This window comes from Nicotiana sylvestris, chromosome 8, assembly GCF_000393655.2.
Source record: "Nicotiana sylvestris chromosome 8, ASM39365v2, whole genome shotgun sequence".
NCBI classification, from domain to species: domain Eukaryota; kingdom Viridiplantae; phylum Streptophyta; class Magnoliopsida; order Solanales; family Solanaceae; genus Nicotiana; species Nicotiana sylvestris.
The window spans coordinates 105600227-105672315 of NC_091064.1; the positions used below are offsets into that span (position 1 = coordinate 105600227).

The 72089-nt window shown below is 39.1% G+C and overlaps 1 protein-coding gene across 1 annotated transcript; it reads right to left on the reverse strand.

Moving 5' to 3' along the window:
- Positions 1-32520: 32520 nt before the first annotated feature.
- LOC138875483 (uncharacterized) lies at positions 32521-33078 on the reverse strand. Its single transcript, XM_070154314.1, has one exon. It carries the CDS (start codon positions 33076-33078, stop codon positions 32521-32523), a length of 558 nt encoding a protein of 185 aa, XP_070010415.1.
- Positions 33079-72089: the final 39011 nt, after the last annotated feature.

Genomic DNA, 72089 nt, shown 5'->3' on the forward strand with positions numbered 1-72089 from the left:
CGATGAGACCCTCAAGAAGATGAAAATGCAAAAGATGCTCCCCCGAAACTTGAATAAGGGGTGAAGGCAACGATTGATGTCTTAAAAGAAGTTAACCTTGGCATAGATGAAGAACCAAGGCACACATACCTAAGTGCTTTACTAGAAGTTGATGAAAAAAGAACTTATATTGAGTTATTCAAGGAGTACAAGGATGTCTTTGCTTGGAGTTACAAAGAGATGCCTGGCTTGGACACGGAAGTAGTAGTCCATCACCTTGCAGTTAAGAATGGTGCTCGCCCAGTTAAATAAGCTCAAAGGCGCTTTAGGCTGGACTTGGTTCCCCTTGATTGAAATTGAAGTTAACAAACTCATTGAAGCTAGCTTTATTCGTGAAGTTAAATACCCAACATGGGTTTCAAGTATTGTCTCTGTAAGGAAGAAAAATAGTCAGATTCGAATGTGCGTTGACTTTAAGGATCTCAACAACGTGTCCGAAAGATGAATTCCTGCTTCCCATTATAGAGCTGATGATAAATGCTACTACTAGGTATGAGGCAATGTCATTTATGGACTGTTTATCAAGCTATAACCAAATTCGCATGACGCCAAAAGATGAAGAGCTTACTACATTCTGTACCCCTAAGGGTATTTATTGCTACAAGGTAGTGCCTTTTGGCTTGAAGAACGTTGGTGCTACTTACTAAAGAGCTATGCAGAATATCTTTGATGACCTTCTCCATACAAATAAGCTTAATAACAACCGAATGGCACCTCTCTCGATAATAGCAGTTCGGAGTCAATATATCCAACATAATGCAGAACACACATCCATATTGGCCTACCAATGAACCCCAAATCAACTCTAGTCACCTACAATAAATAAATAACTCTCCGAAAGTTCACAATGACTGAATCATAGAACATGATATCATCTGACTAGCTTGTCCACATCTTCACAGTCCATAACTGTCACACCTCCTTTTTACCCGCGCCACCGCAAAGGGGCGCAGAGGGAGTTTTTCCAATTAAAGGACAATCAAAACGGGATTTATTTATTTATTTCAGAGTCACCACTTGGGAGATTTATGGTGTCCCAAGTCACCGGTTGAATCCCGAATCGAGAAAAGGATTGACTCTGTGTTACAGTCCGCGAACCAGAAATCTAAGTAAGGAATTTTATTAACCCGGGAGAAGGTGTTAGGCATTCCCGAGTTCCGTGGTTCTAGCACGGTCGCTCAACTGTCATATTCGGCTTATTTATCTTATTTTAATACATGTTGAACCTATGTGCAAATTTTAACTGTTTACCGCTTTTATTATTATTATTTTTAACGAGAATTGCGACGTCGTGAAAATACATCTCGAACCACGTCACATCAATGCACCCGTGGTTATTGACACATTTCAACTCTGTCGAGATTTGGATTTGGGTCACATAAATGTGCACCCGAGTTTAAGAAAGTAAATTATTAAAGGCGCGCCTAAAGCGACTAGCGTATCATTATTTTGGGGAAGGCCGTGGAATTTTGCTAAACAGCCCATCCCGAAGTCTAAGTATTTAAAATAACCATTTATTGAGGGCCCCGCCATTTGTAGGTTTTATTTGGCGAGGCTCGTCTCATTTTATTTTATTAAAAAGCCAACCTAAAAATGACTATGATTTTCTATTTGTCTCTAAAATAAAATAAAATCCTAATTAATTATTGTGAGATAATGAGATCCACCACCTATCCCTTGGGTATTATCAGTCCATCTTCCATTTAATCTCAGACCCAAATGGCCCAAGTTGTGTGACCCAAGACGCCTCAACTGACCAGGCTTTGGAGGACAGATCGGGAGATCGATTCCCTGAGCTGGGTAACTCGTGTTTTTCCTAAACTATAACCAAACATCTCTGGAAACTGGGCCATCGGCAGCCCAGTCACGTAAGGCCCAACAGCAGGCCCAGATCTATTACACTTATTTCAAATTACTTCACATATGCCCAAATAGTTCACAACAGAATAACCAATTCATACAAGCCAGCTAAAGGTCCAATTCAAAATAAGGTATTATTCAAATCACTACTACTAGATTAACACTCAAACACATTAATACTTCGAACCAACTGGACTACGGAATTGAATCAACGAGACACAGACCTCTTTTAAACTTGTCTTTCTTCTTTACGATCACTGGAAACAAATTCATGCTTAACAACACTCATTTAAACTAACACTAACAATTAACGATTGGAAACTAACATTATTCGCTACCACATTACAGCATGCTGGACTATTTAGAGTGTACAGTTAACCTGAAAGTCTATGCCACTGAATTTAGTGTTTAACTACCAAATCTATAATCGAATAAGGTGAGATTACTGATCCCATATAGTCCTCGTTAAGTACACATTCCACAGCTTCAAATTTCATCGAGTGTTAATCATCTCAAAACATATTTCAACTATCATTTATAATGGAATAACAACAGACGCCTCATCCAGCGAGCAACTGCCCAAATACTTTATTTCATGCTTAATCTCAGAGTTACATCATCAGTGAGTTCATGTGTGTACCTGGTATGTAGAACAGAAAAATGGGGTAAGCAATCAGCAACAGCAAACAGTAAAATACAGCAGCAGAAAGCCCAACACAGTAGCTTCAACACCTCAATCCAGAAATCCCAGCAACACGGATAAAACTAGTAAAAATGGAGAAGAAAAATAGTCCGGAAATCTATCTTTGTTTTCTCTTTCTAGCTTTGAACTCTCTCTAGTGTTCTTCCGCTCTCAATATTTCAGAAAATTTGGTTCTATCTTTTTTACTCTCTCCAGAATGAATTCTGTCACTGTATATCCAGTGTATCCAGAGTGTATATCAAGTGTATACCGCTCTCTCCGCCCCCTCTTTTTTTCTTCTCTCTATCTCTTTTTTTCTCTTTTTTGAACCCACTTCTTCCTAAATTTTCTATTCTATTTATAGCAAAATTTTCGAAATTTTTCAGATTTATTTTTTATTATTTTACTATTTTTTAATTAAAAGAAATCCTACTTACAAATTGCTTTTATTTTTTTAAAAAAAGACATCCCACCTTTATTTACTTTTATTTTTAAAATTCCAACTTTAATTACTTCTATCTTATGTAAAATTATACTTTTTATTTTTTTTAAAGAGAATCTCACTTTATTTAACTTTGTTTTTTAAAAAAAACAACCACTTTCTTTTCCTTTTTCTTTTAAAAATGCTACTTTCATTTACTTTAAATTTTTTAAATTTTTAGATACCTTTATATTTATTTTTTAATTCCAACCATCTTTTACTTTTTAATTTTTTTAAAATTTCCACAAAACTTTTTATTTTTTTTAATTTTCTACATTCTTTTACTTTTTTTTTAAAAGAGAATTCCACATATTTTTACTTTTATTTTATTTTTATTCAATACTTCCCTTTTTCTTATTTTTTAAATCATTCCCGAAATATTATTTTTTTAAGAAAATAATATTTTCGGATTGTAGCTGTGGTTTTGGACAGCCTACATATCCCTGATTATAAGGGAATCAGGTCGCGTGTAGTTCAGAATTTTTGGTAGCTGGGACTACCATGAAGCTGTGGTTTTACTGTTACTGATGTTGCTGCTGCTACTACTACTTACTGACCTCCTTATTATACCTTGATAAAAAATAAAGAAGTTATACTAAGCTATGGTCTATGAATTACAAAGATTTATTCTCAAACTTGGTCATGAGACTGTTGTTGCCTTGTTGCCTCGCTGTCTTGTTGCCTTGTGTTTCCTCTGATGTTTCTTTTACTTCTGACTTGACTTGTATTCTCTCTTGATTGCCGAACTCGAACTGCTTATTTCCTTCTTGTGAGCTTCGCATTATTTTTCCTTCGAAGCTTGAACTGCCTTCTTCTGACCACTGTTGCCTTCCTTCTGATTTCTGAACTTGAATTTATGCTGGGGATTTTTTGTTGTATTCCTCTGCTTTACTGACTTCAACAACTACTTAAAAAGATAACGCCTTTCCGTTCTCCAGGCGGGCTCCTGACCGCAAAACTTGAAACGTAAAGACTGAAATGTATTATGGGCGGGCTCCTAACTTCAAAACTTGAAATGTAAAGACTGAAATGTATTTCTCTGTTATATGGGCGGGCTCCCAACTTCAAAACTTGAAATGTAAAGACTGAAATGTATTCCTCTGTTATATGGCCGGGCTCCCAACTTCAAGACTAGAAAATAAAACGCCATTCCTCTCTTCAGGCGGGCTCCTGACTTCAACCAATAACTTAGAAATATAACGTCATTCCGATCTCCAGGCGGGCTCCTGACTTCAACAACAACTTAGAACTGCATTCGTATTGCCATTGTTCCCCCTTGCCTCCGGCTCCTGATTTCAACAACAACTTAAAAATAAAACGACATTCCTCTCTTCAAACGGGCTCCTGACCTCAACTATAAATTAAAATATATAACACCTTCATTCTCCAGGCGGGCTCCTGACTTCGACTACAACTTGAAAATATAACAACCTCCATTCTCCAGGCGGGCTCCTGACTTCGACTATAAATTAAAAAATATAACACCTCCATTCTCCAGGCGGGCTCCTGACTTCGACTATAAATTAAAAAATATAACACCTCCATTCTCCAGGCGGGCTCCTGACTTCAACTATAAATTAAAAAATATAACACCTCCATTCTCCAGGCGGGCTCCTGACCTCAACAACAACTTCGAAAATAAAAACGTCATTCCTTTCTTCAGGCGGGCTCCTGACCTCAACAACAACTTCGAAAATAAAAACGCCATTCTTTTCTTCAGGCGGGCTCCTAACCTCAACAACAACTTCGAAAAATAAAGCGCCATTCCTTTCTTCAGGCAGGCTCCTGACTTCAACAACATCTTCGAAAAAATAAAAACGCCATTCCTTTCTTCAGGCGGGCTCCTGACCTCAACAACAACTTCGAAAATAAAAACGTCATTCCTTTCTTCAGGCGGGCTCCTGACTTCAATCAACAACTTCGAAAAATAAAACGCCATTGCTTCCCCTTACCTCCTGAACCATTTTCCTTCAAACTTGAATTATCTTTCTTCAAAACTACTTCCCTCAAAAACTTGTACTGTCTTCCTTCTTCAAAACTACTTCCCTCAAAACTGGTGTCTCACTTCTCTGCGAACTGCTGAGGATAACACTTTTTCAAAAATATGTTATCTTACTCCTTCAAAGACTACTTCCCTTAAGACTGATGTTTCATTCCTCTGCAAACCGTTTCCTTTTGCAAAACTGGTCTTCCTCTTTTTTCTCTCTCTTTTTTTCTTTTTTTTTGTTATCTTCTTCCTTCGAAGACTACCTCCCTTAAAACTCGTGTTATCTTCCTCCTGACATTGCTTTCTTTAAAATTTGTTTTGCCTTCTCCCGAAAAACTGCTGGGGATACCGCTTTTCACCAAACTTGTGTTAGACTTCCCAAAATTTTTCGAAATGAACGAAAATTTTCTACCCCAGTTTGACAGTCTTTCTTGTGGCGCATCTTTCCATCATCAGTAACATTCCCTGTCCCTGCTTCAAATCAAAGAAAATTTGGTCAGTTTAAAACGTGGTGGTTGGTTGTGATACTCCTGCTGGGGATGCTATCAACCATTTTCCTATCTATGCGTTGTCTGACCATCTTGAAGCTTGGCTGATACCTTCCGACCTTCTTGACGATTCCTTATTCACAAACCTCTTAACCATTTTCCCAGTCTCCTTATCTGACCTCATGTATTTTCATGACAACTGATTTCACTTGAAGATCTTGCATGTTCATTGATTAACCACTCCCTCCATCGTCTGTGTTACTAAAATACCTTTTTCCGGTGCAGACCCAATATCTTCTTTTGCGGTATTGTCCGTGAACTGGCATTTCCCCAACCTTTGAGTCTCCTATGAATTTCCCAATTATGTCCATTGCTTTTCGCATTGTTCTTTCTTGATTTTCCGCTGGCCTTGGCCTTATAACCCTCGATTTCTTCTAGGGATATCCTTCTTGACACTGGTTCATCCTTTTGTCAATCTCATCATCGAATATACCCTCAGTTCAATCCCCCTGGCCCTTTTTTTTGTTGCACTGTCCCTGAATTGATATGGACCAATCTTGAGTATTTTGCGCGAACCTCAAAGCACGTTGACTATTACCAGCTCATTGCGCTTGTTCTTTCATGACTTATACCACTTTGATGTACTAGTCAGATCTCATCTTGCATAATTGGAAAGCTGATGGCAAGTTTTGAAATCATTTCTCGCTTATTCTGACCAAAGAGACTCAAGAAGAGAAAATGACAAAGGTAAAAGGAACAGAGTAAAAGGCAAAAGAAAGAGATGACTCCTAACAAGAAAACTACAAAGTAAAACCTATCAGATGTGGATACCAACTCTATTGGCCATGACATGCACATGTGGCCTATCCTCCGTCGTTAATCGCCTTTCACAATCTTCGTCTGGTGCTTTCCTGTATGATTCTCAATCTTTATTCGACTTGTAGTGCCCGAAGGGTTTTCACTATCAAGCCTCTCTCATTTTGATTTTTCTCTCAACTTATAGCCGCCTCAAGGTGCCCGTGAAGGTTTTCACCGATAAGACTCTCTCATTTTATTACTTTTCTGCCGGGGATCAGAGTGTTATTCTCGACTTCCATTTGCATGACTTGGCATCTTTCGAAGACTGGTCAAAAGGTCTTTCTTTGGACCGTAACGTGGGGTTTTAGATAGGGCTAGAAAGAAAGGGTATTAGCGGCTCAAAACGAATTAATTTGGGTTCAAAATTTACAACCTTCGGAACCAGATTTCTTTACATCAAACACAACTTGTGCCCCAGTTTCTTGCTTGGGTATTTTTGATTTTTTGTTACACTATGACCGAGCCGTGAAGCTCCTACGTATCCTCTTTGAGGAATCAGGTCAAACGTAGTTCCCAATTCCTTTTTTGTTTTCCTTTCCACTTATTTATTATTTTCTTTTCTTTTTCTTTTTCTTTCTCTTTTGCTCATTTCTCCTTTCTCCTTTCTCTTTTGTTGTTTTCTTTTCCTTTTTCTTTTTCTTTTTCTTTATCTTCCATGCTTGTGTTTTCTAATCTTTGCTACTGATTCCGAACGAGGGGTATGAAAGAAAACCAATAAGGCTCAAAGGGTTAACGAAGGATAAAGTGTTTAGATAGAAGAATAAAATGCCTTTGTCATTCCAATCTTCAAAACATGCCAAGCACAAACAACACAATTAAACATTCACCACATCTTCTGATTGTGCCGGACTTGATAACCATATCCACACATTCGCCTTTTCATTTGTCATTTTTAAAGCACCGCTGGGCAATACTCTCAGTTTCGTTACCATGAACGGCCCCCTTGTCAATATGGCTAACTTGTTTTTATGGTTTTTCTTTATGTTTTACTTGCCTCAGCTTCACGTGGCTCGGGCTTCAAATGATCTCAAGCTGTTCTTATTTCCCTTAAGTGTCCCGATCATCTCCCAATGGCTTTATAATTAACTCTTAAGATTATGCCCAAACTGTGCGCGCATGTCATGTCACTAGAATCAGCGTTGAACAAAGACAAAACAAAAGGATAAAAAGAACTAAACAAAGAAGATGACTGGTGGTAACAAAAGATCGGAATTTGCATTGGACAAGCGGTGAAACGGTTCGTATAACGAAACAAGCAAAACAACTGGGGTACAACCTTGGAACAAACCTAAAACAATCCTAGACAACACTAAACAAACCACTATGACAAAATGGAAGGATAAGAGGGTTTGACACAAGACAATGTCCGGATTACAACCCTGCAAATAGCCCGGACAACAGAAATGATAACAAAATGAACCACCAAAGCTCCGCTCCGGCTGACCAAGAAAGGGACGTCTTCCCAATTACCAAGCACGACATCTTAGCCACTGAGCTTCGCATCAAGACCATCATCTGCTTCAACATCTTCAACTTTAGTCAATATCCTAAGAGGGTTCACATGCTCTTTATTACTGTCGACGATCGCAATCACTCCTTCGTGAATCATTCTTTCTATTTCCCTTTTTAAAGAATGACAACTCTCAATGCTATGCCATGGGACATTGGAATGGTATGCGCATCGTGTAGTAGGATCAAAGCTTCTTGCATGTGGATCTGGAGTATATTCGGGAAGCGGCTCAATCAGGCCAGCATGCTTTAGTCTTTCAAACAGACTTGCATAAGATTCTCCGATAGGGGTGAGAGCCTTTCCTCGTTTCAGCAACCTCTCGTTCCTAAATATCTGATTTGGCCTAAAACCTGATCCAGGGGGTTTCTGGTATGCTCGTGGGGGTGGATAAGCATTTTGTGGAGCTGGGTACTTGGAGAGTGAAACATGTTTTTGGGATTCCCGTGGAGAGAAGTAGCGTTGGAAAAATATAGCTGGACGATGAGTGATGGAGCTTCTCGGGTGGCTGGGAAAACTGTCATAAGTGGGTAGATATGGAGAGTATGGAGGATCGTCCGTTATTGTGTTAGGTGTTTGGGTAAGGATAGAGTTCAGGAAGCTGGATGGTGGCGGGGATGGTGCTTTCCCAGTCATCCATGCCCGATACATGTCTGCCACATGCTGTCTCAACATTTTTACCTCTTCTACCAACCTATAGTGCTGTTCAACCAACTTCTTTCGGGCATCGGTACCAACCCACTCAGTTCTGTTGTTCTCTGCCATTGTCTTTTGCCTTTGTGTTGCGGGGAAGCGTTACTTTAGAATCACAACCAACCACCTTTCTGGATGAACATAACAAAATGGAGCCATCACGTTAGCGTTAGGGCATTTGACAGATAGGTAAACACATATTGAGGATGCAATGCACCTAGGCCGTTAACCCTTTCTATCATGCATTTGCTTCAGTTACGTGCATCATTCCGACTTCTTATAATTGTGCCCCTTCTTTTAAGCTTCCTCATTTATTTATTTTTCATTTTCCCTCTTTTTTTTAGTGGTTGTCGAATCCTATAGAGATTGCTTGCGTATCATGTCCCCGCATGAATCAGACCGTGCATAGTTCTGTCCACAAGTGTGAAAATTAAAGACACCATTTTTGGAGTTTTCAATTTAGCAAAAAGTTCTATTACAAGGCAACACATTTTTGAAAGGAAACTGACAGACTTGATACAGACTACAGACTTTATGCAAAAAGGGAAATACAAACTCCAATGGACAACCGACTCTGAAGACAAGGAACATACAGACTTCAAACTGTGAATGTCTCAGAGTTTTGAATTTTGGCACCCGCGGGGCGTCGTTCGGCCTCGCCGCGGGTTTTGGTGCAAGGCCTCTCTGCAGATCTTTTAAATCTTCCATGATCTGGTGGACGTGAATCATTATTGAAGCAAAGAGGGTGGTACGGGACATATCCTCACAAGCTAGGCACTTTATGGTGATGTAGTGCCCGATATCGTCAATTCTTCCCTTGATTCTGTCCCTTTCCATAAGCAATCGCTCTATTTGTTGATTCTGCATCCCCAACACTTGAGCGTTGTAAAAGAGTTGATCCTGAAACTCATTCATCTGTTTCTCCATCTGGTTCATCAGATCATAGCAGCGCTTCCTATCTGTTCTGGCATCTCGGGCTTGTCTAAAGATCCGCTCTTTGAGAGTGGATATTGTTTTTCTCAATATAGCGATGTTCCTTTCGTAGTCCCTCTTTATTTGCCGCATATGCTTTGCTCGCGCTTATGTACCCCTCGAAGAAATCTTCCTCGGCTTTACAAGTTGTGGGAGCTCGGTACATCTTGGATACCATCATGGGGCAAGCGTGCTTTTATTGCTGGTACTCAGGGTTTTGACGACTCTTGGCACCTTTAAATCAATATTTTTGTCTTTCCGGAGAAGCACCACAATGACCAAGGATGCTACCATGAAGGCGAACCGCCTACGTTCATCCCATTTTATCTGATTCCCTTTGCTGCAAACCCCGCTTTCTGGATCGTCGAACCCTCATATATGCCCATGAACTGCAGAGTAGAAAAACTTTATCAGAATTAGAGTATGGGATTCCCTTGCTTATCTTTAGTAGATCCATGACCTGGTGCGTATCTACGGCTCTTAGAGCAATCCGATATTTGTGCCTTAGCCCCTCAGTAATGTCCATATAACCTGCTACCTCTTTTAAGGTTGGGATGAGTTTAAAATCTGAGAAGTGGAATACATTGTGGGCCGTGTTCCAAAAAATGTAACCAAAGCCTTTATGATATCCCCCTAGGATTAATCTTCAGCCACCCAGTGAGGCCTCCCAGGTATAGCTTGACCGCGTCGCGCTCTGATCCGCCCAAATCATCCCACCACATTTGCAACTCCAATGAGATCTTGTTCACTATTGTTATGTGTAAATTCTGACTTGTGCTCATTCTGCACATTTATTAGGGTGTTTAAAATTTAATATTTATTTGACTCAAAATAAAATTAACACACATTTTTCCCAAAAAATAAAAATAAAACCCGATTTCGCACATACGGCCTTTCAGCATTTCGAGAATGCAGATTTTAAGGCTGTATGGATTAATTGATCGAAATTTTAAAAAGACCAAAGGTGGCTATTTATGCAAATCAGCCTTCCATCGTCCCTTTTGGGGACATTCGGATATTTTTGACAAAAACGGCATCACCCGATTTATTTATGTTGACAATTAAAATTTAACATTTTTGGCCATTTTTGCAAAAAGGGGAGGTTGGACCCGATGAGGGTTGCCTACGTGTCTCACACCCTGTGAGAATCAAACCGGCGTAGTTCGGGCCGATAAAACAAACTTCTTTTGAAAACAAGACTCTTTTTCATTGGCAAATAAAACTATTTTTAATAAACAAAAACCCTTTTTTTTCTTTTTCTCTTTTTTTTTTGTCATTTTCTCAAAAATTTGGCAGAGTTTCGACACTATTTGGACGCTAGTTTTCAAAATAGGCGATTTAACTCTTTTTAACCCTCGTACCTCTATCTCTCTTTCCTCAAAATATTGAAAAACCGGTCAGCATGCAAGTCCGAAGCAAACAAATGCACAAGTAGCAAGTAAGATACATCAGGATGGTCCTTTCTGTTTCAGGTTGCTAGTCCTAGACGGACCCAACCCCTGTGTTGAGACCCCTAAGTCAAATGCAACATGATGCAAATAATCGTTCCTACTAGGATCCGGCATGAAGTCACGTTATTCTAGGTTCAAAGCCTAGGTATTTGTTATAGACTGTGTACCCGAGCGCACAACTCGAGTCGAGGAGGGGGCAACGTACCGGGGACCCGCGGGATCGTCCGGATTTGTAACTTGTCCGGCCTCTTTCTTATTTCAGGGTATGACACTAACAGAATAGGGAGTCTCAACCAGTAAGCACATCCCCGGAGGTAAGAAGAGAAGGGTTTCGGCACAGTTTATATACAGTTCAGATCATATCAAAGCGGTAAAAGCATCATTTAGCACTGTAAGCCCGAACATGTAAAAATATCACATAAAGCCAAATCTAACAGTTTATCTAAGCTCGAATTCTGAACCCTGAACCAAAAGTTCTGGGTTCTCGATCCCCAGCGGAGTCGCCAGAGCTGTCACAACTCCTTTTTACCCGCGCCACCGCAAAGGGGCGCAGAGAGAGTTTTTCCAATTAAAGGACAATCGAAACGGGATTTATTTATTTATTTCAGAGTCGCCACTTGGGAGATTTATGGTGTACCAAGTCACCGGTTGAATCCCGAATCGAGGAAAGGATTGACTCTGTGTTACAGTCCGCGAACGAGAAATCTAAGTAAGGAATTCTGTTAACCCGGGAGAAGGTGTTAGGCATTCCCGAGTTCCGTGGTTCTAGCACGGTCGCTCAACTGTCATATTCGGCTTATTTATCTGATTTTAATACATGTTGAACCTATGTGCAAATTTTAACTATTTACCGCTTTTATTATTATTATTTTTAACAAGAATTGCGACGTCGTGAAAATACATCTCGAACCACGTCACATCAATGCACCCGTGGTTATTGACACATTTCAACTCTATCGAGATTTGGATTTGGGTCACATAAATGTGCACCCGTGTTTAAGAAAGTAAATTATTAAAGGCGCGCCTAAAGCGACTAGCGTATCATTATTTTGGAGAAGGCCGTAGAATTTTGCTAAACGGCCCATCCTAAAGTCTAAGTATTTAAAATAACCATTTATTGAGGGCCTCGCCATTTGTACGTTTTATTTGGCGAGGCTCGTCTCATTTTATTTTATTAAAAAGCCAACCTAAAAGTGACTACGATTTTCTATTTGTCTCTAAAATAAAATAAAATCCTTATTAATTATTGTGAGATAATGAGATCCACCACCTATCCCTTGGGTATTATCAGTCCATCTTCCATTTAATCTCAGACCCAAATGGCCCAAGTTGTGTGACCCAAGACGCCTCAACTGACCAGGCTTTGGAGGACAGATCGGGAGATCGATTCCCTGAGCTGGGCAACCCGTGTTTTTCCTAAACTATAACCAAACATCTCTGGAAACTGGGCCATCGGCAGCCCAGTCACGTAAGGCCCAACAGCAGGCCCAGATCTATTACACTTATTTCAAATTACTTCACATATGCCCAAATAGTTCACAACAGAATAACCAATTCATACAAGCCAGCTAAAGGCCCAATTCAAAATAAGGTATTATTCAAATCACTACTACTAGATTAACACTCAAACACATTAATACTTCGAACCAGCTGGACTACGGAATTGAATCAACGAGACACAGACCTCTTTTAAACTTGTCTTTCTTCTTTACGATCACTGGAAACAAATTCATGCTTAACAACACTCATTTAAACTAATACTAACAATTAACGATTGGAAACTAACATTATTCGCTACCACATTACAACATACTGGACTATTTAAAGTGTACAGTTAACCTGAAAGTCTATGCCACTGAATTCAGTGTTTAACTACCAAATCTATAATCGAATAAGGTGAGATTACTGATCCCATATAGTCCTCGTTAAGTACACATTCCACAGCTTCAAATTTCATCGAGTGTTAATCATCTCAAAACATATTTCAACTATCATTTATAATGGAATAACAACTGACGCCTCATCCAGCGAGCAACTGCCCAAATACTTTATTTCATGCTTAATCTCAGAGTTACATCATCAGTGAGTTCATGTGTGTACCTGGTATGTAGAACAGAAAAATGGGGTAAGCAATCAGCAACAACAAACAGCAAAATACAGCAGCAGAAAGCCCAACACAGTAGCTTCAACACCTCAATCCAGAAATCCCAGCAACACGGAGAAAACTAGTAAAAATGGAGAAGAAAAATAGTCCGAAAATCTCTCTTTGTTTTCTCTTTCTATCTTTGAACTCTCTCTGGTATTCTTCCGCTCTCAATATTTCAGAAAATTTGGTTCTATCTTTTTTACTCTCTCCGGAATGAATTCTGTCACTGTATATCCAGTGTATCCAGAGTGTATATCCAGTGTATACTACTCTCTCCGCCCCCTCTTTTTTTCTTCTCTCTATCTCTTTTTTTCTCTTTTTTGAAACTCCTTCTTCCTAAATTTTCTGTTCTATTTATAGCAAAATTTTCGAATTTTTTTAGATTTGTTTTTTTTTATTTTTTAATTAAAAGAAATCCCACTTACAAATTGCTTTTATTTTTTTAGAAAAAGAAATCCCATCTTTATTTACTTTTATTTTTAAAATTCCAACTTTAATTACTTTTCTCTTATTTAAAATCCCACTTTTTATTTTTTTTAAACAGAATCTCACTTTATTTAACTTTTCTTTAAAAAAACAAACCACTTTCTTTTCCTTTTTATTTTAAAAATGCTACTTTCATTTACTTTAATTTTTTTAAATTTTCAGATACCTTTATATTTATTGTTTAATTCCAACCTTCTTTTACTTTTTAATTTTTTAAAATTTTCACAAAACTTTTTATTTTTTTTAATTTTCTACATTCTTTTGCTTTTTTAAAAAGAGAATTCCACCTATTTTTACTTTTATTTTTTTATTCAATACTTCCCTTTTTATTATTTTTTAAATCATTCCCGAAATATTTTTTTTTAAAAAAAATAATATTTTCGGATTGTTTTTTTTATAAAATAAAAAAAACAAAAAATAATAAAAAAATATTAATAGTGATAATTCACCTCTTAAACTTTTTTTGTATTTTTATCCTATAATAAAAAGTGTAATAAAGCTAAAATAATAGTAGGTTAAAACCCCCTAAAATATTTACATAAAAGAAGTTATAAAAAATTAAATGTTGTCAAAAATTGGGTGTTCACAACAATCACGAAATAACCTATTTATGAGAACTCCCAGTCTCCAAATCCATAAAGCACATGAATCACCATATCCGATCCCAACTCCACCGCCCGAATATCTAACACATCCCTAATACTCGATCATCCCACGAGGGGTACTTCTAAAATTCTCCTGTGCTACCAAGCAAACTTTAGATATCGGCAGTTGATCAGATAAGATAGTGCCGCAATAACAATGAAGTATCCATAACTCAAACACATTGCCCTTTCTGAAATGTATACCCTGATCAAGCCACACCAATCAATGATCTCATTTATCTAGTCATCTGAAACTGACCATGCTGCCTAAGAATTTATGACCTTCCTTTCAAAACTGAACCATGACCTTACACATGCAAATCTCAACCCCACACAACATACCGTATATACAATACCCTCCTATAATAAATATGAGAACATCATAATCCACTCCGAGCTACAAGCAACTACATACTCAACCAACCAAGAACTTTTCCATTTGATCCCACCTAGGAGAAAATCTCTATACATCCTATGCTCCTCAGGCTAGTAAAAAATGCACACCTCCAACCGCGGTAGAAATCATCAAGAACTCTCTGAACCCCTTTTGCACAAAACCAACCATCAAGACGAACTCCTTCTAACTCAACCAAGCTAAGCAAGCCATCAAAACCTAAGAAAATTGCCATGAAACACCTGTAGAAACCCACCACATCATAAGCAACCAAGAACCGATCCTATCCATTACCATGCCGATCCAACCTACTACTAAGTTGTCCTAATTCTCTGAGTTCCTTCCGAATTACCTTCAAATTTATATGTTTCCTTGCTAGTACACCACTATTCTTAACTAAAACTTGCCCCATGAATTTTAGCATAAAACCACAGCACCCTAAGGCTCATAAACAATTATATTCTTCTGAAGCTTCCCCAAAAGTACCACAACCCAGATACCCGCTCTGAAGAGACCATTTGTTAATCTAAAGCCATTGCTTTCGCCTTCCTGATACTGGTATGTAGAATCCATAATGGTACAGAAATGCCACAAGTCCTGACATCCTCCCATATAAATCTCAGTTTCTAGCCCCCACACATCTTGAAGATTCCCAATTGCCACGTATAAATCTTGAATTCATTAGAACCGTTCTCGAGAGTTATCCACTCTGCTCAAATCTCAATTAGACTGATCGAATGGACCGAACGACATGTTCCCCATTAGCACTCCAACACCCAAGGAAGTAACCCATTCTCCTATGCCGCCAAGCAATTTTTTTCCTACTTCATACACGTTACATCCTTAAAAACAACAACGAAATCATCCAATGTTTCTTATATACCCATAAAGCATAACACAACCCTTATCCGAAATTCTCTTTACTCAAGTCATCTTCGATCTCAACCTCTGTAAGCCATAACTGATTCACTAGTATACCTTGAATTGGAACCAACACAACACATAACCGTGCAATCAACTGATCAATAACAGACTCCCCCACTTGGCTCAAAGCCATGGATCGAAACACACAAAACTCATAATGCCTATACTCTATTACTGCCATAATACCATAGTGAGATTCAACTAAATCCTGCATAAGCTCATGCAACACAAACATCTAGTGTTTCAAATCATCTGCAAATCTCACATTCACCCTCATAACAGGCAAGCCCACTCTCATAAGTGATCCACTCAAATTGTACTACATATAATTCACTGGTAAAAAAGACTCACTATAAAACAACATAGGGATCACACACCCTCAAGACACCCTACAAGAGATAACCCACATGCTTAGCCTCAAACCGGTATCTCTCTATACTCCTCATAATCATAACTATTACACAATCACTTAACCCCCTAAGTCTGAACTCATAACACAACATGAAGATCTACTCCACTCCACAACTAAACTACACGAGAGGTCCTTCAACACACCCATAGCTCGAGGCCATACACCAACTCAAGACAGAAGTCAAGTACCCAATAGTCCTTGATACATCTCCAGCAAACTCTTCTCGTCATATTCGAACAATCTGAACACATCTCGCAATCAAATCATACTCACCCCACAGTCAGCCAATCACAAATCCCACCAATAAGTATACAAAGTCCCAAATGCACATGCTCACACAATCGAAATCTCAGTACTCAAGCCACAGACAAAACTCGGCCTCAAGTCCTCCAGACTATCCCATCATCAACATGCCAAGATCACATCCTGCACCTCATCTAGAGAATCACAAGCCATCAATGCACAGTTGATACCGACCGCTCACGTGCGCATACGAACACGTGGAAGGAATTTCAAGACTTACACTTCAAGTCGAATCAATGTCGCACGATAAGAATTCAAGAATGTGAAGTTTCCTAAGGGTTCTGCAGCCTCTCAAAAATAAGTACAGATGTCTCTGTACCGATCCTCAAGACTCTACTAAACCCGCTCATGACTCTTGAGACCTATGTAACCTAGGCTCTGATACCAACTTGTCACGACTCAAAACTAACCCGGTCATGATGGCTCCTAACATGGTACTAGGAAAGCCGACATATTCCCAAAACCAATCAATATTTTCATTCTTAAGATAAAATTCACAGCTATTTAACAATAAACCTTCATAAAGTGTAAAAATCAAAACAATAGTGAGGAAAGAAAGCCCGATATCGGGGTGTCACTAGTCATGAGCATCTATCAAGGACTGTCCGATCATACTAAGACATATACAGTCTAGAAGACAACTAATAACAATCTATAGGAAGACAGGAGGGAGAAGAGCAAGGCTGCAATCGCTATGCAGCTACCTTGCTAACTTTAACAGATCTGCAACAGGTGAAATAAACAATCACTAACACGTCCAACAACTCCTGGATCTGCACACAAGGTGTAGGGAGTAATGTGAGTACGCCAACCCAGTAAGTAATAAAGGTAAATAGAGACTGAGTAGTAGGAAACAAATAAGATCCGCATCATGATAAACCCAGTAAGCACAACATGCTTTCAAATCAGATTATGAGTCAAATCATCTCATTTAAAATCCAATTTTTAGTAAAGATTATTTGAAGATTCTTTCCAACAATTTCAATAGAAGTTCAATGCAGTTTACAGTAAAAGTGATAAAGATCATAATCAACCCCTCGGGCAAAACATAGTTCGTATACAGCCCATCGGGCAAACATGAATCATAAACAGCCCCTCGGGCAAACCTCTTGGTCACTCATATACATCTCATAACATAAAATCTCAGTGGAAATAATAAAGCCAAATCAGTAATTAAATTCTGAACATCTCATAAAAACTCCAATTTCACTGAAAGTTGTTTAAAATATTTTTTCAACATTTTCAATAGAGACTCACTATATAGAGTGAAAACAGTAATTTCATAAAATAAGCCCCCTCGGGCAAAGCATCACTCGTATATATATAGCCCATAGGGTAAGCCTCTCAGTCACTCATGACTCAACACTCATCAATCAACACTCACGCTCAATAGGTACCTTATAATAAATGTTGCGGCGTGCAACCTGATCCATAAATATATATAGTCGACTGCACTCACTAGGGTGTGCAGACTACAGAGGGGCTCCTACATCCCAAGTGCTATATTGCTGCGGCATGCAGCCCGATCTTTATATATATATATATATATATATATATATATAATAGCCCGATTCATAAATATATAATCCTCAATCAAAAAAGTGTGAGGATGTAACAAAATACCCCTGAGGTTCCAAACAGTACAGGTACAAGACCCCAATCATGGCATTCAGCCTAGGTTACAAGAAATCTTTCTAAAACATATAGCTATTATACGGCTTAAATCAAAATATGCAACTCTATAGTTGCTGTGGGACAGACCAAGTCACAATCCCTAATGGTGCACGCCCACACTCCCATCACCTAGCATGTACGTCACCTCTCAATAGTGAAATGATGTGAAATCCGGGGCTTCATACCCTCAGGACAAGATTTACAATCATTACTTACCTCAACCTAGTTCATCCTCTACTCCACAATGCCCTTGCCTCTTGAGCCGGCCTCCAAATGCCTCGAATCTGGCCACAAACGATTTGACACAATCAACATGAGCAAAAGGGACAAATCCCATAAGAAAATACTAAGTTTAAGGTCAAAAGCCAAAAAAGTAAACTCAAAAGTCGGGACCCAGGCCCACGTAGAAAAATTCGACCAAATTCACAAAATCCGACAACCCACAATGGTGAAACGATGTGAAATTCGGGGCTTCATTCCCTCAGGACAAGATTTACAATCATTACTACCTCAACCCGGTTAATCCTCTACTCCACAATGCCCTTGCGTCTTGAACTGGCCTCCAAATGCCTCGAATCTAGCCATAAATAATTCGACACAATCAGCACGAGCAAAAGGTACCAATCACATAAGAAAATACTAAGCTTAAGGTCAAAAGTCAAAAAAGTCAACTCTAAAATCGGGCCCCGAGCCCACATATCGCAATTCAACCAAAGTCACAAAATTGGACAACCCACGCGATTACGAGACTAACCATACTAGTTTCACTCAATTTCGACTTCGAATCGGCTTTCAAATTCCAAAAGTTCATTTTATGAAGTTCCCAAAATTTTCACCCCAAATCACTAATCAAATGATAAAATCAATGATAGATTTATGTATTTTAGCCAAATCCGAGTTAGAATCACTTACCCCCGATGAATTTCTTGAAAACCCTTTGAAAAATTGCCAAAATCCGAGCTCTCTAGGCCAAAACATGAAATAAAACTCTAAATCTTGTATTTAAAGTGCACCTCTCAGATTCCCATTTCCGCTGACAACCAAAAATCACTGCCCCAGAATTCACTCCTCCGCGGTCGCAAAAAAGTAGTGCGGTACGTGCTTCTGGTGGCTGCACAGATAGACCTTAGTATTTTGGCCATAACGTTTTCTACAAATGTCGAAATGATGATTTCTTTACTTTCTGGAAACTAGACACGAAGGGCTACAACTCTCAACTTTGAATCATCTCAAAATTCCTTGTAGATCAAAGGATATAGGCTTCCGAAGTCGGACCAGCGAATCTGCAGATCTGCCCTGAAGTGCCTCCGCGACTAAATTTATGTTGTCGCACCCCCTATTCCGCCCTCAGCGAAAATTCCTTCGCCCTCAGTGAAAATTAAGCACCAGAACCATGCCTGAGTTCCGGTAATGCCCATACTCGCTCTAAACTCACCTGAAATACACCCGAGGCCTCCGGAACCTCAACCAAATATTCCATCAAGTCCTAAAATACCATACCAACTCAATCGAGCAATCGAATCACCTCAAACCATAACAAAAACATGAATCGCACACTAATTCAAGCTTAATGTGCTTGAAACCTCAAACTTTCACAACTGATGCCGAAACCTATTGTTTACCTTGAAAATGGTAATTAAAATTAGATTTGATTTTGTGGTTCTAAAAATACGTGATTTATTTTTATGTTAGTTGTTAGGTAGTAGATGCTAAGTGTGAGACTAGAAAGCATGATAAGAGCTTGAAGGCAGTGTGTCGAGCAAACCGAGTGGCTGGGATTCAGGGCCTCGAGCTGGCCTATACGGGGCTTCGAGGTCGAGCAAAGTGCTAGGCAATGGCCGGCAGATGAAGGTCTAACAATTCTAAGATCTTTGGCAAGAGCTCTTTATGATCAACAATTAGTAATAAATGAAGAACAATTAATGAAACACAATAAATGAAAGCAATAAATGTAAGTAATAGAATCAAAGGAGAAAGTGTTTAAGTTAGAGTGTAGAGAATGTTCTTGTATTGAATGTTGTGTGTAATATTCTGTGTGCAAAAAATAGCAAAGGTCTCCTTTATATAGGAGGAAGGAATCCCAACATACTACATATGCATTTATTACAAAGATATACGATTGGTAAAGCAATTTAATGCTACGGTACGGGCTTGTACTATTCTTGTGGACTTGGTCAGCTTCAATCACGTGTCTTGGGAACTTCCCCTTTTTCCATCATAACTACCGATTTGCACTACCCTGAGGTCGAACGTTGAGAACCCTTCGGGGTTGAACCTAGACCCTTGCCTCGAGCCTTTGGAGACGTGTTTATGAAGCGTCATAATGACCATAAAATCGAACCCTCTAATTTTTACCGTATACAGATAGTACCTGCATTTCTTAGAATGCAATGATAAGAAATGGTCTTGAATTCTTGCCTCTTCGATACTACCATCATGATGTCAGCCCATAAGAGCATTAAATGCCATGACTCAAAGGTTGCGCAGGAGTTGCTGTCAACACGACTATCGAGAAGCCCACAAACTGCTATTGGTTCGGCCTTTCTGCTTCCCAAACCTGCCCGTATTGATTCTATAAATACCTCAATCGTTTTGTTATTCACACTTTTACAACGTCTTTGATTTTCTAGAGTTAAATTTACCATCTTCTCTATTTTCCTCCCTTCCGCGCTTGCCTCCTCACTTTCTTTCTCAGAAACCTTTTTTACAACCATGGATAGGACCTCTAGAACAGTACCTCAGAAAGAGGGCACTGCTTCTTCGTCTCGCCCATCCAGGGATAAACCAAAAGTACCCCTAACTATCGAGCAATGAACCCCTACCCAATTTGATACTGTCTCTGATTTTTCCATCAAAAATCCCCTTTTTGCACCAGGCCGATGTGAGCACGTGTCTCAGTTTATCAGCGTGGGGACCGATACGAATATAGTGAAGAAAGACTGCCATTGTGGGGAAGGCAGTGCTAGTGGAGATTCTCAAGCCTGAGAAAAGCATAGTAAATCACAAAGATGGCTTCCTCAGCGTGTATACATACCTATTTACTCTAGGTCCCGTAGATTCTTCGGATCCTTCTTCCCCGTTGATAGATCCAGTGATTCTTGACTTTTGCCATGAGTACCGGGTGACACTCGGTCAGATCAATCCTTCTTTCTGGAGGATCGTTATATGCTCTGATATTTTTCCAACCAGGTCGAGGGTATGACCTTCACCCTCAATCACTTGGTCAGATTATACAGCCCTCGTCTATTCTAGGGTTTGATGAAGCTTCATCCTCGATCCACGAGGCCGTTCTTTTTTAGTATCGATAAGGACAAGGATCGAGGATGGATGAGCCGGTTTGTCCGGGTGAGGACCTCGGACATCATCCCAGATAATAGGATGTCATTCCCAGAGGAATTGAATTACAGCGTAAGTGCCTCTACCTCGAGCATGTTTTATTGCCCTTTACCCCCTTCTGAAAAATGGCCTTTTTTTATTATGCAACCACTGCTTGGTACCCTAGCGCGGTTCAGAACCTATCAGGATGGATCAGACAGTTGGACTCTACTTTCCCTTATATCGAGCATTCTTGGCGTGACTTGGCCAAAATGCGGTGGCAGGCCAAGAACCACGGTATGCCTTTTATAGTTATCTTTACCATGTTTCCTTGTGAATATCTTTCATGGTGGTAAGTTTGATGCATCATGATTGTGTAGGCTTCAGGGATAGAGTGTTGATGAGACTGTCTCCTGATGGTAAGGAAGGGACCTCAAAACCCGGTAAGGGTAAGAAGAGGAAGAAGGACGCGTCGGCTGAGTCTCCCAAATTAGAGAAACCTAAAGTTCGCAGGCCTTGAACTGATGCCAAGATATCGACTTCGGTGGCTGTGGCAAGTCCCCATACCAAGGGTTAAGGTGATGATGATGATGATGACCCTTTGGTATAAAGGACGAGACGAGGTGCAGATGCTCCGCAAGTTGTTGGGCGGAAAGCTGTCAAATTGGGGGTGGTCAATATAGACCAATCCCGTGCTGAGGAGACCCTCGAGGAGGGTCAGGTCATAGTCCCCAAGTTTCAAGTTGGACATGGTACATTCCGTGCTAATGAACCCATGGCTGGGTGGTTCCGGAGAGCCTAAACCCAATGTTTTTCGGGGGCAAGATGAGACCCTTAGAGAAATTAATGCTCTGGGTGGCCTTAATTTGGGCCCTTTGTACTCGCCGGGGGATATCAGGGATGCACAGAACCTACATACCGCCGATGTGGAGACCTCTCATGGAGGGGAAGATGTGCTCGGAGACCTCTTCGCCGGAGTTAATGAGAACATTGATCTCGATGCTCCCGTTGCTTTCGAGGAGGTAGAGAGGCTTCAGCAACAGGTGATACTCATGACATATCATTTGCACTTTAAATCTTTGTTCTTGACTTTCTAACTTTTCTGTGTTGTTGTAGACTAAGAAAATGTACGACCATGCCTTTTCCGGGCTTCAAGATGAGCTTTCATGTTGTGGGAAGGAGCTCGAGAAGCTTACCTTGGTGCTGAAGGAGTCGGAGGCCTCCTCTGCCCGAAAAGGGGAGGCATTGAGCGGGCTTCGTGTGAGTTTGGAGGGAGTGCACCGTGAAAGGGCTGGCCTTGCTGAGCAGGTAACATGGCATCCATGAACTCACCTTTTTATTCGTATAATTCAATGCTCACCAACTTGTTTCGCCTTTGCAGATTGGGCAAAAGGATGCCCTGGTGGGGCAACTTCAGGAAGAGGTTGCAGCCAAGAATGAGGAGATCCTCGAGTTGAGGGGGCAAAATGAGGCCACGACCTCGGAAAGAGACCTTTTATGGTAGGAGTTGGCATTGATCCAGGGTTTTCTTCGAAGTGCTCAGAAGGAGGCTGTTGAACTATCTGCAGCCAAGTCTGAGGCCGAAGAAAATGCGTCTTCATATATGAAAGATGTTGCCACTACAAATGATCGAGCCAGAGAAATATAGGAGAAGGCCTAGCTGAAGCTGACTCGGGCCATTGCTTATGCTCGTTTGCAAGCAAGGATGCAGACTCTCGAGGAAGCAAATGCCAAAGGCACCAATATCTCAGCTGAGATTGAGGAAGCCCGAGTTTTGGAGGAAGAATCGACATTTTCGGCCTCTTCGGATGAGGGTTCCGCAGATGATCCAGAGAGTAGTGAGGGTGAAAAATAGACTCACGTCATCTTCCCTTTTTCTTTTTTTGTATATGAATTTCTTGGGGGGAAAGGCTTTGTCAAGACACCCCTTGTAAATATATTTTTGGTAATGTAAGAAGATTTTTCTGCTTCAAGTCTTCTAATTTTATATTTCAGCGTTTACGCGAAGTTAGCCTTTGGATTTTGATGTTGGCTCTTCAGAACCCATACTTGGAGTAATCGGGACCTTCGAGGTAGGGCACTCGAGATTAGGCCGATAGCTTTTTAGAATTGATGCTTGTAATAACAGAAATCCTCAGGGTCTCAACGTCTCCTAAGCACTGTGTGATAGTATCATCTATGTGAAATGGTTGTGAAGTGACCGGGGTGGTCCCACCGGTACACTTCCGCAAAAATGGCACTAACATGGTCAGAATTAATTGTCCTTCAGGATAGGCGAACACTCGCTACTTACTCTATATATGCATTTGCTTATTTCTTATCTGAGGACCCCGCTACTTTGAGTAACTATCCCTTTTATAGAGCTCTTATTTTTTGTGCTAGTTTTCTTACCATTTAAACTCAAAGCTTTCACATAAGTCTTCATCTTCCTTTTCTTATTTTACCATAGCTATGACTGCTAAGGAGAGGAGATTTCTGCCTCTACTTCGCGCTCGGTCGGTGGTACACTATCGGTGTCTGGTGAGCTAACTTCGTGGTGCTTTGTTTCGAGGAGAGACTTTACATTAGAAAGACCTCCCAATGTTCAGGGTCATCGGGAGTATGCATCGAGGGTTATCTCCTTGATAGGGGAGGAACACCTCGAGGCAGTTAGAAAAGACTTTGGATCGGGAGAAAAGGTGGTACTGTAGGTACCTTCCCTATAAGAGAGAATCATGGCTCATGTCGAGGGGTTTTTGAACGTATACACGTACCCCTTTACATTGGGCCATCTCAATAGGGTCGTGCTCGAATTTTGTAGAAGATATCAGGTTACCCTGGCAAAGGTTCACCCGTCGTTTTGGAGGATAATGCCGATGATAAGGTATTTTGCAGATAAAGCTAGGCTCGAGTTCACCCTCAGCCATCTTATTAGATTGTACTGGCCCTTGCATTATCGAGGCCTAATTACTCTGCGACATCGATCCACTCGGCCTTTTGTTGCCATCAATGAAGAAGATGGGGACCGAGGGTGGATGAGTTGTTTCATCCAAGTGCAAACTGTCGATATTATCCCCGCAGAGTTCATTCCATTTCTTGAGAAATGGAATTTTAAACGTAAGTGGTACACTCATGTTCTTATTATTTTTGCCCATGGTGGAGGCGGATTCTGTAAAGATACTTTCTTTTTTTTTTTTTTTTGCAGCAATCCCGTGGATGCCATACGATTTCTTGACTTAGCGGATTGGTCTCAGAAACTGGCAACTTGCTCGACTTACGATGAGCGTAAGTGGCAAGATCTGTCTAAGGGTAGATAGGAGGCAAAACATCACAGTATGTGCTTTGTGGCTTGTTTTCTTTGAAAGGTATTTTCTTTTATGTGTACTAACTCCGTCACCATAGGCATTGGAGAATTTTCTGATATGAGACCGTGCCCCCTCGGGGAGGAGGAAGCATCGTCGGTCTTGGGGTTGAGTGTTGATACCCAATTTTTCCCTATATATTTTCATATATACAAAATACTTTCAAAATAACATATATATGCATATATAAGCATGCCCAAATATTTTAGTATTTTTTCCAATTTTTAAAACCAATTTATTGTCCATTTTAGCAGTACAAAATCAATAATTACTCCCAAAATCATCAATTTTGGTGAATAATTTATTTTATTCCCATATTTATACCAAAATATAGTTAAGGTAATTTTTATATATTTACAAATTTATTTGGTATTTTTAAAGCTAAATTGCATATAATTGCAATTCTAGCCTACTTTAAGATTTAATAGCATTTTTATAATCATAAATTTGGTTCCAGTATTTGTAAATTAATATTTATTTATTATTTACTGATTCAGTACTTTTAATTTGTTTTTAAAATCAATTTTACTATTTTTGTAAAATAAAAGGGAAAAACTGGCTATGTAAATTTTAGCCTCATTTCGTTTCAATTATTGCCCCATTACATTTCAATTTTAGCCTCCAATTGACCCAATCTTAACCCCCAATTGGACCAGCCCAATTTTAATTTCAACCCAACCCCTTAACCCGTTTATCCAACCCGCCCGGTCTTCCTTTTAATCCAGGCCGTTGATCATTTTGATCAACGGCCACGATCACCCCTTACCATTTTTAATCCACCGACCCTACCCTAATCCTCTCATTTCCATCTCTCAGCCTCCTTTGAATACTCTCCTCTCTCAAACTCTCTCAAAGGTTCCCTGGAACCCTAGCCTCTCTCATCCTCTCCGACCATAACCTCACCGGAATCAATGGCTTCTCAGGCCATGGATGGCCTGTACTCACCTCCCTCCATTCTCAAACGTCTGGGGTTCGAAGCTTTGAGGTCTGACCTCAGTCGTGTCCATTCAGATCCTCTCAGATCCATGGTTTTGAAGCCTCTTCGGCCTTGCTCCGGCACATCTAAAGCATTTCGATCCTGGTTTTAACTCATCCGACTCAAGATCGGACTTTTCTTCCAAGCCTTTCTCATTTTTAGGGTTTCTCTGAAACCCTAGCCATTCGAGGTTTTTTTGGTTGTTTTCTTAAATCTATGCTATATCTGTGCTATACTGGAGTTTTAAAACGTTTTCCCCAATTTTTTCTTTCAAAATTTGTTTCTCTTCGATTTAGGTTTTCTAAATTTTTTTCGAAATGTTTCTCTGAATCTTCCTCTTCTTTTCTTTGTGTGTATATGTCTATGCTATGTTTGTATGTTTTCTTTTTCTACCTAGCATGTTCTTCTCCTGTATCTTTATGTTTGCCTTATTTTACATGTTCTTCTATTGTGCTCCGTTCTTTCTTCTACTGGTTTCTATATCATGCTTTCACATGTTTATCTTATGTGTTCGTTTACCCCTATGTTCCTTTACTGTATTTTCTACTAAGCTTTTAGGTCTTTAGTTGCCTCCTTCTGGACTTTGTTTGAGTTCTTTGTTAAACATGTCTCCTCTACTGTTCTCTTAAGTGCTATATTGTCTCGTTTCTCTTCTGAAACTTGTCTAAGTTCCAAGCTTTCTTAAAACGTGTTCTTTATGCTTCAAATAAGCTTTCTCACTTTGTTGTTTCAAACTTGCTATTACGTCTGTTTTTTTTCATAAGTCTCTGGAAAAGACCTCTAAGTCTGTTTCCGTTATTTGTCTTCTTTTCTCTGTATCTAACTCGAGTTTAAAACCCTAGGGTTTGGGGTTTTTGGCGAGTTTCTATCTTGTGTTTGAGACTTAGGTTCTATTTTGGAACTCTAGGTTTCTCAGACTCGTTTTTAGTCTTTGTACTGAACTCGAACTTCTTTGACTCTGAACTTTTCTATGCTAGGCTTTTCTAATTAGCATGACAACTCTTTCTTGATTCACATGTCTGTGCACTTTATATATGATGAATTCTTCCTTCAAAAAAGGTTTTGCCAATTTGTGGTTGATTCAGAATCCCTTTGAATAAGGATCGATTGATTATTATTGCTTTTTCTTTAATTAAACCTTTCTTCACCTTTTCTAGTTGGATTCATTCATACCAAAACTCAATTTTTGATTTTTTACTGGCTGTTGATTGATTGCCTTTCCTTATTTGCACAAACCGTGTTGCTATCAAACTCTTTCCTTAAATCTTGTGCTACTTTGGAAAAGATCTTGATCAAACTCTTTCCTTAATTATCCTTTACCCGTTTAAAATCAGAATCCCTTAATTGAAGGGGAACTTGTGTAATTGATTTTTGAATTATTCTCTTACCTATTTCTACTTGCTTTCTGCACTATAAAGGGCAAGACCTTCTATACTTTCAACACACAACACTTATTGAACACTTTCAATTTCAATACTCCTACATTCTCAATTTAACACTCTACTCTCTTCTGAAATCTTCTGGCTGTGTGTTTGCAATTTGACTTTACTACTGCTCTTCTCTTCTTGTTTCCCTGAAACTGGTATGTTCTAATTTAGCTTTTAGCTTCATCCATATGTGTTTGCTTTACAGTTTTAACAATCTTGTCTACTTTGCTGTTTATGTTCAGTATTGAATATGATGTTCTCTTTGCATTTGTTGCTGTGTGAATTCCCCATACCCTTATTCCCTTCTATGTGTTTGAGTTAAGGTTCAGGCATGGTAGTATCCAAATTGCTGCTCATGTCTGGACCTGATCCTTTAATGGATCCTAACTCCCAAACAATGTGGCTAACAGGCTGGTTAGGGGTGTGCCAACACTCCTAATTGTTGGGTATGACCACCAGCCTGTCTTGGCCTTCCCCAAAATCCCCTCTATGCACTTGCACTCTCTCTTAGATTCTAAGTTCTACCCTTCCTATGAGCCTTGCTTTGGGACCTTGAGCTCCCTCTGAACTTGGACATTTGAGGGTTGTCCCTTCCACACTGCATTATAATCTAATTCTGCAATATATTTGGATGTAAGCACTGCCCGGAGTCCACTTGAGACTCTTAGGGAACTCTGACACATCCCAAATAAGATAAAGGCTTTGGAATTTGATCTTTGGAGTTGGTTTACTTCATGCTTCAGACAAATGTCTGAATGAGGCTCTCCTTGGTTGGGATTTTAGCTTTCTGATGTAATATTTACTTTCCTTTATTCATTCTAGGCTGTAATAATTTGTAATAACTCATAGGGGCTTATAGTTAAAAGGGGAGGGGTACTCATGTATGCATAAGGGTAGATATCATGCTCGTTAGGTCTTTATTTCTGCAAATCATGGCAAGTTCTGCATTTCGGTATCTTTGAAATCCTGTTTTAGGTTCTGCACTTCTACATTTTCATATACAAATCCTATTTTAGGCTCTACACTTCTACATTTTCATATAGAAATCATGTTTTAGGTTCTGCACTTCTACATTTTCATATAGAAATCCTGTCTATAAACTTCTGCACATTTGCATCTTAGAAATCCTGCCTATAAGTTCTGCATATATATCATATCAATAGCTTTTGCATTTCTACATCTCATATAGAGAACATGACTATAGGATTCTGCATTTTGCATATCATATAGAAAGCATGTCTATAGGGTTTCTGAATACTGCATACGTATCCATCACTAGGCAAACGATATATAGGCTTAAATAATAAAAATCAGCGTTTTAAACACCATTCCTATAGGATTTCTGCATTTTCGTAAAGGTTAAAATCAGTCACACTTAGAAAGCATGCCTATAGGAATAAGCAACTAATCTGAATCCCTCAACTTGCTTATAAGTTTAAAATCAGTAATAGCATTGCTTAAACGCTTGCAGAACTTATGTTCCTGCTGTTAATAAATCTACTTCTGAAATCAGTATCCTTCTCTCGTATTTAGATATCATGCCTATAGGTTTCACCTAGGCAAGCTATAAGGTAAATTAGCTAATTGAATCAGACTCTGTTAATTCCAACCAGCAGGCAGGTCTGATTCCGGTTTCTTATCTGAAATGTGTAATAGACCAGTCTGCCTCCTTAATGTTTAAGTTTAATTCAGACCATAACCAGTATCTACAAGATATGCTAAACAATCTGTCTTTAAGTGAGGAGGCCTGTCTGAGCCTTTTAAATTGTTATGTGTTTCCCATATCTGCCTTATGTGTTTTTGTTTGTCGCTTTAGAATTTTATCCTTTTAAACCATACAAAGCCCAAATCTCCCTTCCTTTTAGGACTAGTAGTCCCAAATGCCTCCGACACTGATAGGATTGGGGCGGGTACTAGCATGCAATAAGTAAACGAAACCATTCTGTGTTTAATACCTCAACGGGGTGGGAAAGGGTAGATATGGATATTATGACCGGTGCGCTAATACCACGTGTAACCCCTCTTCTGAGGAGTGAATACCGGGTATTGAATTGATGTAATCCATATTATTTATAAACCTAGGACTCCCTTCCCTTTACTTGTTTATTTTATTACTTTCAAAATTTCAAAACTCGTTTTTCTCAAATTTCAGCTTTCTTGTTTCTTCAAACTTTAACTTATTTGCAATCACAATGTGACAACCCCTCATATTTGAAACCCTTATTTGCTTATTTATTGTTTGTACTTAAGTCAAAATTGTAGCATGGCCGGGAACCATACTAGTGGATCTTAAGGGGTGCCTAACACCTTCCCCTCAAGATAATTTCTAGCCATTACCCAAACTCTGGTTTTTCTAAGCAAATTCTTCCTAGTGTCCTAATGCATTTAATCATTAGGTGGCGACTCTTCAAATCAAAAACCCAACTCCCAAAAGGGAACGAGTTGTCCTCCCAAATGTCATAAACCCAATTTCGCGACAATGAGGACTGATAACAAACGAAAGGAGTCCTCGAAGGACGAGGGTGCTTATAGCGAGGCAAGCCCTACTCGGAGGCTCAAAGAAGATGTATCAGTTGAGCGTGTGGCATATGAGGCTTCTAGACTTGGAAAAGTGGTTCCTCCCTTGCCACCATCTTCTTTTCCCGTCGAAGGTACTTCAAGGGATATTCGAGACCAGGGGCCGCTTAAATCAAGTGGGGTTTCGAGCAACCATCTCCCCACCGAGATCGGTTCAATTGGGGCCAGTGAGACCAGGCCAGCAGATGCACACCCAACCTTTGAGGAGGCTCAGCGGCTTTGTTCTATGGTGAGCTTTGGTTGACTTTGTTGGCCTTTTGATTTTACTTTTTTGTTTTCTTATTGAGCTTCTTTTTCATATGCCTTTGACAAGCTCAAGTTTGAGCTACTTCGCTGTGAAGCCAGGTTGAGGAAAGCCTTGGATAGGGAGAAATCCCTAAGGCTTCTTTGTGATAAAAGGGGATAAGAATTGAGGCACCTTCAGTACGAGGCGAATCAAAGCCTGAATTACGAAAGCCACCTCGAGAAACAGGTAACCTTTGTTTCGAGGGAATGCATGTTTCTACTTCTATCCTCAAAGATTAATATTTAGATACTTCAGTTGTAGAGCAAGATATAGGATCTAGAACGTCTTTGGGGCGAGGTTGGCCAGGCCAAGCATGAGTGTAACGAGCTAAGGGCTCAGATAGATGCCCATATTGTGGCCAAGAAGAAAGCTTTGGCCAAGGTTTTTGCCCTCGAGGTACAGCTCCGGAACGCCCATGAAAACACCTCGGTTCAGACGAGCAAGATTGCAAGGCTCGAGTCTGACCTTTTGGAAATGAAGGTCGAGTTCGTGGAAGCCCGGACTGAAGCTGAAGAGATTCGGGCTAAGGCCGACAAGAAAGTGGACGTTTATTTAAAAGACACTGCTGACACTCGAGCTGAGCTGAGAGGGGCTTCCGATCGAGAGAGCAGAAGTAACGAATATGCCTGGTGCAAATTTCAGATGGAAACCCTCGAGGAGATCCACGTTAGAGGTTTCGATCTCTCGGAAGAGATAAAGCAGGAAAAGGCGGATGAATATGATGCCAAGTTCCTTTTGTCTGATGCCAAAAATAATGAGGAAGAGGCCGACGAGACATAGCCCCCGAGGGGAAAGTAGACTAGGCTTTTGTCTTTTTGATTCTTTGTACAGGGCTTCTAGAGATCATTTGCAAATGTAGCATTGCATTGTTTAATATATGCATATAAAAGAAACATTTTGGTTTTCTCCTTTCATAAATTTCCATTCGCTTGTGTATGTCTTTCTTTGTCTTGAGTTTTGACGTTTGTCAATGATTAGACAGATGAATTGGCCTACGAGTAAAACCCTTAGGTTTATAATTCAGCCTTGAGGCTTGTTAGGCTGGCCTGTAGGATCTTACGCATAGGGTCGGTATGACCTTTAACATAGGCTGGCGATAGTGGCTCTTATGCGTTTAGCTGGTAGGACCATTAATTTTAAGCTAGCGACAGTGGCTCTTACGCATTGGGTCCGTACAACCTTTAATTTTAAGCTGGCCACAATGGCTCTTACGCATTGGGTAGGTACGACCTCTAATGTGGGTTTTATTTTCCCTCGTTAAAGACTTTTTGAAGTTTTTGTGTTCGCCCGACTCTTCGACAGCTCGATAAGAGCCTAGATTGTGAGCCTTTATGTAGCGATAAATGAGCACCTCGGGAGGTTTCTCTTGAAGCTCTTTTGCTTATGCCAAGGGTAGCCTGGTTAACCGGTTCTTTTCGAAGTAATTGAAGGCATGTGATTTTATAGCGATAGTAGGGCGTCCCCGAGTCATGTGAGTTTGGTTGGAGCCTTGTGACCGTAGTCATTGCGTTTGGCCGTAGCCTTTCAGTACCCGAGTGAAGTAGTTTTGGCGTTTATATTGAGGGTATGCCTTTTTAGGGGTCTTACAAGTTCGAATATATAGCCTTAACTTTAAGATCGGGATGATACCTTTTTGCAAGGTCTTATAAATTTTAATATGCCTTACTTGAGGTCTTATAGATTTGGTTACTTGGTACAAGTATAATTCACGCATTCCTTGAGGTCTTACAAATTTGGTATTGCCTTATGAAGGTATTACGAGCTTGAGGTTGCCCGCATGGGGTCTTATAGCCTTGGGTTTTTGACAAATCGATGGGGTGACAGTTGGCGACAGTCCCCGAGGTATCAAAAGTTTCTTGGCTCTGGAGACGTTCCGTGTAAACTTGGTATTGCCTCATTGAGGGCTTACGAGTTCAAAGTTTCTGACCCGGAGGTCATATGGCTTCGAGTTTTTGATGTCAGTCCCCGAGTGTTTGGGAAATTTCTGGCTCTAAAGCCATTTCTTGTAAAAAAAATAGCAGACTTCTTTGAAGCGTAAAGCATTTTGATGGAGGAAAAAATATTCTTTGATTACTTGGCACAAGTATACATGTTTTAATTGTCAAGGGTTCGGTTGTTCTATTCAGACACGGGTCGTTCGACCGTTTGGCCCGATACATTGTTTTCCTATCGAGACCATTTTTGGCACATTCTTGACTTTTCGGAGGAGGTGATCTCCTAGGGGGATCCCCCCAAGTATTCGACGTTGATTGAAGAGAAGCCGTGGATACTTGTTGAGTTCTCCTTAGGTAGCATATAGGTGTTGCCTCGTTAAAAGCCTTGCCGGTAAAACCCTTCTTGTGATAAAACCCGACCGAAGGAAAAAAGTGCAATGCATGCTTTAAAACCTAAGGTCTTCGAGCTGGACAACACTTCGATTGTTCTGATTGAACACCTGCATAAAGGTCAGTGTAAGATGTAAATAAAAAGGGAGATGGTTATACCTTAGTGTTGATGGCGCTTTGAGCCTCGATGTGCTTCAAATGTTTGATTTGGGGACGCGGCATTGTCCATTGCTTGTTTTATTCGGGTGTAGCCGAGAATGTGTCTCTTAATTGCTACTTCACTGTTTGCTTATCCTTTGGCTCCTTCGATGTTGAAGGCATCGATGCCGGTGCCACATCATGCACCACAAACATCTCCCTCGCTGCATGTTGTTCCCCGTACACGGTTTTTATTCCATCATTCATTGGAAACTTTATCATTTGATGAAGGGTTGATGGTACTGCTCTCATGCAGTGTATCCATGGTTTTCTGAGCAAGGCATTGTACCTCATGTCTCCTTCGATGACATGGAATTTGACATTTTGGGTCGTGCCGACCACGTTGACCGGGAGGGTGATTACCACTTTTGTTGTTTCGCTCACCATGTTGAGTCCGTTGACGACTCGAGAGGCATGCATGATCTGTTCGAGTAGTCCGAGCTGCTCTACCACCCTTGACCTAATAATGTTGGCCAAGTTACCTGGATCCACAAGAACATGCTTAATTTGAAATGTATTCACAAGAAAGGAAATTACCAAAGCATCGTTATGAGGTTGAGACAAGGCCTCGATGTCCTCATCGCTAAATGTGAGAGCATCTTCGGGTATATAACCCCGAGTTTGCTTTTCCATGGTGATGGATATTTTTGTTCTTTTGACAATGGGTTCCTACGGGATGTTGATTCCTCCAACGATCATGTGGATGACATGTTGCGGCTCATCTGTTTCATTTTTCCTGCTCGCCTCTCTTTCTCGAAACTGATTTTTGGCTCGGTCTCTAAGGAACTCTCGGAGGTTCCCTTTGCTGAGTAGCCGGGCTACTTCTTCTCGGAACTGTCTGCAATCTTCGGTCCTATGACCGTGTATGCCATGAAATTCGCACACTAAGTTAGGGTTCCACTACGACGGATCTAATAGTACGGGTCTTGGCCACCTAGCATATCTGATTTTACCGATGGCAGATATGATGTCTGAAACGTCAACATTGAAGTTGTATTCAGACAAGCGGGGCGCCTCCGTAGGTCATGTGTGTTTGTCGAATCCGGCTCTGCGTACGAGTCCCCGAGGATTCTGAACTCGATTTGTCATTTGATCATTTCGGGGTATGTTACGCCTTGGGGCATTTCTCCTATCTTCGGTGTATGGTTGGTACTTTTCTTTGTTTGGCATTGGTTCCTTTGCCATAAGCCTTCTAGGATATACTGAGCCCGATGGGGCTCCTAGTTGGTTGTCCTCAGCCCTGATCTTTGATTGGTATCGGTTGTGGACATCCGACCAAGTCACGGTGGGATATTCAACTAAATTCTGATTTAGCTGCTTCATAGCCACCGAGCTTCATTCATTCAAACCTTGGGTGAAGGCCTGCACTGCCCAGTCATCGGAGGCTGGTGGTAATTCCATTCGCTCCATTTGAAAGCGAGATACGAATTCCTGCAGCATATCAATTTCCCCTTGTTTTTTTTGATGACGTCGGATTTCCTTGTAGCAACCTTGATGGCACCATCATGTGCCTTTATAAAAGAATTTACCAGCATGGCAAACGAGTCTATCGAATTCGGAGCTAGGTTGTGATACCACATCATGGACCCTTTTGAAAGTGTTTCTCCGAACTTTTTTAGTAGGACGAATTCGATCTCATCGTCCCTCAAGTCGTTGCCCTTCATCGTACAAGTGTAAGCAGTGACGTGCTCGTTGGGGTCCGAGGTTCCGTTGTACTTCGGAAGATCGGGCATTCTGAATTTCTTTGGGATGGGCTTTGGAGAGGCATTTTGTAGGAATGGCTTTTGCACGAACTTCTTTGAATGTACCCTTCAGGATCGGGGGTGCGCCCGGAATCTGGTCGACCCTTGAATTGTAGGTCTCCACCTTTTTGTCGTTGCCTTCTATCTTCTTTTCTCCCGATTTGATCCTATTTGTGAGGTCCTCGAGCATCTTTATGATGGAGGGGTCGGCTGCTGACCCGTTGTTGCTTGACCTTTCTGGTACCTGTTTGGCTTGAGGAGTTGCTTCTGGTGCCACTGTGCTTGGGGTTTTCCGGTGGCTTTGCAGTTGAGAAATCACCAACTGATGTGCCTGTAAAATCTCGAAGATAACATGAAGGCTTACCTCTTGTTCCTCCCGAGCCGGGGTTTTTTTGTTGGTTTTCTTGATGTATACTCCTGTTGGTGTGGGAGCTTATGTCAACGTGTTGGGCGTAGCACGAGACCACGTCCACGGGAATTGGTTTTGGTGCATCCTCAGGGTTTCGTGGTGGTACACCAATACTTGGAATATCTACACCATTATATACATGGTCCTCAAGACCATTGTTTTCATGTGCGTTCACTGAGTTAGACATTTTGACCTAAAATCAAAGATTCTTGGACAAGAAAAAATATGAAAGATAACATGTGTTATGTAGTAAACCAGCAAGAAAACAATCACTATTATTTTTAGCCCCACGGTGGGCGCCAAACTGTTTACCTTGAAAATGGTAATTACAATTAGATTTGATTTTGTGGTTCGAAAAATACGTGATTTATTTTTACGCTAGTTGTTAGGCAGTAGATGCTAAGTGTGAGACTAGATAATATGATAAGAGCTTGAAGGTAGTGTGTCGAGCAAACCGAGTGGTTGGGATTCAGGGCCTCAAGCTTGCCTATATGGCGCCTCGAGGTCGAGAAAAGCATTAGGCAATGACCGGCCGATGAACGTCTAACAATTCTAAGATCTTTGACAAGAGCTCTTTATGATCAACAATGAGTAATAAATGAATAACAATTAATGAAACACAATAAATGTAAGTAATAGAATCAAAAGAGAAAGTGTTTAAGTTAGAGAGCAGAGAATGTTCTTGTATTGAATGTTGTGTGTAATATTCTGTGTGGGAAAAGTAGCAAAGGTCCCCTTTATATATAAGGGGGGAATCCCAACATAGTTTATATGCATTTATTACAAAGATATATGGCTGGTACAACCATTTAATGCCATGGTACGGTCTTGTACTATTCTTGTGGACTTGGTCAGCTTCAATCACGTGCCTTGGGAACTTCCCGTTTTCCATCATAATTACCGATTTGCACTGCCTTGAGGTCAAATGTTGAGAACCCTTCGGGGTTGAACCTCGACCCTTGCCTCGAGCCTTTGGAGACGTGTTTATGAAGCGTCAAAATGACCATAAAATCAGACCCTCTTATTTTTACCATATACACCTATAAAACCTCGTCCGAATGACCTCAAATTTTGCACACACGTCACAGATGACATTACGAGCCTACTCCAACCCCCAAAATTCTATTCCGACTCTGATATCAAATTTTTCGCTGCCTACCGAAAATCGCCAAATTTTCAATTTCACCAATTCAAGCCTAATTCTATCACGGAACTTCAAAACACAAACCGGATGCGCTCCTAAGTCCAAAAGCACCTAACAGAGCTAACATAGTCGTTAAAATTCAATCCAAGGTCAAATACTAAAAAGTCAAAACTTGGTCAAACCTTTTAAATTTAAAACTTCAAGCTGAGAATCATTCTTCCATATCTATTCCGATTAACCGGAAAACCAAAATCGATGATTTACATGAGTCACACTACATCATATAGGGCTAGTCATGTCCGAGAACTGGCGAATGAAGTGCAAGTGCTCAAAACGACCGGTCGGGTCATTACAATTTCGGCCAAGATTTTCTTTACATAGCAACGTTATTGCTTCGAGCTTTTCATATGGCTTGTTTCAAATTTTGTCGCAATTAACGTGTGTTAGAGGATTGTCAAGAGAATTAGTTTAGGTATTTTAAGGTTATTCCTTCTTTCTTTTTGGCATGATCTATACGACACGAACGAGACGAGAAAATGCACAACTTCCATAAATGACTCTATTCATAGAAATACTAGAGATGCCTATGTTCTTGATTCTCCATGTGTCCTATTATTTTATCATATCTTCATGGGTCTCAGAAAAATACGTAAGTTGAGAAAAGTTTAATTCATGATATTAATCAGACGCATAATGATCTTATGACGTTTCGAGAGGTTTTATGAACGTACTTCTCATGGATTGCATTCATTTACATGTACATTGACGCATGAACACATGACGTTATATACGCATATATATATATATATATATATATATACACACATATGGGATATGGGAAAAGGTTACAACGTTATATACGCACCACCACCTGATCACATGGTATATGTTGATGATTTTGCCCACAGTGGCCGAGATGATATGATGGGATGCCCTCAGAGGCTTGATGATGTTATGAACACATGTACCTATGCACTACATGACATTCATATGCATATGCATGACACTATAAGTATTTCATGATTTACAGAGTTATCCAGACTTGCAGGTTGAGTCATTCACTCTATATTTCTTTCATGTACTTATTTATGTGCCTTACATACTTGGTACATTATTCGCACTGACATCCCTTTTGTCTGGGGACGCTACATTTCATGCCCATAGGTCCTGATTGACAGGTCGAGAGCCCTCCAAGTAGTCTATCAGCTCAACAGAAGATGTTGGTGCGCTGCATTTGCTCCGGAGTGGCTTGTTTGGTTAGTATGATTTAGACACGTATTGTTTGGTATGGCGGGGCCCTGTCCTGACCTTTATGTTAAGTGTATTTTTTTAGAGGCTGGTAGACAGATGTTATGTATACGAGTGCTTGTATGGCCTTCCCAACCTATGTTTTGAGTTTACAAATGATCATGTTGACATTATAGGCCCATACATCACATGTATAAGTTTTTATATCAGGTTGGGTCGTCCTATATTGAGTATTTCCCTATGTTTATTCTGGTTAGCCCATGATGGCCTGTTTGACCCATTTACTAATGAATGTACAATAAGAAAAATATGTTATGTTGGTACTCGGTTAAGTAAGGCAGCGGGTGCTCGTTGCGGCCCATAGGTTTGGGTCATGACACAACGAAAATAATCATGGATAAACATCAAAATAAATGTCCAATATTTACCCCCCCCATGTTGAAACGAGAACAACGCCGCAAAAATCACCTCAAACGGAGCTCTACAACTCAAGATATGCCCAAAATACTAAAATTCTCGGTTTAAAACACAGTCAAGGCAAATTTTCTTCTTCGCGTTTGCGGGAAAAACTTCACGTTCGCGAAGAGAAATTCATCGCATTGACCGCTCAACCCAAACTTCCTTCTTCGGGTTCGCTGGACAGCCCTCACGTTCGTGAAGAACAAAGTCAGCACCAAAAACCAGCAATCTTTCCCAACACGGAAATGGGCATAACTCTTGTATACGACATTGAAATTCGGTGATTCTTATTGCTATGACTCCGTAATTATGATACGGATCTAATGGTTTAATACAATAACAAATATAAGTTTTTTCTCAATATGGTACCCTTTATGTCTAAAGAAACGACGTTGAAACATCAAATAAGAGCGCGATACAACCCAAACACATCCGAAAACACACCCGAGGCCCCTTGGACCCCGCTCAATCACACAAACCCGCTCCATAACATGACACAGGCCTGATCGAGGCCTCAAATAATATTAAATAACATCAAAACTATGAATTGCACACTGATTCAAGCCTAATAAACTATTGAACTTCTAACTTCCACATCCGATGCCAAAACCTATCAAATCACGTCCGATTGACATCAAATTTTGTACACAAGTCACAATTGATATTACGGACCTACTCCAACTTCCAGAATCTGAATTTGGCCCCGCTATCAAAAAGTCCATGCCCGGTCAAACTTCTAAAAACCTCCAACTTCCAACTTTCGCCAAATGACACCAAAATGGTCATGGACCTCCAAATCCACATCCAGACGTGCTTCTAAGACCAGATACGAAGCTATTCCAAGGCTTGAAATTTCGAACGGATATCGATAACATTAAAATACACCTCAACCTAAATTTATGAAATTCTTCCAAAATGCTAACTTTCCACAATATGCGTCGAAATGCTCCCGGTCATCCAAAACCCGATTCGGACATACGCCCAAGTCTGAAATCATCATATGAACCTGTTAGAACCTTCAAATCCTAATTTTGAGGCCGTTTACAAAGCCTTAGTCAATTCCTCCAACTTAAAGCTTTCGAAACTAGAATTTTCTTTCCAAATCAACTCCGAACTTCCCGAAATTCAATTCCGATCACATGTACAAGTCATAATACCTGAAGTGAAGTTACTCAAGGCCTCAAACTGCCAAACGACGCATTAGATCTCAAAATAATCGGTTGGGTCGTTACAATTTTGTGCATTGCCCCGTGTGTTTCCAAAGCGAAATAATAGTTTTATTCAGTCTTGGAAGTGATATAGGCATTTCGTTGTTGAGAAAGATATATGTTTTACCCATCTAATTATTATATATCTTAGTTAATGCCTTTGAGCCTATAACCCTATTTCTTTGGCAACCGCATTACAAGCCTTACCCATTTGTTTGAATTGACTATCTATTTAAACCTTTTCACCTCTCGTGAACACTTGAATTTCTTATGAACTTTATAAAAGTAAAGCATGGGGTGGTTGGTTTAGCTTTTGAGTGGAACTATTGAAATAAGAATAAAAGTGCAATGTTTTAAAAAAGTGATAGCCACTTGAATTGAATAAGAAAAGAGAAATATAGTTGTATTACTGTGAAAAATATTCCTTGATAGTGGTAACTCTTGATGTAATTCTGCTTAAAGAAGTAGGGAGTTAATTTATATTGATGTGAAGATGGAGTTATGGTTTGACATAGTGTGGGGTTTTGAAAGGTAAATTGTATGTATTAAAGTGCTTAGGGAGGTGCAGTCACTCTTATATCTAAATGTATCATACATGTCCTGCAACCTACATTTAACCAATTAAAGTCCTACTTGATCCTTGACTGAGTGAACTCAATTAGTAGAGTAGTACATTACGGGTAAGCCTATGGTGCATCTTTTGTGGCATATGAATGATGAATCTGAGAGTGAGTGAAATCTTTCTATCTTGAGTTCCTGATTGTTCTTAATTTTTATGGTGTGTGGAACTACTCTCTATTGTGTAAGAGCACTTGATTCATGAAGGAAAGGTAATGTCATTAACCTCTGTATTAGAGTAAGTGAGCGTGTTGTGAAAAATGCATGGTACATGTGAGTCAATTCTTGAGGCGAGGATATTACGTTATTGTGCTTAATCTATTTTAGGAGAGTTGTTTGAAAAAGACCGTGTCTATGTGAAGTGTAGTTTGATTTCTCAAGGACGAGCAATATTTTAAGTGTGGGGTGTTGATGGTAGGCTATAATTATGTATTTTAGTAGCTCATTGGACTCTAATTCACTGTATTTTACTTGTGTTTGAGCTTTAATCACTAGTGTTTTATATTTATTATGTGTTTTATGCCTTATAGGAGTAATTCCGAGTAATGTAGATGTTATGGAGCTAATTCAAGCTATTTGGAGCTTTGAAATCTGAGTAAAAGCCAAATGGATTAAGTCGGGATCATGTTTGGGGGTCGAGGACCAAGTCTAGACATCAAAAAGCAAGATTTAATCCGTACTCTGAGAAATTTGCACTGATACGACGCATAGTGCGATGCAGCAGTGTATTTTTGGCTAAACTAATAGAAGTTGAGCTCTCTAGATTTTCCCACTAATGCCCCGCATGGCGTGTTGCCCCATGCGGTGTGCCTGTGCAAATTTTATAGAGCCAATGTCCTATTTCGACTAGGAGAAGGCGGTATGGGCCTACTTGGTATAAATACATGGGAAAATGTTACTTTCTGGACTTTTGACATATTTTAGACCTAAAGAGACTAAGGATTAGTCGGAAGAATACGAGCACAAGGATTTCATCATTCCTTCCTCACTCAAGACCCGAGTTTGGATTGAATTTATGTTTTCCACTACTTTAACTATATTTGTGATGAATTTCTCCATGTCTACGGAGTAGTTCCCTTTAGGGTTTGATGGAATTAGTGTATTGATGATTGTTTGTGAATTATAACTCTAGTTTATATATTGAAGCATTTTGGATGATTTAACAGTGTCATCTATAGTCACTTGTTCATGTAATCGAGAGAGGCATAACTTGTGATATCTTTGCATTATATTGTTGGTTGAGTTTATTAATTCTTCTTAGTAATCGAAAGAGGCTAGTTGAATCATTGATTAAACCTAGTTAGGAGAATAATCGAAAGAGGTTTTCCTAAAGACCAATTCTTTACTCATTCTTGCATATCTTCACGTGCTTAAATTGGTTCATCTCGTAAGGTTAACACTTAATCGAGAGAGGAGTTTTAGCTGAACGTTTGAACTAATAATTGAGTGAATTTGGAAGATTCACTTGATTAGAAGTGAATTATCTAGAGTTAGATCTCAAACAATTATCTTGCACCTATCCTATCAACTCCTATTTTCTCCCACTAATAACTTCCTTGTTTATCTTTGTTTCGATTGTCATTAATCAATAGCTTTAGAATCTTAGTAAATTTTAGTTAGAAATCATATAAATCTCAATTGTTAATCATCTTAAATATCAATCAAGCTAAAAACTACGAGAATAATATTTAAATCCAACCCTGTAGATACGATATTATACTATACTATATTTGACTAGCGAGCAGAAGTTAACTATATGTTTTGTGCTCGTCAAAAACCCAAAAGAAGAGAAACTATCAAAGTGGAAACAATAAATTTGATATCAAGGATAATACCTAGGATAGACAATAAAGAAAGTATGAAGTAGAAAAAAGCAATATGAAGGTAAATTGTTTCACAACGTCAGTTTCTTCTATAAATCGAAACCTAACCAATGAAGAAATACATCAAATGTATACATTAACAAGAATATGGAAATCAATAGATGCGTTCCAGAACTATATGTACACGAGATTCAGAATGTGTGGGAATTAGATCAGAGTTGATAAGGAATAGCATAAGTTAAGCCTAATAAGAAGCAGTTGACAACTAGGGGCAACGAGAAAAATAAGGAGGAATGGAGAACCATAATGGTATACACGTTTCATATAAGACAACTTAGAACTAAAATAAAAAGAGCGAAATCAATATTGTAACAGATGCATTTAGTCATAAGTCACGGGTGGTTTGATAAATTAGCAAGCCCAAAAGAAAAAGGGTTGACAAATTAACAAGTTCGAAATACACTTGGTAGACTCAGATAATAAAGGTATAATGTCATGGAATATGACAGAGTCATCTCTTGTAGTAAGGGAAGATTTTCATTTTAGGAAAAGTTAAAAAAAAGGTATCAGAAAGGGGAAACTAAAACTTTGAGTCAATTTAAGGAAGGATCTTGGAATATCATGGCTGATTGTGTATTAGGATATACGTTCATTATTTATGCTATTCTATTCATCTCGGAATGTTAAAGATATACTATGATGTCAAAGGATTACATTGGTAGGACGACATGAAAAAAACCATTATAGGGTTCATGGTTTAATATTCCAACTGTTAATCGAACAAAATAGAACATAAGGAACCAAATGGATTGACACAGAATAAATTAACCAAATATGAAAATGAGAAGTGATTGGCATAAGATTCCTTACAAATATAGCAAGTTTGACTCCACATGGACTACTGTGGCTACTTTTGACAAAAATCAGTTTACTTTTACTAGCCAAATTACTAAAGGTTATGTAAAACGAAAAGGTGCAGAAGGTAGATCGTGAACATAATGTTTTCGCCTCGATTACGGTAATAGAGGTGCTCAGTTACAGATAACTTCTGAAAGTTCTCTAAGAAAAACTTGGGTACATAAGATAACTATAGAAAGTGAAGTGTACAATTCATACGCTCAAAGGCATGTTACAAGCTAAGATACCAAATTGAAGGATGGGATAATCAATTACTGACTATTGAGTAACGCACAACAATAATTATACTAGTATCTATACATGCGGGGGGATTATAAGGATACATTTTAAACTGCACGGAGTAGCTGCTTATAAAGCGAGATGCGGAAGGAAATGTAGATCCCCATAAAACAGTTTGAGAGACAAAATTGTTCGACCTGATTTAATGTATTAAGTTATAGAAAAGTCAGCCTTATTCAAGAGTGTCTGTGCTTAGAAGCATCACAAATCGAACCCAACAACGCGATGACGAGACTTAAGAAAATCTCAAGTTGATAATGAGGTCTTCTTGAAATTTTTTCTTACGAAGAACATAATAACATAATGGGACAAGCTAATCAAGACATATATAAAGCCACGTCCAAACTACCCAGAGAAGGACTAAATTGAATTTTTTCTCAGAATTAGGATCCATTCACCCGGTTATCATGTTGTGATATTAAAGAAATGCATTAAATGATATACAAGTGATAGAGGGTCGATCTATTGAGAAGATTACAGTAGCTATATATGAATCAAGAATCTATGCTACATAAGCACATGATGTTCAAATTACAGAGAACCTGTCCTACGAAGATGTTCTAGTTGCTATTTTAGATCGGTAAGTCCACAAGTTGGGGACCAAGAAAGTTACTTCCGTAAAGATATCGTAGAGGACTAAGAATGTCGAAGGAAAGACGTGGGACGCCGAAGAATAAATTAATTCTAAGTATCCTCAGTTATTTCAGATAGAAGATTCTTAACGATTATAGCTCGATCATGTGTTTTCTCAGCCAAGTTATGTGATTTTGATTAAGACTCGTTCTACGATAAAGTGATATTCAGAATTGAACTGTAACAACATTTTCAGGAGCAGATTAATTGGACACGAGATAAGTTACAGTTTATGGAATTTTTATTGACATTGATGTCCATGTGAGGCCAAAGAGATATTGTTTATTATTTATTCCCCTCTTTGGAATATGATATATTTTTGGCTATTTAACAGGATGGGATAGTCTTGCTTACAGAGGATACTCTATCAAAATTACCATAAAATCCGTAAGAGCTAGTTTCTCCTCTAAAACTCTTTTACATTCGAGGACGAATGTTCCAAAGGGGGAAGGATGTTATACCCCATCTTTCATGTTAGAATCCGTCTTAAGCAAATCAATATGAGCTAGAGAGTTGAATAACCTTTACAAAGATAATGATGGATTAAAACAAGTTTTATGGAAGTGTCGTAAGGTTTGGAAAGTTTAAACGTTAAACGAATCGAAGAAATTAAGTTTCGTCGAAAGTTGGCAAGTTGGAATATTATAACCTGTACTTTTCGGGTGATACTAGGGTTATAAACTGTAATGACCCAGCCGACCGTTTCATGAGTTATTTCTCCGTTTTCCCTATTTCTTCTTATTATTGTTTTGTTTAGTTGTGTTATGTGTTATCGGGTTGGTTGGTTCGGGTTCAGAGAGGTTTTGGTAAGGTTTGAGACTCTTAGTCTCTTTTGAGTAAGCTTAAGTTGGAAAAGTAAATCGAATATTGACTTACGTGTTAAAAGTCTCAGATGTGAGTTCTGATGGTTTGGATAGCTTCGGGAGGTGATTTGGCACTTAGGAGCGTGATCGTAATGTGTTTTGGAGGTACAGAGTAGATTTAGGCTTGAATTGGCGAAATTAGAATTTTGGTATTTTCCGGTTGATATGTGAGATTTTGATATAGGGTCGGAATGGAATTCAGGGAGTTGTAGTAGGTCTGTTGTGTCATTTGGGATGTGTGTGCAACATTTCAGGTCATTCGGACGTGATTTGATAGACTTTTTGATCGAAAGCAAAATTTGGAAGATTTTGAAATTCATAGGCTTGAATCCGATGCAAATTTGGTATTTTGATGTTGTTTTGAGTGTTCCGAAGGTTGAACAAGTTTTAATGATGTTATGGGATATGTTGTCATGTTTGGTTGAGGTACCGAGGGCCTCGGGTGAGTTTCGGGTGGTTAAACGGATCATTTCAAGTTGAGAAAAATTGCAGAAAATATGTTGTGAGTGTTGCAGACTTTTGGCCTTCGCGTTCGCGAAAGGTTAAGATGGGAGGCTGTGAAGTTGGCCTTCACGTTCGCTAGGGAGGTCTCGCGATTGCGAAGAGTTGAGCTCAATGGTCATCGCGTTCGCGTATGTTTAATCGCGTTTGCGTAGAGAAAAAGCTAGCAGCTGGGTCCAGGTCATAATAGTCTTCGCGTTCGCTTGTGGGTGGCCGCGTTTGCGAGGAGTGGTGAAGCTAAAGGTTCGCGTTCGCGTGTGTTGGGTCGCGTTCGCGATGAAGGGAAAATTGGTCAACTCAAATTTGTGCTTCGCGAACGCAAGCATTGACCGCGTTCGCGATGAAGGATTTTTAAGTGCTGGGCAGAATGTTTAAAAGACCCATTTCCGCGATTTTGGGTCTAAGTTCCTCCATTTTTGGGCGATTTTGAAGTTTTTTAAAGGGGATTGAAGAGGGAATCAAGGGGGAACGCTTGGAGGTAAGATTTATGGACTCAATACTCAATCCTAATGTGATTTCTACCTAATTAATCATGGAAATTGTAGAATTTAAGCCTAAATATTGAAGAACTAGGGTTTGTAATTGGAGACCTAGAATTTTGGATTTGAGGGGTCGTTTGTGGTTGGATTTTGGTGCTTTTGATATGAATGAACTCAGGGAGTGATAAGGAGTCTATTGATGTAATTTTTATCGAATTCCGAGATGTGGGCCTAGGGGTCGAATTTGGCCAATTTCGGGATTTGTGTTGTAATTTGATTTTTTTCGAGTGGGCTTTGTTCCCTTAGCATATTTTGATGGTTGTGCATTGATTTTGGTTAGATTTGGAGCATCTGGAGGCTGATTCGAGAGGCAAGGGCATCGCGGGCTAGAGTTTGGACCGGATAGAGGTGAGTAATAATTGTAAATGTTATCCTGAGGGTATGAAACCACGGATACCATATCGTTGTGCTATATTGAGGTGACGCACATGTTAGATGACGAGCATGGGGTCGTGCACTATTGGGGATTGTGACTTAGTCCGCCCCGAATGATTTTTTTACTGCGTATTTGATTGAAAACTGTTTGCTATCATCATGTTTTGGGCCTCGTGCCAACTGTTTTGGACCCTTAGGTGATTTTTACTACTATTCCTCACTATTTCAACTTTATACTTGTACTCAGTCATGCAATATTTTACTGTTTTCATAACTCAGCCATGTTTACTCTGGTTTGACATCTTAAATGATAATTTGGGCTGAGCATCATATTCTACTATGCCCGAGTGGCTTTTAGTGATTACTAACATAGTAGGGCCGATGGCCTGTGTTGTGAGATTATTATGGGATCAGGCTGCACGCCGCAGCAGTGTTGCAGTGATTTATGATTATAAGGCCGAGGGCCTGAGTTGTTATGCCACGAGGTGGCTTGATTTGAGGCCGATAGCCTATTGTTTATGCCACGAGATGGCTTGATATTGCGCTTGGGCCGTAAGGGGCCCCTCACGGAGTCTGTACACCCCCAGTGAGCGCGAGTACCCAGTGAGATATGTGATATAGCCCGAGGGGCTGAAGTTGTTCCATGTTATTGCCCGAGGGGCTGATTTCTATTGGTATTGTGCCCGAGGGGCTGATTTTATGCGTTTATCTTTTCTTGTTGCTTTTCATTCACTTGTTTAACTGTTAAAAGATGTTTTAAAGAGGTTTTTTTACTGAACTGAGGTGTTTTTACAAGTTTTCACTGCTTTATTGCATTGTATTGATTCTATACTGCCTCTTTATAGCATGTTGTTGTATTTTACATGATTTCTTATCTCTCAGCTGCTTTTACTTTTATTACTCACCGAGTTGGCATACTCACATTACTCCCTGCACCCTGTGTGCAAATTCAGGAGCTTCGGGTCCCGCTAGTGAGGGTTGATTTCTCCCAGCAGGCTATTCGGAGTCTACTAGGTAGCTGCTCGGCGTTCGCAGCCCAGTGGTTCTCCCTCCTATCTTACTTTCCTTGTCCTAGTTTTGTAATAGATTGTATAAACTCTTTCATACTCTTAGACTTATGTTAGATGCTCATGACTGGTGACACCCCGATGTCGGGCTGTGTTTATTTCCATGTTTGTGTTATTACACTTATTTTGGGATTTATCACCTGTTAATGAATTAAATTGAAATATTATAACTATTAAAATGAGTTGGGTGTTGTGTCGGCTGGCCTTGTTTCACGATTGGTGCCATCACGACCGAGTACAGATTTAGTGTCGTGACATAAACATGATAAGAAGGTGATTTGATGAGGTATTTTAATCATATGATAATCGTGTGTTAAGTTTTCAAGTCAAGGGAGTTGTAAAACAAAAGTCGATGAAAGTCTCTACAAGTTACGTTCATATATTTTACTAAAATTTAGGTCTAATGTCACAAAGCTTTTCTCCCAATAAACTTGAAGTTATGGGTGATCCACCCACCAAATTGAAGGTCTATGAGTCTATCCTACAATGCATTAAACCTTTTGGCTATACGATATCAGAGTAGAGAGATATTCGCATTTTTGAGACTGCACAAGCAGCTCTCTTTAGGACCCACAAAGCCTGTTGAGGATTATATTGTTATATAAAGTGGCGGCCTTCATCTCCAAGCCTTGTTATCGACCCAATCATACCTAAAACGCTATCTAGACCTTATAAACATATCCTTAGGGTTTGGAATCCAAATCAAAGGTGGAGAAGAAGAAACTAAAGGATTCAATCATTAGGAACCCGAACCAGTCGATAGTTTGCCTCTTTCTCTCTTCATGGCTGAGCGAGGAAGGCATAGCAACGAAGTAAGCTCTGATAGCATGGTATGTTCTTCACCCCTCTGCTTGGGTTGAGTCAATTTTAGGCCATATCAAGCCTAGATGATGAAGATAAACATGTTAAACTTGAAGTCAAAAGTTTGTTTGAGTTATTATGCGTATGGGACTCTTTTGGAAGGTTTTTATGACTACCCTATAGGTCTTTTTGAGCACTAGCCCTAATTTACGTGTTCCAAAACCTCTTATATCTTCCTTTGATATTTATTGATTAATATGCAATATCCGTATTCTTTTTCGAAAAACTTTTATGCAAAATTTTGAAGAAAATATAATTTTCGGCCTAAAATGAGACTTGAGTTGACCACGATCAACATTTTTGGTAACGGCTTCAGATCGGTGTTTTGATGATTCTGTTAGGTTTGTATGATATTTTTGGACTTGTTGCATGTTTGGTTGGGGTCCGGGGTGACCCGAGCGCATTTCAGCGTGTTATGTGAAAAACTATGAAAGTGAGTTTTAAATTTGAAATTCTTGAGTTTTTGTGATCGATTCTCATTATTTGATATTATTTTGATGATTTGAGGTAGCAAGCAAGTTTATATGATATTATTACACATGTGTGTATGTTTGGTTTGGAGCCGAATGGGTTTGGGTGAACTTCGGGTGCATTACAGGCTGAATTGGAATAGCTGGTGGAATGTCTGGTGCTTCAAGTCTACAGGTCTCACAATTAAGATCACTTGTTCGCAAATGCGGCTCCTGCTTTTGCGAAGTTGGACTCGCAAATGTGATATGTGGGGAAGAGACTGTGTTCTTCGCAAATGTGAAGTGTCAATCACAAATGCGAGGTGGGTGATCTGATTTTGCGATGGGGTGGTCGCAAATGTGACTGGAAACTAAGTTGGGCAACTTTCACAATTGCGACGGCTGTCTCGCTTTTGCGAAGTTAGATTTAATGCAAATGTGATGCTTTACGTCGCAAACGCGACATCAGTGGACTATTGCACAATTCACTTTTGTGGACAAATGGTCGCATTTGCGATCATCGCAATTGTGAACAAGCGTTCGCAATTGCAGTATTTGCAATTGGGTAAAAGAGAGGAAAATCGGGACTTAGATCATTTTACACCCCTCAATTCCAAACACTCTAGAAACAATTTTTGAAGAACTTTCTGTTCCAAAATTCATCGGTAAGCAACTCCAATTCATTTTTTATTAATTCCTCATTACTTTTCAAGAGTTTTTAACATCAAATCTAAGAATTTCATGGTACAAACTAGGGGTCTTGGGTAGAATTTAGAAATTTTGTAGAATTGAGATTTAGACCTGAAATTGAGGTCGGATTTTAAAAGAAATCACATAACCGGGTTCGGGAGTGAATGAGTATTCGGGTTTTGGTCCGAGTCTCGGATTTCGACCAAGCAAGCCCGGGGTTGACTTTTGTTGACTGATTGAATTTCATCTAAGATTGAACTATTTTCATTTGTGGGTAGTTTTAAAGCTTATTTTGAATTATTTGAACGACATTGGCAAAATTTTGTTGGTTTGGAGGCTTATTCAAAAGGAAAAGCTACGGTTTATTATTGAGTTGATTGTGGAAAGAGGTAAGTGTTATGTCTAACTTTGACTTGAGGGAATTAGGATTTATTGGTTTATTTGTTATGTGAATTATGTGTGGTAACGACGTATATGCAAGGTAATGAGTGTATATGCACTGTCATAAGTTAAAGGCATGCGGGTTGGGCTATTTACCCTTACGTCATTTTTTATTTCACTGTTATATTTATCAACATGCTTTGGTTTCTACATGTCCTTACTTGTTATCCATGCCTTACTTGATATCTATTATTTAATTGTTACTTGTTATTTATTTATTCCTCACTCAATACCTACGTAACTTCTAGATGTCCCTATCTTATCTTCATTGTCTCATGTTTTTACTTGTTTATGTTTTCCTTACATTACTTGTTGCACTAATTAGGATATTCCGATTATATGAGTTCTTTATCTATTCTTGGAATGATGATTTGTCAAGGTTTGTGAATACGAGGTATTGGCTATTCTCCATTTGTACTGGTAGTTCCTTGAAATTCTATAAGCTTTATTTCTGTTACATCCCATGTTTTCGTACGTGAGAATACGTCGTAAGCCAATTGATGTAAGCTCGGAAATGAGATCATTTTTGAAAGTACATAACATATTTTCATCATTTTATCTTGGAGATTACAAATCAATAAGATCATGAATAACAAGTACCAAAAGGGATGGAAAGCTTAGACACTAAACGAACTGAAGAAAATAAGTTTCGTCCAAAGTCGAAAAGTTTGGAATATTATAACATATACTCTTGGGGTGAGACTAGGGTGATTAACATTATAAGGAGTTTAAGTTAAGAGTTATTTTAGTCGTATTATAGTCGTGTGTTATGTTTCTAATTCAAGCGAGTTGTGGAACAAAAGTTGGAAAAGGTCATCACAAGTTTCATTCACAATGTGCTGAAATTTAGATCAAATGTAGCTACACTTTTCTCCCAATATACTTGGAATCAAGGGATGATCTACATATCGAATTGAATATCTACAAGTATAGTTTCTAACTTATTAAACCGCTTGTCGATACAACATCTTACTAGAGAGATATTCGCATTTTCGCGAGACTGCACCAAGCAGCTCTCTATGGGGCCCACATAGGCGGTTTAAGACATATAGATATATATAAGATGCCTCAACCCCGTTTTAAGTCATTATTTTCGGACCTTATAACCCTAGAAACACTCTCTCAAGGTTATATTATGATCCAAGACCCAAACAAAGGGCAATCAACACAAATCAAGTGTCGGGAATCCCGTGGCGCTAGTAAGTTTCTTGTTCTTCTTGTTGTTGCTGATTTTTGGGTGGTTCCAACTCGTGTGGGAGGTTGTTTTAAGTGGTTTATGTCCTTTAAAATACTCTCCCATGGTTTTCATATCAACCCTAGGTTATTTCAAGTCTTGTAAATGGATTACACCATATTTCAACATCAAATGTGAAGAATAACACCTCTTTGAGGTTGTGTTGTCATTGAGGATAGTTGTGGGCTGTTTTGTGATGAAATTTCAAGTTGTTGATACTGGATAAGTGAGTATAATAGCCTACTAATTGTTCTTAAGCTTTCTTGTATGCTGGTTAAGTTGTTAGGATGATAAACTACAAGATAATACTTGGATTAGCTTAAGTCACTTCTATGGTGTTGTATTGCCATTGAGGGATATTGTAAGATAAATATAACTTGGATTTCGACTAGAAGCTACTATAGGAGGTATGTCTATTGTGTTCTTGTAAGTGCTTAAGTTTATCTTGATGTTGATTAAGTTAAATGGTTGGACTAGACATGAACTAGTGAATAAAGTTTCTAATTAAAGATAGTTGGAGTTGTGGATTGTTTCCTTTGTTATAAATATATGGTATAAGGGTTGAATAATTGATGAACTAATTCACTATCATGTTAATGATGCTGTTAAGTTAATGTAAGAAGTCTATAAGGGGTTATATAGGTTATACGGATTCCAATCGGAGCTTGCCGCTCGTCGTGAAGTAGTTGTGAATTGTTGTTGTTATATGGTTTCTTGTTATTGATATTTATATGTTGATGGATTTCTCTGGTTGTTGTTGTTGGTATATGGTATTGGAGGAGTCCCTTGTTACCGGGGAGATGCTGCCCGAATTTACGTAAATGAGCTACTAGCTTAAGTTACAGAGTTAGCCTTTGCTCAGCACTGATTTTGAATCTCCTTATACTATGATAGATTGAGTTAACTTGTTTAAAGAGTTACTTGGAAGGGATTAAGGACTCAATGGGTTTAAGGTATGTTAAGGCACTTCCTTCTTTCTTTTGGCATGATCTAAAGTGAGATGAATACGCTATTTCATAATGGATCAACTCCTAGCAACTAAGGTTGTCCATGTTGTTATTTCCTTATAAAGTTATTCTAAGCAAGTGTGTATGATCCTTAAATCCTACTGAGGTTCATATTGATGGTATGGATGTACATAATGTTAATCGAAGATGCAACGACCTTACGTCACTCCAAAAGGTTTAGAATATGATTCCATGAGTCCAGCATGCATTATATATAGTATCTATTTTACTCTATTGAGCGCACTATAGTCGGCCAGGTACGACACCTATTGTGCAACCACTGATCAGTTCAGTTTACCAAGCTTCACGTGGACGGGTACGATTCTACCGAGCCTTATGATTGCCAGGTACGTTTTTACCGAGTCCTCTTTGAGGCCAAGTAAGATATGATGATGATGATGCCTACAGAGGCGTATGTTTTTAAAAGTTTATGTATATACATGTATTATGAATTTCATGTCAGTAGACCCCAAAGGTACTCAGATGTTACAGGTTGTATCACTTTTATCTCTCTTTACATTACTGTTCTTGTTTATGATTTCCTTCCTTACATACTCAGTACTTTATTCGTACTGACGTCCCTTTTTCCTGGGGATGCTGCATTTCATGCCCGCAGGTATTGACAGGTTGACAACCCTCCTAGTAGGTTATCAGCTCAGCAGAAGGTGTTGGTGCACTCCACTTGCTCCGGAGTTACCTATTTGGTTAGTATGCTTTGGATATGTATTGATTGGTATGGCGGGGCCCTATCCCAACCTTTATAATTTTATGTACTCTTAGAGGCTTGTAGACAGATATCAGGTGCATGGATACTTCTATGGCCTTGTCGGCCTATATTTTGAGTTTACAAATGGTCATGTCGGCCTCATATACCCGTATGTCACATGTATAAGTTTGTATGTCATGTTGGGTCGTCATATGTTGAGTATTCCCTTATGTTTTATTTTTGTTATATCGTGAAGGGTTTTCTAGCTCATTTACCCATGATAGTATGACAAGAAAGATATGTTACGTTGGTACTCGGTTGAGTAAGGCACCGACTGCCTATCGCGGCCCTTCAGTTTGGGTCGTGACAAAAGTGGTATCAGAGCAGTTCTATCCTAGGGTGTCACGACCCAAAATCTACTAAGGGTCGTGATGGCGCCGGACACCGCTGTCAGGCAAGCCAACCAAAATACTTAATTAAATTCTCATTTAAAATATTCCGAAATCACTTCTTTTATACGCTTAAACAGTACTTCGCAAATTCCTATGAATAAATATTGAAACATTTAACAACTTTTAAAATTTCTGAATAAACCCATAGACATCCCAGAACCCGGCGTCACAAGTGCATGAGCAATTTCTAAGAAATAATGTAATACAACAACCGTCCGGAATATAATATTGGACATAAAATAAATACAATAATCTGAAAGAGACTTGGTAGCTGCGGTCATCTCGGAAATGCAGCTCACCTAAGTCTCCGTATCAACCATGCTGCTACGCTCACTAGGCCACTAAGGATGCATGTTACTATGCAACAAAAATGCACAGAAGTGTAATATGAGTACGAAAATAACATGTACCCAATGAGTATCCCATTTAATCTCGAAGAAGTAGAGACGAGATGTCGACTTCGACAATTACTAGTGGTCCAATAATGATATAGTATTAATGCGAATAATCATGAATTTATTAAGAATGACAACAATTTCAAATAAGTCACGAATAGGTAAAAGTTCCTTTTTATATTAAAGGTCTCCGGATTCATAATCCATTAGTTTTCAATTATCTCAAATTGGGGAGAGCAAATATCAATATCAATAAATCGCAAGGCAAGCAATACAAGCATGCGCAAATTATGCCGAGGCCGTACGGCCCGATCCAACAATATTTAAACTCTGCACTACCGAGGTCAAACGGCACAAACCATAGATGCATCTATTACCCTGCTCGCAAATGATACATGCGACACGGTCAAATATAAATAAACACAATAATCAGTCAATCAAGAATTCATCAAGGAAAAAATATCCAAGTAAAAGCCAATTCTCTTTTAACAATTCAAGAAAATGAAGTTTAATCTTTTTAGAAATTCATTTACTAATTAGATGTGATTTAAGCAATTCAAATTGTCAATAATATTACAAATATTCCAAGTATAGCATGCTTTTGGGTCCTAGACTACCCGAACAATAACATAATAGCAGCTACACACGGACTCTCGTCACCTCGTGCGCACGTAGCCCCCACAAATAGGAGCACATAACCAATAACCTCACCTATGGGGACAATTCCCTCTTACAAGGTTAGAAAGGAGACTCACCTCGCTCTGAAGATCCATAACTGGCATTCCACGCCCTTCCGAAGACTCGAATCAATGCTAAATGATCCAAAACTGGCCAATAATTATGCAAATCCATTAATATACGCTCAATTACTCATTGCAATCCAATTTATAATAATTCCTAACCCCGATCGAGAAGTTGACAAAAACGCTATCGGGCCAACGTGCCAGAATTCCGAAAATATTTGAAGATGAGGTTTACCCATGAACTCACGAACTCAAATATATGATTTTCTCTTAATTCCATACCCAAAATCGTGGTCAAATTCCAAGAATATCAATTTTCTAGGTTTTCCCTCAAACCCTCCATGCCCAAATTCGTATATAATCATGTATTTAACTCAAAACTAGCATAAATTACGTGCCTCATGCTTGGTGGTGAAAATGGCACCAAAAAGTTGCTCCAAAATCGGCTCCAATGGAATAAAATGGGGTTGAAATGAAGCAAACCCTCGATATAAAGAACCTCACTGCCTCCAGCATTTCCGCACCTGCGGTCCCTTGACCGCTTTTGCGGTTCCGCGGGTGCGAGCCACTCTACCGCTTCTGTGGTTTCCTCAAGGCTCCCCTTTTCCGCTTCTGCGCCTCGTCCATCGCAGGTGCGATCCTGCTTCTGCGACTCCATGACCGCATCTGCAGTCTCTTCACTTCTGACCAAAACCGCATTTGCGGCTCTTCTGACCACTTCTACGGCTCCGCACCTGCGGCCCAAATTTCGCAGGTGCGGTTATATCAGCAACCAACAATCTCAGCCCTTCTAAAAATCACATTTTCGATCCGTTAACCACCCGAAATCCACCCGAGGCCCTCGGGACCCCAACCAATCATACCAACTAGTCCCAAAACACATTACGGACTTGCTCGAGGCCTCAAATCATATCAAACAATTCTAAAATCACGAATCGACCTCCAATCCAAGCTCTATGAACTCTAGAACTTCCAACTTCTACTTTCGATGTTTAAACCTAGCAAATCACATTCGTTTGACCTTAAATTTTGCACACAGGTCATATTCGACATTACGGTCCTATTCCAACTTTCGGAATCAGATTCTGACCCCGATATCAAAAAGTCCACTTCCAGTCAAACTTCTCAAAAAAACCTTTAAATTTCTATCTTTAGCCAAATGACTTCAAAATGACCTACGGACCTCCGAATTCACTTCCAATCGCGCTCCTAACTCCAAAATCACCATACAGAGCTACTCCCAGACTCGGAATCCCAAAAGGACATCGATAACACTGAAATGCACTTCAAGGCAAATTTATGAAATTTCTTCCAAAATGCTAACTTCCACAATAGGCGCCAAAATGTTGTCGGGTCATCCAAAACTCGATCCGAGCATACGACCAAGTCTGAAATCATCATACAAACCTGTTGGAACCTTCAGATCCCGATTCCGAGGTTGTTTACTCTGAAATCCAATCTTAGTTAATTCTTCCAACTTAAAGCTTCTGAAATGAGAATTCTCTTTCCAAATCAACTCCGGACTTCCTGAAATTCAATTCCGACCACGCGTACAAGTCATAATACCTGAAATGAAGCTTCTCATGGCCTCAAACTGCTGAACGGTGCGCTAGAGCTCAAAACGACCGATCGGGTCATTACATTCTCTTCCACTTAAACATACGTTCGTCCGCGAACGTGCTAAGAATTGTGCTGGAACTGTTTGAAATCACTGTTTAACACCTCGAGCACCTACCCGTGCTACCACAACTCACCTAGGTACCCTACTTGATAAATCTGAAGATATCCATTTTCACTTAAGCAAATAAGCCTTAGAGCCAATTTCCAACACCCAGAATTCTCTGGCAGGCCTGTTTCCAACATACGAACATCGTATCAATCACTACACGCTGTACCAGGACATGACCGCATACCCTTGTTAAATTCATACCTTGCACCACTTCATTCCCCCGACCACAATAACATTCTATGATCAAATTAGTCGAAATTCCCCAAATCTGATGCTCTCCTTGCACCTCATGACATACGTAGGTCTTGCTCTAACTCTTACAATATTGCCACGACGAAAGAGATGTGAAGAATTCATAACCAACTGCCGAGTCAACAAATTATTGAGGCTATACTCCTGACAAGAATCATTACCTTATTCTGAACCAAATAATGGTATTTGCTCTTTAATATACTTCATATAATCCGATCGTATTGATCCTAGATCCAAAAATTTCGTCTCACCCAGTACGAACTGCACAGGCAATAAGCCACCCCGGACATGATTAAAAGTCTCATATGATGCCACAATGTGCCAATAGGCTACCAATTAGAACGCGATACAAAAGGAAAATGAACTCTGAAAGGAAATCCAATTACCTCGCTCGTGAATCATACATGCGACGCAGGCACACAGCTAATATGAGTTTTCCTCAGAAGGATAGGAAACAAAACACATGAAAATAGATATAGGAAATCTGTACTCAACTTATCACTATTGCGGCGCACAACCCGATCCAAACAACATACCCACAGGGGCGTGCCACCCGATCCACACATAAAATTCACATAAGGAGATACACACCGAGCTAGATTGCTCATTACATCAAAATACCGAATGTCGGTCACTAGCACGTCAAGAGCATAATACCATCCCTGGGGAGACATATAGCGCTATAAGCTACAAAACTCAAGCACAGGTGAGGTGCGATATACGATCTGAATCTCAAGATCCATTCTGCTCATATAACATCATCACCACGCGGAACCTTAACACATAAGAAATCCACAAAGCCGTCTTACAACTCACACGTCGCAATATATCATTACATGAATTAGCTGACGACGAAAGAACACCCCGACTACTCTTCTATAAGGAGCGCATTGCTTAAATGAACACATCTGGACAGATATAGAGCCTATATCCACATTTAAATCCATCCAGAGACCTCAAGCTGATTTTGGTTGTACCGAACTAGGCCAATAATCTTTCCTGGGTCCATAATAACCCCCTTCTTCCCATAACACACAAGAGCAACCATCATAATCGGAGCAAGCCTCCACAGTCAACAACCCAATAAATCGAGTGCCCTCCGGGCATAAATTCTCAATTTAATGACATCGCTACAATTTTCATACTTGGTTTAACTTCTTTAATTAATGAAGTGACTACCTGCCACACTTATGCAACCTTCTCGTAGGGCACGCTCCCACAACTTTTCGTAACATGTAATAGGTCTATACATCCAAACTACCAGCCGCACTAACGCTGAAAAGAGATCAAGAATCCTTAACCAAGATGCGAAGCCTTTTTCACAAAACACCGATCTCAAGTGACGCTGAAGACAACACCAACTTACTTTAAACATCGAAACCCCTTTCCTGCTCATCCGAGCTCGTGACATCCTTGTCAACACCAGACTGCAACCTTGATCCTCACTTCAAATTCCATACCACAGACTGCACCCAACATGCCAATACACTATAGAACACGATTTTCATCATAACTCTGGAACCACTAATAGATTAACACTACATCACATAAAAACTTTTTACTTAACTCACTTCAGGAGAACCATAGCAACACATAGGTGAATTCTCACAACCGTAGAATATGCAAATCTCTAAGTAGTGGTTTAAGCCACTATAGCCTTTCCGAGACCCGCCTACACATAATAGGCCATAACAGTAGAATACTTCTGAATAACATCGATTACAGTGGTCGACAAGCCTCACACATACCGTCACAAATCACTTGCATAACTTGATCACGCTGAAGGAAGTGATCACTACCACCAATATACCAATTCAACTATGGCTAACCAATTTATCTTCTTCCAATTTATCCTTGATTGCCTTAGAAATAATAATAACTTCATTCAACACATAACACACTCCACTGATTGCCTTAGAAATAATAATAACTTCATTCAATACATAACACACTCCATCCGCACTCATCCTGAGTGACCTTGAACCACGAGACCATGCTGTCTCAAATCCCACGAACCATTTCATATTTCCTAAAAGCTGCACTGCAAGTCAAACATCATAGAACATTCTGGGCCTCTTCTCATAAGCTGCTACAAGAGCTTGATTCTTAACCGTACATACAGGCTCAAAATCATTAGGCACCACACTTTACCCCTTTGAATCCACTAGGATCGTTGTTGAGAGCCACCCGCTCTGACTTGGCCTCAAATATAATCAACTCCATGAATCTTCTATCACATGAATACCCTCTCGGCGAAGCACCCGGCAGAATCACTTCCTTTTAAACTCGCTTCTATACAAGGCATAAATCCTGAATCCTTCCCTAAGTCTGAACATGAGCCAATAAGGCCAACCATAGAACACCTTTAACAATTCCTTTGCTCAAATTACCACTTATGTTCTTTTCCCATAGCTGAAATAAACCATCAACATGCTAATAACTGGAAACCTCGCAAGTAGTTAACCATGAAACTCAATCATAGGCGGTGGGACTCTCCCACTTAGCTCGAAGCCACTATTACACAACTCTGGAATTCACCAAGATTCTTAATCTCTTATTGACATAACCTTGCGCAATCAACCGCCAAAATTCTCGGAATCTTTTTGTAAAACCCCCTTTTATACTCTGAATCATAAACCACATTCGCACGACTGATCTCTTCGCTGTATAACCAATAGAATTCTTTGCAGGAGCCTTGCCAACCACGCGACCGTTAACCTACTCACAAGGACTAACCCACCTATGGAAATCACTTCCCGACATCTTCCAACACTGCTGCACGGGGTACAATCACTACGACATCAATAACCCATCCCGAGTCCAAGCTCACTCTCTAGCTGTACAAGTCCATTCACCCTTCGTGGACATCGATTAAGTGTGCGACAACATCCTTACAATTCAAAGTTACGTTGTATGCTTCTTCATTACAAGCAACTCATTCCCATTATATCAGATCTCCTGCCGCATAATAGCCCACGCCCTAAATTAAATATGTATGCCCTAATCACCAATCTTTAAAATTCCCAAATCTTTCCAAACTCTCCTTAAGGTGTGTAGTCATCCTACCACAAAGCCCATATGCAACTCCGCCACTCTCCCACTTTGGCGGAACTCACCCTTTTAATCGACTACTCGGTCTTTGCTTCTTATACCCGGCCTTCTAGAAATGTTAACCACCGCCTAACACTCCCCACATGTCCTTCCTCATCCTGTACTGCTCAGTTTTTGCCTTAGATAAAATCCATCTTTGTAGCACTTGAACCCACGAATCGCTACTAACTTTAAACCTTTCCGAAGATCATCTTTCTCAAGCCGTCAACATTAGGAACACCGATTCAATCCTGAACCACCGCACCCAGCGATATCTAACAGTCGTTTCTCCAATATTATTTCACAATATCCTACCACAAGGCGAATTGCAGAAGACCATAACACCGGCAAACTTAACACATACAATTGAGGACGACGACACTACATCGCAGATGAAAATTCCACCACACTCGAAAATACCAAGTCTCGTTACCCCATCAGCCCTAATCTGAACATTCTTAGCCTGATTGACTTTCCCCTACCTAAAATAAAATACTGAATCTCTAGATCATGCACTGAGTAAACCTCCCTTCAAGTCATTCACTGCCCCGACAAGGAGGCAAACATCCTACCATTATATCAATACTACGGAAAAATCGTTCATAAGCATTATAGCAACTTGTGCCTAGCCTCAAAGCTTTCAGAAGTACCGTTACTGGGCTGAAACAATAGAATATCCTTCCACAAGGCGACGATATTAGCTCAAACAACCTCGCAGGGAGAGAAACACCACGCACCACATTCCTAGTACTATTACAATCCTTAAATTCACGATTTGACCAGCGGTTTACGTCGCGTAAGATTGAGTAGGAAGGAAACAAGGGCATAAACCTCAAGGAATCAAATCACACAATAAGGAATCAAGAAGGGAAGTACTCCTAACTCCCTTGTAGCCTCCCGAAGATAAGTGCAAACGTCTCCGTATCGATCCACGAGACTCTACTAGACTTGCTCATGACTCGTGAGACCTAAGGGAACCTAGTGCTCTGATACCATGTTGTCAAGACCCAAAATCCACTAAGGATCGTGATGCCGCCGGACACCGCTGTCAGGCAAGCCAACCAAAATACTTAATTAAATTCTCATTTAAAATATTCCGAAATCACTTCTTTTATACGCTTAAACAGTACTTCGCAAATTCCTCTGAATAAATAATGAAACATAAGTGAGGTTCTTTTAAATCGGGGGTTGGGTTCATTTCAACCCCATTTTCTTCCATTGGAGCCGATTTTGGAGCAACTTTGAGGAGTCATTTTCACCACCAAGCATGAGGCACGTAATTTATGCTAGTTTTGAGTTAAATACATGATTATATATGAATTTGGGCATGGAAATTTGTAGAAAACTTGGGGTTTGAGGGAAAACCTAGAAAATTGACATTCTTTGAATTTGACCATGATTTTGGGTATGGAATTAAGAGAAAATCATATATTTGAGTTCGTGAGTTAATAGGTAAACCTCATCTTCAAAATATTTCGGAATCCGGGCACGTTGGCCCAAGGGCATTTTTGTGGAATTCTCGATCGGGGTTAGGAATTAATATAATTGGATTGTAATGAGTAATTGAGCGTATATTAATGAATTTTCATAATTATTGGCTAGTTTTGGAGAATTTCACATCGATTCGAGTCTTCGGAAGGGCGTGGAATGCCGGTTATGGATCTTTGGAGCGAGGTAAGTCTCCTTTCCATCGCATCAAGATGAATTTCAGCATCAAGCACCCAAGACATGTAGCTTTTGCCCGATATATCCAGGGCTACAAATTCAAGTTTAGAAAGATTTGACATTATTTAGGAAAAGAAAGTTCTTACCTCTAATACTTTCAAAGTATTTGCTCGAGATGTCAGAGTCTCGTGCTGATAACGTGTTATAAAATAAAGACTGTAAAGTAAAGACAAGTATAGAGAGAAACTGTTATATTATTCGAATTCAAACTGATGTACATAATGAACTGAAATCTCTTCTATTTATAGAAGAAAGGAAGCTGTTGTGTAAGCTGCTACTATACCAGATATGGATAATCTTCTACTGAGAGCAATGTTTATCCATAACGGAGTACTGAAAGGATAAGCTTATTATACCCGATATGGATAATCTTCTACCGGGGGTAATGTTTATCCATAACTGGGTACTGAAAGGATAAGCTTATTATACCCGGTATGGATAATCTTCTACTGTGGGTAATGTTTATCCATAACTGGGTACTGAAATGATAAGCTTATTATACCCGATATGGATAATCTTCTATCGGGGGTAATGTTTATCCATAACTGGGTACTGAAAGGATAAGCTTATTATACCCGGTATGGATAATCTTCTACCAGAGGTAATATTTATCTATAACCGGGTACCGAAGTGATAAGCTTCTTCAGGAAGCTTATTTCCAATAGAGTACTAAATAGATAAACATATTTATGGTGAAGTCTCATATGGATAAGCTTCTTGAAGAAGCTTATTTACAACGGAGTACTAAATGAACATCCATAATATAATATATTTATAACACTCCCCCTTGAATGTTCATTAAAAGATAATGTGCCTCATTAAAACCTTACTAGGAAAAACCACGTGGGTAAAAATCCTAGTGAAGGAAAAAGAGTACACACATTTAGTAAGACGCATTGCCAGGTGCCTCAAAAAACCTTATAAAGAAATCCCCATGGGAAAAAAACCTTAGTAAGGGAAAAAGAGTGCATCACGTATTTTACTCCCCCTGATAAAAACCTTGTTTCAAATGTTTGAGTCTCCGCATTCCAATCTTGTATACCATCTTCTCAAAAGTTGAAGTTGGCAAAGATTTAGTGAATAAATCTGTTGGATTATCACTTGAACGGATTTGTTGCACATCAATGTCACCACTTTTCTGAAGATCGTGTGTGTAGAATAATTTTGGTGAAATGTGCTTCGTTATATTTCCTTTTATAAATCCTCTCTTCAATTGGGCTATGCATGCAGCATTGTCTTCGTACAAAATTGTGGGTCTTTTCTCACATTCCAAACCACATTTTTCTCGAATAAAATGAATTATTGATCTCAACCATACGCATTCCCTACTTGCTTCATGAATAGCTATTATCTCAGCGTGATTTGAAGAAGTAGCAACAATAGATTGCTTTGTGGAGCGCCATGATATGATAGTACCTCCATATGTAAATACGTAGCCGGTTTGAGATCGAGCTTTATGGGGATCAGATAAATAACCTGCATCTGCATAACCAACAAGGTCTGCACTATCTTTGTTAGCATAAAACAAACCCATATCAAGAGTTCCCTTTAAATATCGCAATATATGCTTAATCCCGTTCCAATGTCTCCGTGTAGGAGAAGAACTATATCTTGCTAGTAAATTAACAGAAAATGCTATGTCAGGCCTTGTAGCATTAGCAAGATACATTAGTGCACCAATTGCACTGAGATAGGGTACTTCGGGACCAAGGAGTTCCTCGTCCTCTTCTGGAGGTCGGAACAAATCCTTATTCACTTCAAGTGATCGAACAACCATTGGTGTACTCAATGGGTGCGCTTTGTCCATGTAAAAGCATTTTAAGACCCTTTCTGTATAGGCAGATTGATGGATAAAGATCCCGTCTGCTAAATGTTCAATTTGCAGACCAAGACAAAGTTTTGTCTTTCCAAGATCTTTCATCTCAAATTCTTTCTTAAGATATTCAATTGCCTTTTGGAGCTCTTCTGGAGTTCCAACAAGATTTATGTCATCAACATAAACAGCAAGTATAACAAATTCTGATGCCATTTTCTTTATAAAAATACATGGACAAATAACATCATTTATGTAACCTTCTTTCAGCAAATATTCACTAAGGCGATTATACCACATGCGCCCAGATTGCTTTAAACCGTACAAAGATCTTTGTAATCTGATTGAATACATTTCCTGAGATTTTGCTTCAGGCATTTTAAATCCTTCAGGAATTTTCATATAAATTTCATTATCAAGTGAACCGTACAGATAAGCTGTAACTACATCCATTAGATGTATTTCAAGCTTTTCATGTAGTGCTAAACTGATGAGATATCGAAATGTTATGGCATCCATAACAGGTGAATATGTTTCATCAAAATCGACTCCAGGTCGTTGTGAGAATCCTTGTGCAACAAGGCGAGCTTTGTATCTTTCAACTTCATTTTTATCATTCCTTTTTCGCACAAAAACCCATTTATGACCAACTGGTTTTATACCAGCAGGTGTTTGGACTACTGGTCCAAAGACCTCTCTTTTAGCAAGTGACTTCAATTCCGATTGAATTGCCTCTTGCCATTTTGGCCAATCAGATCTTTGTCGACATTCTTCGACAGATCGAGGTTCAAGATCCTCACTATCTTGCATAATATTAAGTGCAACATTATATGCAAAAATATTATCCACCACTATTTCAGATCGATTTAAATTAATCTCATCACCGATCGAACTTATTAAAAATTTCTCACTCACATGAGCTTCGGGTTCATTGATTTCTTCAGGAATCTCAGAACTAATCAGATTTTGGGTCTCTTTAGGAGATCCCTTCATAGTATCGTTTTATCATTTGTCGATTTTCTTTTTCGAGGATTTCGATCCTTAGAACCCAAAGGCCTACCACGCTTCAGGCGTGCTTTAGGTTCACTAGCTCTCATGCTAGTAGATGGTCCTACTGGGACATCAATTCGGATAGGCACATTCTCTGCTGGGATATGTGACTTAGTTATCCTTTTCAAATCAGTAAATGCGTCTGGCATTTGATTTGCTATATTCTGTAAATGGATGATCTTCTGGACCTCCTGATTACATATAGGGGTACGGGGATCAAAGTGAGATAATGATGAAATTTTCCACACAATTTCTCTTTTGATTTCCTTTTTCTCTCCCCCTAATTGTGGAAAATTTGTTTCATCAAACCGACAATCTGCAAATCGAGCAGTAAATAAATCTCCTGTCAATGGTTCAAGATAGCGAATAATAGAGGGTGATTCAAACCCAACATATATTCCTATCCTTCTTTGTGGTCCCATCTTACTATGTTGTGGTGGTGCTATTAGCACATATACAGCACATTCGAAAATTTGTAGCTGGGCAATATTTGGTTCATGACCAAAAACTAATTGTGACGAAGAATATTTATTATAATGTGTCGGTTTGAGACGGATAAGTGATGCTGCATGCAAGATAGCATGGCCCCAAGCAGTAGTGGGCAATTTTGTTTTCATAAGTAATGGTCTTGCTATCAATTGCATGTGTTTAATAAACGACTCTGCAAGGCCATTTTGAGTATGAATATAAGCTACAGGATGTTCAACTTTTATCCCAACGGTTAGACAATAATCATCAAAAGCTTGAGATGAGAATTCTCCAGCATTATCAAGGCGAATAGCCTTTATAGGATAATCTGGGAATTGTGCCCTTAATCGAATTATTTGGGCTAATAGCTTTGCAAACGCCAGGTTGCGAGATGATAGTAGACACACATGAGACCATCTTGAAGATGCATCTATTAGGACCATAAAATATCTAAACAACCCACTTGGTGGGTGAATAGGTCCACATATATCCCCATGTATACGCTCTAAAAAGGCAGGGGATTCAATACCAACCTTCATCGGTGATGGTCTAGTGATCATTTTTCCTTGATAACAAGCATCACAAGAAAATTCGTCATTTGTAAGAATCTTCAAGTTCTTTAATGGATGCCCACTCGAATTTTCAGTAATTCGTCTCATCATTATTGATCCGGGATGGCCCAAACGGCCATGCCAAAGCACAAAAGTATTTGAATCCGTAAACTTCTGGTTTACGATAGAGTGTGCTTCAATTGTACTAATTTTTGAATAGTATAAGCCAGAAGATAAAGTTGGTAACTTTTCTACAATGCATTTCTGGCCAGAAATATTCTTTGTAATACAAAGATATTCCCTGTTCATTTCATCTATTGTCTCAACATGATACCCATTTCGGCGGATATCTATAAAACTCAACAAGTTTCTTCGGGACTTGGAGGAGAACAATGCATTGTCTATAATAAGTTTTGTTCCCTTAGACAGAAATATTATGGCTCTTCCGGAGCCTTCAATCAAACTTATATTACCAGAAATTGTTGAAACATTTGCTTTTTCCTTATGCAAATAAGAAAAGTATTTCTGATCGTTGAATATGGCATGAGTTGTTCCACTATCAATAACACAAATATCTTCATGATTTGTCTTTGATCCAAACATAATTTGAGGGTTATCCATATTCTTCAAAATAACATAAATAAAATATATTATAGTAAACATCATTATCAAAGCATAACTTTTATTTATGTACAACAATTACATAACCATACTATCTATTACAAACAACAAAAATTAAAATATTTACATTTCTACAGATTCACTACCGATTACATGACTTGTTTCTCCTTCTGGGAGTGCAAAGTAATCAGCTACATCCAAATGCATGAAGTCTAAATTATCTTCAGAAATAAAATTTGCTTCAGCATTTTTCTCTGTCTTCTTCAGGGAGGCTTGATAAAGCTCAACCAGGTGCTTTGGCGTACGACAAGTACGTGACCAGTGCCCTTTTCCTCCACATCTATAGCATGCATTTTCTGCATTTGGCGCTTGCACCGCTTCATGCTTTTGTTCCTTCCTTTTCCACTGCTGGTGGTGAGGAGGCTTCTTTGGTGCATTATTATTACCATGATTGGGGTTTCTTCCCCGACCACGGCCATGACCACGACTGGGGCCACGACCTCTTCCACGTTTAGCTTGGTGGAAGTTCGTCTCATTCACTTCAGGGAATGGACAAGAACCAATAGGTCGGCTTTCATGATTTTTCATTAATAGCCCATTATGTTGCTCTGCTATAAGAAGATGTGAGATAAGTTCAGAATACTTTTTAAATCCCATCTCTCGATATTGCTGCTGCAGGAGCATATTCGAGGCATGAAAAGTGGTGAAAGTTTTCTCCAACATATCATGATCAGTAATATTATCACCACATAATTTTAATTGGGAAATAATTCTGAACATAGCAGAATTATACTCACTGATAGATTTAAAATCTTGTAGCCTTAGATGAGTCCAATCATAACGTGCCTGTGGAAGAACGACCATCTTCAGGTGGTCATATCTATCTTTCAAATTATTCCACAGTATGACTGGATCTTTAATAGTGAGATATTCCATTTTCAGGCCCTCATCAAGGTGATGGCGTAGGAATATCATTGCTTTGGCACGGTCTTGGTTTGATGCCTGATTTTTATCCTTGATGGTGTCTGCCAGACCCATCGCATCAAGATGAATTTCAGCATCAAACACCCAAGACATGTAGCTTTTGCCCGATATATCCAGGGCTACAAATTCAAGTTTAGAAAGATTTGACATTATTGAGGAAAAGAAAGTTCTTACCTCTAATACTTTCAAAGTATTTGCTCGAGATGTCAGAGTCTCGTACTGATAACGTGTTATAAAATAAAGACTGTAAAGTAAAGACAAGTATAGAGAGAAACTGTTATATTATTCGAATTCAAACTGATGTACATAATGAACTGAAATCACTTCTATTTATAAAAGAAAGGAAGCTGCTGTGTAAGCTGCTACTATACCAGATATGGATAATCTTCTACTGAGAGCAATGGTTATCCATAACGGAGTACTGAAAGGATAAGCTTATTATATCCGATATGGATAATCTTCTACCGGGGGTAATATTTATCCATAACTGGGTACTGAAAGGATAAGCTTATTATACCCGGTATGGATAATCTTCTACCGGGGGTAATGTTTATCCATAACTGGGTACTGAAATGATAAGCTTATTATACCCGGTATGGATAATCTTCTACCGGGGGTAATGTTTATCCATAACTGGGTACTGAAAGGATAAGCTTATTATACCCGATATGGATAATCTTTTACCGGGGGTAATATTTATCCATAACCGGGTACCGAAGTGATAAGCTTCTTCAGGAAGCTTATTTTCAATAGAGTACTAAATAGATAAACATATTTACGGTGGAGTCTCATATGGATAAGCTTCTTGAAGAAGCTTATTTACAACGGAATACTAAATGAACATCCATAATATAATATATTTATAATATTAACTTCATTTTCTTGAATTGTTAAAAGAGAATTGGCTCTTCCTTTGATAATTGTTCCTTGATGAATTCTTGATTGACTGATTGTTGTGTTTATTTATACTTGACTGCGTTGCATGTATGATTCACGAGCGGGGTAATAGATGCATCTATGGTTCGTGTCGTTCGACCCTAGGCAATGCACAGTTTAAATATTGTTGGATCGGGTCGTACGACCTCAGCATTTTTTGCGCATGCTTGTATTGCTTGCCGTGAGATTTATTGATATTGATATTTGCTCTCCCCAACTTAAGATAATTGAAAACTAATGGATTATGAATCCGGAGACCTTTAATATAAAAAGGAACTTTTACATATTCGTGACTTATTTGAAATTACTGTCATTCTTAATAAATCCATGATTATTCGCATTAATATTATATCATTATTGGACCACTAGTAAGTGTCGAACTCGACCTCTCGTCTCTACTTCTTCGAGATTAGACGGGATACTCAATGGGTACACGTTATTTCCGTACTCATACTACACTTCTGTGCATTTTTGTTGCACATGCACATGCATCCTTAGTAGCCTAGTGAGCGTAGCAGTATGGTTGATACAGAGACTTAGGTGAGCTGCATTTCCGAGACGACCCGCAGCCAGCAAGTCTCTTTCAGATTACTGTATTTATTTTTTGTCCAATATTGTATTCCAGATGGTTGTTGTATTACATTATTTCTTAGAAATTGCTCATGCACTTGTGACACCGGGTACTGGGATGTCTATGGGTTTATTCAGAAATTTTAAAAGTTGTTAAATGTTTCATTATTTATTCAGAGGAATTTGCGAAGTACTATTTAAGCGTATAAAAGAAGTGATTTCGGAATATTTTAATGAGAATTTAATTAAGTATTTTGGTTGGCTTGCCTAACAGCGGTGTACGACGCTATCACGACCCTTAGTGGATTTTGGGTCGTGACATAGGGAGTCGACAAGCCGTGTCTAGTAGAGTCTTGTTTATAGGTGTGTAGTGTACCACACTTATAAGCAGGAGGCTGCAGGGCATTTAGGACTGTCACTCCTTATTCTTACTTTAGATCGTGTGGTAGAGCTCAATTGTAAGAATTCAAACTTCTAAATTCTATTTTATTCGTAACATAATGATACCTCATCCAAATAGATAGTTGTTAAGAGTGTTGTGGAAGAGTTGAGTCAATGGAACTTGATTTTGCATCATGCTTATGATGAGTAAATGTAAGGTATTCAGTAGACTATGTGTGTACTAAGATGCATAAGTTTCTTTATAAGGAGGCCTAAGGCATGAATATCTATCCACCCATATGGTTTAAAAAGCAACAAGAGAATCAGAAGGTAGATACAAGTTTCAACAAGTAAAAGAAGCAAGGTGGCGAAGGTTACGAGGTACTAGTTAGTGAAGGTTTTGAGTTTTTACAATTCAGGCAGAGAAATACCTTCTGATAGTTTATGAGTTACCTTCAACAATAACAGGGGTATGTACAGCCACGCCCATCTCAGTATGCCCTATGGGAGTTGACAGATATAGTTTTAGAGAAGAAGGGAACAGCAAGATCCAATTGGGGCTAGAGTAACCCAAAATGGTAGATGGATTATTATCATTAGCTAACATTTCCGAAGGATATTGCAAATGTGGTAATAGTTCTCCTTGTGAGATACCCCGATGGTGCAATCTAGAATAGTACATTTATATATGAATACTAGAATGTCTGGAAAAATTTAGAAGATTGGCACTGGAATCCTAGAAGGGATAAATATTTACCTTTGTATGGCTCCCGTTCCTAGTAAAGACAGAATGCTAGGTGACCTAAAGAGCCAGTGAGATAAAGCCAGGGGAGATAAAAGTGAAAGAATATTTTGTTGGAGTTATCAGAATAAAGTGATAGACAGAAATATTAGTCGGAGAATAAGAAGAGAGTAATTGAAGCATTCGGAGTAAGATATGATAAATAGATGATAATGGTAAATCAAAATATGACAGAATGATAGAGTCTATAGTCAAGTGAAGGAAAAGACAAGAGGTGACAGGCCTTGAGACAATAATATAGTATAGGCTAAAGGTCATATCCTCATTTCAAGAAATGAGTAGGTGAGTCCAACGCGAGTACCAGAAGGCTAAGTTAAACCCATTGTAGTTATAGAAATTAGTATGGTCTAGTAAACAAAAAAAAATCGAACATGAATTAGGGACCGGAGGATTTGAAATGGTCGACATCGTGATAATTTCGGAGATCATGCTCCAACAATAATTGAATAGACAACAGACGAATAACCTTTAAAAGTCATTAGGGGAATCACTTACCCAAAGCAAGCACTTTGAGCAGAGTTAATCTTAAGGGACTAAGTGTGCCAGTTACACTAGGTGTCACCTTCATGCGTAAGAAATTTAGTTATCCCTGGTACAGAAGGTTACCATAAGGCGATTAAGGTTCATTGATAATGTGAAAGGATGCCAAAGATGAAAAGGTAAAACATCTATAGGTAGATCGTCGTAGTACTAAATCTTAGTACTCCCCTAAAGGGGGAAATATTGTGTGATATGGTATTAAATCGTAGTTAAGCGGTTCAGATAACTATGGAATGATAAAGGACGAATGTGGTAAAAATGAGAAAGGGATGATGTTGAATTTATTCAGTTCCAACAGATATATTGCTACTCCAGAAAATTATACAAGCACGACACCAGGAGAGGCAGTAAAAGTTTCCGGCCAGGATGTTATTGATAAATAAGTGTGAATGGACACTTGGTACATCAGGAGGTAGTGGCGAGAGGTAAGTTAAGACAAAGGATATATCCCAAGAGAGATTATGCAGATATATATATATATATATATATATATATATATATATATATATATATATATATATATATATATATATATATATATGAGAATGGACCAACGAGTAATTAGTAGTTGATTCAGGAAGAGACCGGTTATGGATAGACAAGAGGTCACAGATAAATAAATAGATCGTGCAATATAAATGTAGTGAACCACAGCATAGGGAATTCAGTCTCGCAGATATGAGATCGCAATTATCTAAAAAAATTCAGATAGGAGTTGAGGCAGTTAAAGATACCGTTAAAGTTTTATGAAAATAAGAGAGAGTGTCACTAAAGAGACAGTCAAAATTTGAGCTCAGAAGTAACCCTACGAGCACAAGGGAATGAAGTTATGTAACTAAGGATTATTATAGGCGAGTACGAACAATGAAAATTTCCTTCGGGTGTACGACATAACAAGCTCGCAACTTTACAAGAGCCAGAAGGTCTCCCTAAGTACTATAACGAAAGACTAGCTGAGGAAATAAGGAAGAAGCTTTCCACCTAAGCATAGTGAGCTAAAGAGTAAATGATCTTGTGACAACAATCTCACTACAATATTGTATACACTCCATAAGAAAGTGGCACCTATCGTGGCTAATGAATCGGGAAAAAAATTCATCAAAGGTGATGTTTGAGATCATATAAGGTACAGGAAATTACAGTATTCGTGGGCAATAAGACAAGCCAAGTATTCATACAACAAATGATAGAACGACTAGGAAAAATAATTGCTTACATTTAAGGACAACTGAGAAGGAACGAAAGGAATTTATGGAGCTAGCAAGTTAAAGGGAGGTTGCGAGAAGTATAAATATATAGGTGTAGGTCGTAAGGTAAATTATCGTAGAGAAACAAGGTTTTAGGTAGATAGGAGTAAGGATATGAAAAGGTGAGTGAGAAGGTGACGAGAATATGTAAGTCCTCGGGATTAAACCCATCAAAACAAGGGAGCTGATGATTTCCATATATAATAAAAAGCTCGGTACAGCCTAAATGAATATAGAGGAGTCTAAGACTAGGCGCAATTAGAAGAGATAAAATGTTGCCCCGGTAGTAGAATAAGGGTGTAATTGTGATAGATAAGAGGATGACATTTAGGCCTTTGATTGAGGAATAATTTAAAGTAAAGGGATTTTATGATTTGCACGAGATTGGAATACCCCCATAAGATGAATCATGTTAGGATTATATGAAATACGATTATGGAAGTATAGTATCATCCCTAGGTGGATCGGACAAATCACTACAGATATTCCCCGATGAGATGTGAGCCCTAGTGACAATGTACTACGTAAGAGGTTTCAAGTTATCAGTGATAGATTATGGATCAACATTAAGATGAATCACTAATGGATTGATGATATTTGTAAATTATGAGATGAGATTAAATCGTCATTATTAAGATGCACAGTAATGAGGAAGCATTAAAGGACTTAGATTTATACATATAGGACAAGCAGCGAAAGAGTAACCCGAAGCTGGGTGGCAGACCTCGATAATAATAAACCGAGGTAAGAGTTAGGATATAGTATGAACTACCTAGATGTAGTAAAACCATAAGCATATATAATTGAGGTATGAAGCAAGGTATAGCAATAGTTGTAAGTTCGACAAAGTAGCAAGCGAAGAACTTTAGTACACCTAAAGATGACCTAGAGGGACATCTTGTCATAGTTATGTATATGTTCACAAAGTGAAGCCTAGAGATTAGCTAAAAGCTGGAGGAAAAAGGAGAGAATAGTCGCATAGGCACACATACAAGTACACAGTTGTACATGATGCATGACAGAAGGCAACAACAGTTACAAGATTGGAAGAATTCCGACCACAGGTCGTGGTATGAGAAAGAGGCCTAAATGGGGGAATACCCAGGCCCTTGGATTTATTTATAGCACAGTTCCCTAGATGTCAAGGACATTATTAAAGTATTCGTAAGAGCTACACGTTATAAGACTAATAAATGCATCAGTCAACATTCGAGGACGAATGTTCCAAAGGGGGGAGAATGATGTTATATCCCATGTTTTCGTACGTGAGAATACATCGTAAGCCAATTGATGTAAGCTCGGAAATGAGATCATTTTTGAAAGTACATAACATAAGTTCATCATTTTATCTTGGAGTTTACAAATCATTAAGATCATGAATAACAAGAACCAAAAGGGTTGGAAAGCTTAGACGCTAAATGAACTAAAGAAAATAAGTTTCGTCGAAAGTCGAAAAGTTTTGAATGTTATAACATATACTCTTGGGGTGAGACTAGGGTGATTAACATGATAAGGAGTTTAAGTTAAGAGTTATTTTAGTCGTATGACAGTCGTGTGTTATGTTTCTAAGTCAAGCGAGTTGTGGAACAAAAGTTGGCAAAGGTCATCACAAGTTGCTTTCACAATGTGCTGAAATTTAGGTAAAGAGTAGCTACACTTTTCTCCCAATATACTTGGATTCAAGGGATGATCTACATATCAAATTGAATATCTACGAGTCTAGTGTCTAACGCATTAAACTATTTGTCGATACAACATCGAACTCGAGATATATTCGTATTTTCGCGAGACTGCGCCAAGCCGCTCTCTATGGGGCCCACATAGGCGGTTAAGACATATGGATATATATAAGATGTCTCAACCCCATTTTAAGTCATTATTTTCAGTATATTCAGACCTTAAAACCCCAGAAACACTCACTCAAGGTTCTCTCATGATCCAAGACTCAAACAAAGGGCAAACAACACAAATCAAAGTGTCGGGAATCCCGTGGCTCTAGTAAGTTTCTTGTTCTTCTTGATGTTGCTGATTTTTGCGTGGTTCCAGCTCATGTGGGAGGTTTTTTAAGTGATTTATGTTGT

Coding starts and splice junctions, on each gene's coding strand:
- LOC138875483 (XM_070154314.1), bottom strand. CDS start 33,078: ATGGAAAAGCAAACTCGGGGTTATATACCCGAAGATGCTCTCACATTT.